At 42.6% G+C, this 72089-nt stretch overlaps 1 protein-coding gene and 1 pseudogene across 1 annotated transcript; one reads left to right on the plus strand and one right to left on the minus strand.

Moving 5' to 3' along the window:
* Positions 1–10725: 10725 nt before the first annotated feature.
* Positions 10726–54018, minus strand: fhl3a (four and a half LIM domains 3a). The gene is made up of 6 exons (XM_064945439.1): positions 53796–54018; positions 19957–20141; positions 19048–19222; positions 13786–13955; positions 13360–13546; positions 10726–13015 (listed from the first exon to the last, which is right to left on the minus strand). The coding sequence occupies exons 1-6, from the start codon at positions 53872–53874 to the stop codon at positions 12858–12860; spliced, it is 954 nt and encodes a 317-aa protein (XP_064801511.1). The 5' UTR covers positions 53875–54018; the 3' UTR covers positions 10726–12857.
* An 8401-nt stretch (positions 54019–62419) lies between these two features.
* Positions 62420–66087, plus strand: LOC135519662 (probable U3 small nucleolar RNA-associated protein 11; annotated as a pseudogene).
* The last annotated feature ends 6002 nt before the right edge of the window (positions 66088–72089 follow it).

A 72089-nucleotide genomic window follows, 5' to 3' on the forward strand; every position in this document is an offset into this window, starting at 1 on the left:
ACCAGGCCAAAAGCAGAAATACAAAACATAGAACAAAAACATTGAATGCCCACCCCAACTCACGCCCTGACCAAACTAAAACAGAGGCATAAAAAGGAACTAAGGTCAGGACGTGACACATGCTGTGGTATTTCACCCAATAGATATGGGAGTTTACCAAAATTGGGTTTGTTTTCAAATTCTTTGTGTATCTGTGTAATATGAGGAAAATATATGTCTCTAATATTGTCATACATTTGGCAGGAGGTTAGGAAGTGCAGTTTCCACCTAATTGTGTGGGCATCGTGCACATAGCCTGTCTTCTCTTGAGAGCCAGGTCTGCCTACAGCGGCCTTTCTCAATAGCAAGGCTATGCTCACTGAGTCTGAACATAGTCAAAGCTTTCCCTAAGTTTGTGTCACTCACAGTGGTCAGGTATTCTGCCACGGTGTACTCTCTGTTTGTGGCCAAATAGCATTCTAGTTCAGATTTATTGTTAATTCTTTCCAATGTGTTAAGTAATTGTCTTTTTGTTTTCTCATGATTTGGTTGGGTCTAAATGTGTTGCTGTCCTGGGGCTCTGTGGGGTCTGTTTGTGTTTGTGAACAGAGTCCCCAGTACCAGCTTGCTTAGGGGACTCTTCTCTAGGTTCATCTCTCTGTAGTTGATGGCTTTGTTATGGAAGGTTTGGGAATCGCTTCCTTTTAGGCGGTTGTAGAATTTAATGGCTCATTTCTGGATTTTGATCATTAGCGGATATCGGCCTAATTCTGCTCTACATGCATTATTTGGTGTTTTATATTGTACACAGAGGATATTTTTGCAGAATTCTGCATGCAGAGTCTCAATTTGGTGTTTGTCCCATTTTGTGAATTATTGTTTGGTGAGTCATAAAGTTCTATAACTGATTCAAGTATTTTTAGCCAGATCCTAATTGTTATGTCAAATGTTATGTTTCTGTTGATGGCATAGAAGGCCCTTCTTGCCTTGTCTCTCAGCTCGTTCACAGCTTTGTGGAAGTTACCTGTGGTGCTGATGTTTAGGCCGAGATATGTATAGTTTTGTGTGTGCTCTAGGGCAACGGTGTCTAGATGGAATTTGTATTTGTGGTCCTGGCAACTGGACCTTATTTGGAGATTTACTGTCAGAGCCCAGGTCTGACAGAATCTGTGCAGAAGATCTACAGTTGAAGTCGGAAGTTTACATACACCTTAGCAAAATTAATTTAAACTCAGTTTTCACAATTCCTGACATTTACTCCTAGTAATAAATCCCTGTCGTAGGTCAGTTAGGATCACCACTTTATTTTAAGAATGTGAAATGTCAGAATAATAGTAGGGAGAATGGTTTATTTCAGCCTTTATTTACTTCATCACATTCCCAGTGGGTCAGAAGTTTACATACACTCAATTAGTATTTGGTAGCATTGCCTTGAAATTGTTTAACTTGGGTCAAATGTTTCGGGTAGCCTTCCACAAGCGTCCCACAATAAGTTGGGTGAATATTGGCCCATTCCTCCTGACAGAGCTAGTGTAACTGAGTCAGGTTTGTAGGCCTCCTTTCTTGCACACGCTTTATCAGTTCTGCCCACAAATGTTCTATAGGATTGAGGTCAGGGCTTTGTGATGACCACTCCAATACCTTGACTTTGTTGTCCTTAAGCCATTTTGCCACAACTTTGGTAGTATGCTTGGGGTTATTGTCCATTTGGAAGACCCATTTTGCAACCAAGTTTTAACTTCCTGAATAATGTCTTGAGATGTTGCATCAATATATCCAGTGCACCAGTCCCTCCTGCAGCAAAGCACCCCAACAATATGATGCTGCCACCCCCATGCTTCACGGTTGGGATGGTGTTCTTCGGCTTGTAAGCCTCCCCCTTTTTCCTCCAAACATAACGATGGTCATTATGGCCAAACAGTTCTATTTTTGTTTCATCAGACCAGAGGACATTTCTCCAAAAAGTACGATATTTGTCCCCATGTGCAGTTGCAAACCGTATTCTGGCTTTTTTTATGGCAGTTTTGGAGCAGTGGCTTCTTCCTTGCTCAGCGGATATCGATACTTTTGTACCTGTTTCCTCCAGCATCTTCACAAGGTCCTTTGCTGTTGTTCTGGGATTGATTTGCACTTTTTGCACCAAAGTACGTTCATCTCTAGGAGACAGAACGCGTCTCCTTCCTGAGCGGTATGACAGCTGCATGGTCCCATGGTGTTTATACTTGTGTACATGTAAGGGTTGTGGAACTGGTGGCAGTGAAGTCAGGCGCAGGAGAGCAGAAATAGATAATAGCCGGAGCAGTTTAATTTCAAAACCAACTGCAATAAAAAAAGATGGTTAAAAAGATGGGTACAAAACCCGACGCTCTCCAGTAACATAATGCATAAACACTTACAAACAAACAATTCCACACAAGGAGATGGTGGGAACAGAGGGTTAAATACACGATTCTTAATGAGGGAAATGGAAATCAAGTGTGTAGGAAAACAAGACAAAACAAATGGAAAATGAAAAGTGGATCGACGATGGCTAGAAGACCAGTGATGCCGACCGCCGAACACTGCCTGAACAAGGAGAGGAAACGACTTCGGTGGAAGTTGTGACAGTACTATTGTTTGTACATATGAACGTGGTACCTTCAGGTGTTTGGAAATTGCTCCCAAGGATGAACCAGACTTGTGGAGGTCTACAATTTTTTCTGAGGTCTTGGCTGATTTCTTTTGATTTTCCCATGAAGTCAAGCAAAGAGGCACTGAGTTAGAAGGTAGGCCTTGATATACATCCACAGGTACACCACCAATTGACTCAAATTATGTCAATTAGCCTATCAGAATCTTATAAAGCCATGACATAGTTTTCTGGAATTTTCCAAGGTGTTTAAAGGCACAGTCAATTTAGTGTATGTAAACATCTGACCCACTGGAAATGTGATACAGTGAATTCTAAGTGAAATAATCTGTTTAAAAAATTGGGAAAAATGACTTGTGTCATGCACAAAGTAAATGTCCTAACCGACATGCCAAAACTATAGTTTGTTAACAAGATATTTGTGGATGTCACGATTGTTTGTAGAAACGGACCAAGGCGCAGCGATTGTTGAGTTCCACATAATTTATTAATAGTGAAACTTAGCAAAAATAATAAACTAATAATGAAACGTGCCGACAATGGATTGCTGACATACAACTACTCAAAATAAAATATCCCTCAAACACAGGTGGGAACAAACACTACTTAAATATGATCCCCAAATAGAGACAACGACTACCAGCTGCCTCTAATTGGGAATCATACAAATCACCAACATATAAACATGAAAACTAGAACACCCATATAGAAATAATAAACTAGATTAAACCCCCAGTCAAGCCCTGACCTACTCCACCATAGAAAATAAGGACTCTCTATGGTCAGGACGTGACAGTGGAGTTGTTGAAAAACGAGTTTTAATGACTCCAACCTTAGTGTATGTAAACTTCCAACTTCAACTGTAGGTGCTGCTGTAGGCCGTCTTTGGTTGGGGACTGAAGCACCAGATCATCAGCAAACAGTAGATCATCAGCAAACAGACATTTGACTTCAGATTCTAGCAGGATGAGGCTGGGTGCTGCAGACTGTTCTAGTGACCTTGCCAATTTGTTGATATATATGTTTAAGAGGGTGGGGCTTATGCTGCATCCTTGTCTCACCCCATGGCCCTGTGGGAAGAAATGTGTTTTTTTGCCCAATTTAACCACACACTTCTTGTTTGTCTACATGGATTTTATCATGTTGAATGTTTTGCCCCCAACACCACTTTCCATCAATTTGTATAGCAGACCCTCATGCCAAAAATGATCACTAACAAACCCTGATTTATCATAAGGAGACAGCTTTGAGGTTTTCTTCAAGTCATCTTTTGGCAATCAAACAAAGTTTCTCTCATGTGTGCTCAGCTTTTCTCTTTAATATTCCACATCTCAGTTTAACCAATACAGGTTATAATGCTTTTATTGCAAAGTTATTCTTGCATTGGTATTAACACGGCAGGTAGTCTAGTGGTTAGAGCATTAGGCCAGTAACTGAAAGGTTGCTGGATCGACACCCTGAGCTGACAAGGTAAAAAAATATCTTGTTTTGCTCCTGAACAAGGCAGTTAACCCACTGTTCCCTGGTAGGCTGTCATTGTAAATAAGAATTTGTTCTTAACCGGCTTGCCTAGTTAAATTAAAACATAATAAAAAGTTGTTAACACTGATGTTATCTTGTTTACTGGTATCTAAACAAGTAGTTCATGACATTTACTACAAACTTGTGTGAGCATTTGCTGACTCAAATGCTTGGGTGAAATGGCCCATCCCATTTGTTCTCATAGCTCTGTCTGTTTCTGGATCAGGAATGGCAGGTGGCCTCAGTGCTGCCGGGGGACACAAGTGTGTCAGATCAGATGGTGATGGTGTCATCTCATCACATTCCATGGCCCTTCCCCTATAGGCCCAGCATCAGGAGGAGCCATGGCATAGTTTATGGCCTCAATTTTTATGGTTTGTTTCAGGGCACATTACAGACACATTTAGTAACACCATCTCAGTGACTAATCTTTAGGTGTGCTTGTCTAGACATTGTGCAGACTTCACACAGGGCAGAGCGAGGAGTTACTACTGAGAGAAAGGCAGCTGTTTGAGTGGCTGGACAGATTGAGGTTTTCAGATTACGTCATCGTCAGTCATCGAGTATCACAGGAGAAATTGACACTGGTACGGTGTCCATATTAGGACAGCCATATGGGTACTGTATGCATCAACAGACTTCACTATTGACCAACTGGTCCATGAGCAATGAGAAGACAGTAGTTTATGATTGTCCTCCATTTTGGATTTTAGCAACTGGCCATGATCCCATACTTTCCCCCACATGGACTCTTGTTCACAGTGTCAATGTGTAGGCCTTAAAGGTTCACAAGCCAAACACTTAACCACTGTCCTTTGATCATTAGTACTGCCTCAAACAGCCAATGATCTCATAGTCTTCTGTTAAATAGAACAGAAGTTAGAATATATGTTTTTGGCTTAGCAGTTTTGTAGCTAACAAGACTAATGGCTACAGGCTAATGACATTACAGCAATCAGGCTTCTGTCTGTTTGGGTAAAGAAATATTGGTGGAAGTTATCTTTAAGAGCTAAAAAATACATTTCTGTCTGTATGTGTGAATTCTCAGAACAGACTAAATAAACTAAATGTCTTGACAAGACTGGCTTATCCATCATGCCTGACTTGCGACTGTCTACCAGAATACTACTTCTCCAATTCCAGTGTTAAGTGCGAATGGTGTGATTTTCATCTCTGAAAATGTCTCCCTTCAAATGAGCCAAAATCATATGCAAAGAATGGCTGCTGTGTAGATGCTGATCTGTGTAATTCCTGTATGACTTTAATTATGTCCCCTCCCCTCCTCTTGAGTATAACACGCTTTGGTTCCTACTTTCTGCTTTTTTTTTATCAGTCTTCCATGAAACCACCCGTTTCAACAATGCAGCAGCTTATAAAAGAAAAAGCTGTTTCATTCCATTTGCTGTTGGAGAACTGCTCTCAGAATCTCAAATGTGTCCACCTAGTGGATGATTCATCATGAGAGTGAGATAACGTGTCTATGACTCAGAACTATTATTTCTCGACAGGTTTCTTAGTAGGTTAATGTTTTCTGCTTATGAATAACGACAATTGTGTTACCCTAGTGTTACACTTACAACAAATCCAAATTGAGGGGGGAGGGGATATCCTCAAATACTCATTCTATTTCCGTGGTTGAAACACTACAAGTATAGTATGAAGTTTCACTCTGTATTTGTACTTACACATGCATATTTATAAACTAATAATAAACAATTATTATTACACTATTCAACCAGTCATTTGGTTTTTCTGCCTCTGTTAACTGGTCCGGTAACTGGCAGTCTTGATCCTCTAGGTCTAGTATAATGAGAATGGGAAAGGCCATGTGGGAACAACATGGAGCCTGTTATCACCCTATACAGCTGGCTTTATGGACCCCACTTCCTGTAAGGCCTGAGGATCACTGGAACTAGTGTCAAATCAGGCCTCCCTCCTACTTTTATGGACTTTATAATAACCCGTTATGCCCTTTATTGTCGGGGAAAGGATTTTGTGCCACGTGCTGGAAGTGCGATGAGCATAATTATTAGTGGGATGAAACTCACATGTGCACCAGAGGTGCATTAGCTGGAGATGTGGAGCAATAGACTGCCTTTGTGTAAACCCCCTAGAGTCGATTGACGCACCGGTGTATTGTATGTTTTTGCATTGTATGCATCTCAATCCACCGCATCCACCTGTGTCGCACTTCCGCACCTGCGGTGAAAGGTGACAGAGCTAGAGCAGTGTTTGTCAGACCAGGAGACATCCCGGGAAATAAAATCGGTCTTCTCACGAAAACGTCTGTAGCGTCCGAACGGTTTGACCTAAGCACGAATGTGGAAAGGAGAGATTCTCACAAACACGATGGTGTTCTCTGTTCTGCTCTAAGACCCCCACAAGTGTCACAGGACTCATCTGAAGTTAACCGGTACCGGTAAAAAAAAATGAATGAAAGTATGAAGGCATTTTGTGTCGAGCCAAAAAAGGGGTGAATGTGAAAAAAAATGAATAAGTAAAAAAACATTTCCTGAGCTTTACTATATCTCTTAGATATACAGTAGGACAAACACTTCCAAACCTTGTGTGTGATTGTGTGGGCAGAGACAGAGCAGATCCCCACCAGCTGCAATCTGTTCCATAATCAAGACCTCTACAAATACTCAGTCCTGCCACTTTGTCCAGTCAGTCCATGTTTCGAGCAGTTTGTTCCTGTTGTGCCTGGTTTCCCTTGCCTGACGCTGTTTTCCTCTCCGCTACAGTTCTTGCCCGCTCTGACTCTGGTCCCTGTCTCCAGTCCGACTTCTCGACAGTCCTCCTACTCTGTCCTGGATTCCCCACTCTACCTTCCCTTGGATTCCCCTCCGGACCTGCTTACCCTGTCCCAACACCTCTTGCTCCAGCCTCAGCCTCCGCACCTGGTTTCCGGCAACCCGCCTGAGCTTCCCCTGGTCTGCGCTCAATCCCCCCCCCGTGTTTCAATAAATACCTTGGTTACCCCCTCCCAGTCTCCCCATCTGAGTCTGCTCTAGGGTTCACCTGTTCCGTTCCGCATGACACTCATAGCTAAATGACCATATTAAATACATTCCATATGTTAGTTTAGTACCCCCACCAAAGCTTAGAGCTTAAAATCTAGTTTGTTAAAATAAAATATTTTGGGAGAAATATTCTGGACATTGAGTTCAGAGGCATCATATTATTTTCTTAACTGTCATTCCTTTCTCCAAATCAGTGGAAATTAAAGATTAGAAATAAACAAATTGTCAGGCAGTCTTGGAACTGAGAAAGGGATGGTAAACAAATTCAATGGAAGGGAGAGACAGATAAGAGATGTGTTTTTGTGCTCTTCCCAATTCGTGTTTGTGGTAGAAACCTTGAGAGTATGTGGTATTCTCTCATTTGCCAGTTGTGGCTAGATACCAGACATTCATTGTGATTCAATTCCACAATTCTATTTCCAAGAAAACCTTCCTAGTTGAACATGTTGGTAATAGGTGCGGTAAAGAAAGATGGCGATTGTTTGCCAGAGGATTGCATTTTCAAGTCGCAGGTGGGGAGCTTAGCCTTTACAGTATACAGATGCCAAACCTGAATTGTGTCAGGTTTGGCATCTGTCAGCTACTGTGAACCATCTAAAAACAACTGTAGACAATATTAGGAAGGCCAAGGTTGTTTGTAATCATCTGGGTGGTTGCTAAATGGCAATAGTCTATTTTACTGTCTGTTTTTGGATTTATTTTGATTTTATTTGCCCAGAAATTTCAATTGTCCACAACTATCTCAAGTTAGGATCCGGACATTGACCTAAATTCAGCCCTACTTCAACTTGAGGCCCAGTGTGGGATACATTTGATGGTTTCTCTTATAGCATGGAATTTAGAGATGGTATGTTTTAGCCTGAGCGACACTGCACGAGACTCAACAGACAGTGTGTATTCTTGGGCCACTAAGGGCTCTATTCAATCTGTCCTGCTGAAGCATTACAGGTATCGCGATAGAAATGCGAAGGTCATTTCCAAATGAGCCGACATATCAAATCAAAGTGTATTGGTCTAACAATTCACAACAACAACACACAAATCTAAAGTAAAAGAATGGAATAAAGAAATATGTAAATATTAGAATGAGCAATATCGAAGTGGCATTGACTAAAATACAGTAGAATACAGTATATACATATGAAATGAATAAAACAGTGTGTAAACATTATTAGTGTTAAACCAGTGTTCCATTATTAAAGTGACCAGTGATTCCAGGTCTATGTACATAGGGCAGCAGCCTCTAAGGTACAGGGTTGGGTAACCGGGTGGTAGCCAGCTAGTGATGGCTATTTAACAGTCGGACTCTCGGTCCCAGCTTTGATGCACCTGTACTGACCTCGCCTTCTGGATGATAGCGGGGTGAACAGGCAGTGGCTCGGGTGGTTGCTGTCCTTGATGACAGGATGCTCTCAATTGTGCATCTGTAAAAGATTGTGAGGGTCTTAGGAGACAAGCTGAATTTCTTCAGCCTCCTGAGGTTGAAGAGGCGCTGTTGTGCCTTCTTCACAACTGTCTGTGTGGGTGGACCATTTCAGATTGTCAGGGATGTGTACCCCGAGGAACTTCTCCACTGTGGTCCCGTCGATGTGGATAAGGTCATCACTATAGAAAAAGGTATACAATATACTAATACCACACTATTCTGATTTTTTTTTATTCCCTGCTAGATTGCGTATTTATTTTTAATTCCATCCCTACCACTTTCAGTCAATACAAATATAGTCTAACTTCTTAGAGCCTGAGAGTCTTGTGTAGCCTATACCATGTGTAAGGTCAGCTTCTATATAAACAACTTCATCCCATGTCTGTTTCGGAGATGGCTGTCATATGGGCTTGCTCTGACCCCTCCGATCAGCCCTCACCTCACTACCCGAATCATCTTCCCATAAATCTGAGGGACCATGTGTGTGCAACTGGCCCTGAGTGAAAGTTACCATGGAGCAACTCCAGATGTGCTCATCCTCCCTCTTTCACTCCCTCCCTCCAGTCCTCCTCTCGTCCCATGAGCAAAGTTTTCCATTTCCTTTTTTGGTGAAAAAATCTGAACGGCGGGAGGGAGAGAGAAAGACATTGAACCAATGCCCACAGGAGAGAGTATCTGGCGGTCTGTTTGTTATTGGCCTGTGGGCTTTATCAAGGCGATGAAATGGCCTACTCAGCATAAACACACATACATACATACACACACTGTCATAGCAAAGATGTGTAGTTCCTACACCCTTGTGTTATATACGGAATCAGGCTGAGAGGCTTCCAGTGGTTGGGTTACACTGAACCTCGGCCAACAAAGAAGTAGGAATCTGGACATGTACTATACTGCCAGAAAAATATAATTTGAATTACATACATTGACTGTCTAAAGCTAGTTGCACAAACAAGTGCCGGACTGGATGCCTTACTGTATACAGTACAAGATCACTAGCACAACATCAACCCACACATTAGGGAAACTCTCAATCCCAATTTCAGCCTTTACCCAACCCCTTCAAATAAATACAAAAAAATGCATTCAGGTGAGAAGTTGTGGGTGGTGAGAATTGATCATAAATATTCATTTTTGGGGGTGGGTAAATTTAGTTGTACCTAATGCCAACACTTTTTCACTAAAGTATACTTACCAGAAGTCCACTGGCACGTTCTGATAATAAAATAATGTGCATCGGAACTAGATATGGCTTTGGACAGTTAGTTTACATGGCAAGGTGCTGAGTTCCTGACATCTATTGCCACTGGCAGAGTAAGTTCAAATCCCCCATATGGCACACAGAAAAATATTTGATATGTGGACTCACATTTATTGTAGTATTGTGCTGGGAAGAAAAGTGCAATGAAGATGGGCTCAATTCAATCCAACCAGTATTGCAGTATTTACACAGTCCCTCTTTTTTCCAATGATCAAATTAACTCACAGATTGGTCTTGGGTACTTTATAAAAACCTACAACTACTACCCATCTCACAGGTATGCTTTCACTTTTGAGAATTAGAATTGTGTTGGCATGGGATGAACATTGCAAATACAGGCCCATGTGGAATTAGAACTCACAATCATTGAACTATGAGCCAACTTAATGCACCACCATAGCGGTTTGGGAAAAGGTATAACTAGTTGACATGACCTCCATTGTCATCTATTTCTTATGATGGCTGTAGCTACAAATATAAACATAATCCTCTTAGCCTACATGTTTTTTTATGTATTCGCATAAGCACATACAGTACGTGTATGAAACGGTAAGGAAAAACGTTCAATTTGGTCATATGCGGAAATGTGCCTTACATCCTTTTGAATTTTGTGTAACGTTAGTAGTCTAGTCAAGGAAGCATCATGCAATATATTTGGCACACTCCACTTACCAAGACCATTGCTGTCACCTGGTTTTATATTAAGCTTTGTGGTGGCACCACCAACTCATATAGAAAGGGAGTGTATTTCATACCGTATACCTGTCTTGAGATGGTAGAGTTGAACCGCTAAGAGCATAAAGAGCTAGATTCACTACTAAAAGACCAAAATATAACTTTGAGGTGTTTCACTGTAACTAAGTCTTAAACATCTGGTTTCCGACTAAACTTTTTTATTTTTAAATGAAAGTTACTAAGTTTCAATTAAGATTTCTTTAATAACATTTTATAAAACAGGTCATACAAATTTAACAGTATACATTTTCAACTGATTTGAATCAACTCTTCCATCACACAGGTGTGTTTCTCCATCTTTTTTAGAAACATGAAAAGCACATTTGCCAACTCTGACTTGCCAGCATCAAAGCTCAAAATAATGAAATAAAGATATTTTTTTTATTTTTTTTCTATAAGTGACAATCTCAACAGCAATAATCACTATACATTTTTAGGCAAACAAGTAATGACCAGATTTGGGTTCAAATACTATTTGAAATCTCCCAAATACTTGTAGCATTTGCCTTAGACTGCCTGAAGTGCAAATGGATGAGATTTGCAGTTTTGCCACTATTCCATTGGTTCCATTGGGCCAGGCAAGCTCAATCAAGCCCAGATAAAGTATTTGAAATAATTTCAAATAGGATTTGAACCCATGTCTGGTAATGACAAAGACATGCATACCACTTAGTTGATGAAATGCAGCTCAGCTTCTTTGGGACTAGCCCGTTCATTATCAAACAACAGCGATAGTAACAGAAAGATTAAATACAAAAAGGCAAAAAAAGGAAATATGCTTAATGAAAAATATCATAGATAAGTGTCAACATGGAAAAAAAGTAAACAATAGTTGTTAAAAAAGGCAGAGTGGTTTAGGTGTTGCTCCATATATAAATGCTTGAGTTGCGATTGTATGTTCACAGACTATGGGAACGAGGGGAATATTTTAGCCATAGTGAAAATACATGACAGCATTTCACTTATGCCTTAACTGACTTCATTGGTTTTCTCCAGCACCACCAAGCCATCTTTCTTTTCACGTTCTCTCAATATCTATCTTTTTTTTCCATCTCTTGGACATATTCTTTAGTATACTATAAAAGACATTCACTTTCTGGAGCAGTGTTTGACAACTGCATAAACAAATGACCGCAACATATTATTCTCTTCAAATAATCATGATATGGCTATAGGGTAAGTAACAACGAAAGCATGACAGCAAATACTGCTTTGAAACCTAATTGACATAGGAGAACAGTCATATGCACAAAACTGCAATTATCAGCATTGAATCACTCGAACATACTTTACTTGCATAACATATTTACAATGTAGTAAATATCAGTGTTCTGTAGCTGCTTTACAAAGTGCCGCTTTCATTGATTAGCGGTGATACGTTCATACAAAAATCTAGCAAGTTTGCATAGCTGGAAGCATCTCTCTTTGGTTTGATAATTACATACCATATAAAGTATGCCATTTTTTAAAGGCACATAACCCTTTTTTCACATAGTCACGACTTACTGTGGAGAAGGAAAGCTTTGGAGTGGATCTCCCCTCTCCAGGCTAGATAGCAACTACATAAAAATAGGATGATTTCGAACTATGTTCGATGGACAATTTGCATGTTGGTCAGTGTTATCCTCACATTTTAAAATGCTACAGCCTCTAATACAGAACATTGGAGTAGCGATAGTGGAATTAAATTCTTCGGTGATTTCGGATCCATGGCCCCCCCCATACCAGTTAATTATTTGATGGCAGATATTACATTTCTTTGGTACATAATTTTAAAATTGTCCACCTAACGTTCAGAACGGTTCAGTTCTGTCCAAAGACAACACTTTTCCCACTGTTAAACCAAACATAATCCGACCAAAAAGTCACCCCATGCATACAGGTGAAGGAAATGTAGGTCTATTTGCTCATGAAAATATGCCTCTGCCAAGTTAGATCAACTTTAGTCTAGCTGATTTCTGTCTGTGTCTGTGTTTCAGTAGCCTGATGCTGAGCTCTGGTATTTGACAGTAAGCAGCAGAAAACACAGGGGGAGGATGAGGGATTGAGCTGTGGTCTAGTGAGCAAGGTGTGTGTGTGTGTGTGTGTGTGTGTGTGTGTGTGTGTGTGTGTGTGTGTGTGTGTGTGTGTGTGTGTGTGTGTGTGTGTGTGTGTGTGTGTGTATGACCTGAGAGGCAGTCTATGGGTCTGTGTTAACAACCTTGGCAGTGATGAGGGGGCCCTGGGGTTGAACTAGGCGGGCGTGTGTGAGGAGAAGGGTGATACGGTGTGTGTGTGTGTAGTCTATAGATTGCTATTGGTGTTGCAGTCGCGACACAGGATCTGGTCTCCATTGGGGAAGAAGCCTGCCCCCACCAGAGAGACAGAGCACTCCGTGCAGGTGAAGCAGGGCTGGTGCCACTGGCGCTCCTCAAACGAGATGTACTTCCCGCCGCCAAAACCTAGACAAGACAGGAAGGTGTTATTTTAGACATTTAAATAGGTATTTAACAACCAACAAGTAGCCACTAAGGTCTCCTCCCATACATATACATGTGTAATCAATGGCCGCGTTCCAGATCATCTGCAATGCAGTAGACACGAGGAAAAATAACCAATGATTGAACGCCATGCTATCCACCCTTTTTGAGATTTGGTGCGTGACTGCTATGTAGGCAGCCTGGAACATGGCCAACAGTTACTCAGTAAACCTGCATCCTCAGAAAAAAATACATGTCTATAGCAGCCTTTCTCAACTGTCCCCTGCTCCTGGGTCATAATAGCTGTCGATGACCTTTGACCCTACCTGTGATAGGCTTGCTGCAGGCCTCACACTTCTTAGAGTATAGGCTGCCGAAGCACTTGAGGCAGTAGGGGTTGTCTTCGCGCGAGGTGAAGTGCTGCCCTGCCAGCTGCACCTTGCAGCCTGTACACACAAAGCACTCCTTGTGCCATGGCTCATCCCGATATGTCACACCCCCTTTAGCCAGGGCCTGGAGGGAAGAGAGGGTCAAAGGTCATCCTAGTTAGTCAAAGACCACAAGTCAAAATGATAGAATGGAACACACTCAAAAGATGTGATGAAAAATAAAATAAAAATACCAAATGGATACCCTCTGTTAAGGCTTTTGCCACAACTCCTTAGGTTCCCAGAATCAGGAAATAAGGAATAAGCAGGGATATAATTCTGCCGAACAAAAAGAGGGAATTTGGGGAAAATTTCCACACAGACCTTTTTGCAGCGGGTGCAGCGCGGGGCGAACTTATCCTCATAGCAGGACACGCAGTAGTGTTCATCCTTGTCTGGGATGAAGGACTTAGAGCCAATGGGCTGCTCACAGCTGTGGCAGATAAAACAGCCCTCGTGCCATGTGGAGCCACCATACTCCAACTTCCTCGTGCCTGGGAGAGTAGAGATAGAGAGATCGGAGAGAAAAATGAAGTGAGAAAGAAGGAGATATTTATAAATATTTATCAACAGGACCATATTGAAGTAAAAAGCATTAAAAAAAACTAAAGAGAAGGTCCAAGTCAGAAGATGCATGGCAGTTGACAGTGATAATAGCAACAGAATGTCCCACTGTTGAAGAAATATTTTGTTGAAGGGAAAATTGAGTGAGAACAAAAAGAAAAGGCCCTGTCAAGAGTGCACAACACTTCCCCGCCTGGCTGAATATTCCTGGCAACCGACATTACTGTAGCTCAATCCAGACCTGGGTTCAAATACTTTCTGAAACAATGTCACATACTTAAAGCTGTGCTTGATTGAACTTGCCTGTTGCAATGGAACCAATAGAAAAGTCAGAAATGTGCAAACCCCACCCACCTGGTATTCCAGGCAGGCTCAAGCAAATGCTTAAAGTATTTGAAAGATTTCAAATAGTATTTGAACCCAGGTCTTGTTCTATCAGATCCATCTAAGTGACCGAGTACTTCTGAGGATTCCATTCAAATGGCTTAGGGGATATTCTTGAGGTGATTTAAGTTTGGTTTGGAGTTCTAAGGAAAATGACACCTGAGCTTTACCAAGTGAAGCCAACAGGGCAAAACTCCACCCTAGACAAGAAGCCACTACTGACCGCACATCATCAGAATAATAGGTAACTCTTTATTTGGATATTCCCAACTCCCAAGTACAGTATATGGTTGTAGATGTTCAATAACTGTCAACAACATTTCAACAAACTACCCACTAACACTAACCTTTAGCCTAACCATTATTCTAACCCTAGATGCTAAAGATACTTTGTTGATAGTATGACGATCTGTACATCTACAGTACCAGTCAAAGGTTTGGACACACCTACTCATTCAAGGGTTTTTATTTATTTGTACTATTTTCTACATTGTACAATAATACTGAAGACATCAAAACTATGAAATAACACATATAGAATCATGTAGTAACCAAACAAAGTGTTAACCAAATCGAAATATATGGAATGCTTTTCCAACAGTCTTGAAGGGGTTCCCACATATGCTGAGCACTTGTTGGCTGTTTTTACATCACTTTGCGGTCCAAGTCATCCCAAACTATCTCGATTGGTTCGAGGTCGGGTGATTGTGGAGGCCAGGTCATCTGATGCAGCACTACATCTTGGTCAAATAGCCCTTACACAGCCTGGAGGTGTGTTTGGTCATTGTCCTGTGGAAAAACAAATAATAGTACCACTAAGCGCAAACCAGATGGGATGGCGTATCACTGCAGAATGCTGTGGTAGCCATGCTGGTTAAATTTGCCTTGAATTCTAATTAAATCACTGACAGTGTCACCAGCAAAGCACCATCACACCTCCACCCCTATGTGTCATGGTGGGAACCACACATCTGGAGATCATCCGTACATCTACTCTGCGTCTCACAAAAGACACGGCGGTTGGAACCAAAAATCTCAAATTCGGATTTATGAGACCAAAGGACAGATTTCCACCAGTCGAATGTCCATTTCTCAAGCAAGTCTCTTCTTCTTATTGGCGTCCTTTAGTAGTGTAGTGGTTTCTTTGCAGCAATTTGACCACGAAGGCTGATTCACACAGTCTCCTCTGAACAGTTGATGTTGAGATGTGTCTGTTACTTGAACTCTGTGAAGCATTTATTTGGGCTGCAATTTCTGAGACTGGAAACTCTAACGATCTTTTCCTCTGCAGCAGAGGCAACTCTGGGTCTTCCCTTGCTGTGGCTGTCCTCATGAGAGCCAGGTATCATAGTGCTTGATGGTGTTTGTGACTGCATATGAAAAAAGTTCTTAATTTTCTGGATTGACTGACCTTCATGTCTTAATGTAATGATGGACTGTCATTTCTCTTTGCTTATTTGAGCTGTTCATGCAATAATATGGACTTGGTCTTTTACCAGATAGGGCTGTCCTCTGTATACCAACCCTACCTTGTCACAACACAACTGATTGGCTCAAACACATTAAAGAAGGAAAGACATTCCACAAATTAACTTTTAACAAGGCACACCTGTTAATTGAAATGCACTCCAGGTGACTATCTCATGAAGCCGGTTGAGAGAATACCAAGAGTGTGCAAAGCTGTCATCAAGGCAAAGGGTGGCTACTTTGAAGTATCTCAAATATATTTTGATTTGTTTAACACTTTTTTTGGTTACTACATGAGTCCATGTGTTATTTCATAGTTCTGATGTCTTCACTATTATTCTACAAATTAAAAAAATAGTACAAATAAAGAAAAACACTTGAATGAGTAGGTGTGTACAACTTTTGACTGGTACTTTTGACTGGTATTGGACTATCCAAAACAAATTGTGTGTCACATGCGCCGAATACAACAGATGTAGACCTTACAGTGAAATGCTTACTTACAAGACCTTAACCAACAATGCCGATAAGAAAAATACCTCAGAAATAAAAGTAACAAATACTTAAAGAGCAGCAGTAAAATAACAATAGCGAGGCTATATACATGGTGTACCTGTACAGAGTCAATGTGCGAGGGCACCGGTTAATCAAGGTAATTGAGGTAATACAGTTGAAGTTGGAAGTTTACATACACCTTAGCCAAATACTTTTAAACTCAGTTTTTCACAATTCCTGAAATATAATCCTGGTAATAATTTTGGATAGCCTTCCACAAGCTTCCTACAATAAGATGGGTGAATTTTGGCCCATTCCTCCTGACCTCCTTGCTCGCACACACCTTTTCTATGCGATTGATGTCAGGGCTTTGTGATGGCCACTCCAATACTTTGACTTTGTTGTCCTTAAGCCATTTTGCCACAACTTTAGTAGTATGCTTGGGGTCCTTGTCCATTTGGAAGACCCGGTTTTGGAGCAGTGGCTACTTCCTTGCTGAGCGGCCTTTCAGGGTATGTAAATATAGGACTCGTTTTACTGTGGATATAGATACTTTTGTACCCGTTTCCTCCAGCATCTTCACAAGGTCCTTTTCTGTTGTTCCGTTCACTTTTTGCACCAAAGTACGTTCATCTCTAGGAGACAGAACGCGTCTCCTTCCTGAGTGGTATGACGGCTGGTGGGCCCATGGTGTTTATACTTGCGTACGTACTATTGTTTGTACAGATGAAAGTGGTACCTTCAGTCGTTTGGAAATTTCTCCCAAGGATGAACCCGACTTGTGGAGGTCTACAATCTTGATGTCAAACAAAGAGGCACTGTGTTTCAAGGTAGGCCTTGAAATACATCCACAGGTACACCTCCAATTGACTCAAATTATGTCCATTAGCCTATCAGAAACTTCTAAAGCTATGACGTCATTTTCTGACATTTTCCAAGCTGTTTAAAGGCACAGTCAACTTAGTGTATGTAAACTTCTGACCCACTGGAATTATGATACAGTGAATTATAAGTGAAATAATATGTCTGTAAGCAATTGTTGGAAAAATTACTTGTTTCATGCACAAAGTAGATGTCCTAACCGAATTGTAAAAACTATAGTTTGTTAACAAGAAATGTGTGGAATGGTTGAAATAGGAGTTTTAATGACTCCAACCTAAATGTATGTAAACTTCCGACTTCAACAGTATGTACATGTAGGTAGAGTTATTAAAGTGACTATGCATAAATAACAGTGTAGCAGCAGCGTAGGGGGGGGGGGCAATGCAAATAGTCTGGGTAGCCATTTGATTAGACGTTCAGAAGTCTTATGGCTTGGGAGTAGAATCTGTTTAGAAGCCTCTTGGAACTAGACTTGGCGCTCCGGTACCACTTGCCGTGCGGTAGCAGAGAGAACAGTCTATGACTAGGGTGGCTAGAGTATGACAAGTTTCTACAAATATACATAGACCGTTGCCCCTGGTCTTACCAGAGGCTGCTGTTCTATCCTGCCGATACAGTGTATAGCCCATTCAGATGTATGTTATTCATGCCACCATTCAGCCACGACTTGGTGAAACATAAGATACTACAGTTTTTAATGTCCCGTTGGTAGGATATACATGCTTTTAGTTCAGCCACTTTATTATCCAGCGATTGTACGTTGGCCAATAGTACCGATGGCAAAGGCAGATTAGCCACTCGTTGCCCGGATCCTCACAAGGCACTCCGATCTCCTTCTGCGAAACCTCCGTCTCTTTCTCCTGCGAATGATGGGGATGAGGGCCTGTTCGGGTGTTTGGAGTAAATCCCTCTCGTTCGATTCATTAAAGAAAAATTCTTTGTCCAAATAAAGTGGGACCAAAGAATATTACACTATACCCAATCTGGTTGGCACTAAAACATGTCATTATTTTCCAGGAAACATGATAGGTTTGTCTTTGTCATCATTACTGAACGAGTGTTCTCGGATATCCAACACCATCAATGCATACTGAATACAGTAAATGGCAATTTTTGTCTAAACTAAAATAAAGGTAACTACAACAACAACAAAAGACCACCTTCCACCATACTCTTCCTGGAATAATTTGCTGTTTTACGACTTTTCGTTTTGGCTGATAGATACAGCGGTGCTGAAATAGTTTACAGGCTTATCTCGTTATCGTCAGATACCTGGCTGCTCTCCAAGGCACTGGGATTTGGCTCAGAGACAGCAAGTAAGGAAAACGGGCAATTACTCGGTCACATTCTGCCCCGGCCGAGCTGACTCGCTAACTCTTTCTTTGTCTCTCTGACATTTGCTCTCTCTTTCTCTGGCTAAGTGCAAATGTTTTGTTGTCAAAGATTTTTCAATAGATCCCAAGCTTTTACGACAAAGCCTATGTTCTTTTCATGTTCAGTAGCTTATATCTTCAGACCATCTTAAACACAGGACTACATTTCCAAGGATGTGGGGGAGATCATGTTTAGTCTTGTGTCGCGTAGTGTAGCCGATGTTAAATATATATGCTAGGAGTGAGCGTGTTCATGTCACTGGAGGCTGGTGTCACTTTAAAAATTGGAGGGCAGGCTCGTTGTAATGGCTGGAAAGGAATGAAAGGAAAAGTTCCATTCCATTACACCCACAATGAGTAATTTCTCCCTCCACCAGCCTCCAGTGTTACATGCAGAGTGTTTCCATGCCTCCCCCAGTACCTGGCATGACAGTCTTGTCACAGGCCACACACTTGGACGAGAACTCGTTGCAGTAGCAGTCGTTGCACAGCAGGGCCTCGTCCTGGCTGGTGAAGGGCTCGTCCGCCAGCGAGCGGTCGCAGCGGAAACAACGGAAACAGTGCTCGTGGTAATGCCGGTCCTCGTAGAACAGCTCCTGGAGATACAAGGGAAACAGTCGAGATCAGAATCAAAACTACCATCCACAACCGTTGTGCCATTGAGCAAGCCACTTAACCTCTAAACTGAGAGGTGATGGGTAAGAGAGGAGACGGGAAAGAGGAGAGATGGGAGACAGAATGTGTGTGTACGTGTGTGAGTTCCAGACAGGGAAGAGCAACAGTTTGTGTGGTCGAAGACAAACACAGGCTTTACTGTGTGTTTGCTGCTTTTGAGGGTGTCGATGATAACTCATTGGCCTCCTGTGTGTGTCAGTGTGTGTGTGTGGGTGTGTGTGTATGCTAGCCAAGCACGCACCCTCAATGCTTATCCCACCGCATACACTCCCTCTTCTTACTGTAGCAAATTATCAACTTCACGTGTTTGTGTTTTCCATTAAGGAAATATTAAAACTGCATTCATTGTGGGAAACAAGGGGACATTTTCCTCACACAACATTTCATGGTCTGACATGGCATGGCTGGCTAGTTGAGCTTGGTTGGAAAACCTCTGTAATGGCATGGTAAATTTGCCTAGACCTTGCCCTGCCACATTCAGACCATGAAAGACAACTGCCTCATTTAGCATACAGAATGCATAATTATCGAGATTACGACCCCTAACTACCACTCATTACCATGTAACAACAGTTTGCAGTGTTAAAATGACTCAACTAGAATTGCATGCCCTCATGAACATGACCCACTAGTGGAGCCAAAATGAAAGTCTTACCCTGGCGTCATGGCCGATTAGCTCCTTGCACTCGTCGCAGGTGTTGGCGAACAGGCTGTCGTAACAGGGGATGCAGTAGGGGTTGTCCCCCTCTCCCCCGTCTGCCTGGATGTACTTGCGTCCATACAGGGACTCCTTGCAGTTGTCGCAATCGAACCGGTCGCTCATTGTGACTTGTTCCATCCCTGCAACAGAAAAGCAGGATGGGCATGAACATGAGCCTTTAAATGAACCCCTAGTGCTAGGGAAGGCGAGCGGCAAGGAGGCAGGGAGAGGGGGACATGCAGGGTGGAGAGAGGGAGTTGGAGAAAGGAGAGACCGTACCCATCAGTGAACTTAATTAACATTAACCCCTGTATTGTTTTTGTTTGTTAAACGTGTCATTTGGAAGCATTTTTCTGGCTGTTTGTCATTCGTTTCACCTTCTACTGTTCACCTTTAACTGAATTGAAGTTTAACTAAACCTTAACACTCAATGGAGCGAGAGAGACAAGGAGAGAAAGAGGAGACAGAGGGAACAGGAGATGGAGAGAGACATTCATGAGAGGTAGTTCAAAGCGGCTATTAACTTTTTTGCTGTGAGATGCACACACAGAAACAGACAACGGAGTTGTACAGAGCCATCACTCTGGGCTTTGCTTGCACTCCTCCGTAACACTATCAACCCCTCTGAATCTACTGCCACATTGAGATTAAAGGAATGAAACGGTAAAATGCATACATTTATGTTGGGAAGAGATGGAGATCTGTGTGGACCACCAACTGAGACAGCGGTGAAGACCGACTACGCTCATGTCAAACTCATCACAGTTGACTCTTGTGAAAACACAAATCCAGGATAGGCAGGCCGGCCGGCCGGCCTGCCCGCCCACCCACCCACAAAATATGGACACCCTTTCAAATGAGTGGATGCAGCCATTTCAGACACACCCGTTGCTGACAGGTGTATATAATCAAGCATACAGACATGCAATCTCCATAGACAAACATTGGCAGTGTAATGGGGCGGCAGGGTAGCCTAGTGGTTAGAGCGTTGGACTACTAACCGGAAGGTTGCGAGTTCAAACCCCCGAGCTGACAAGGTACAAATCTGTCGTTCTGCCCCTGAACAGGCAGTTAACCCACTGTTCCCAGGCCGTCATTGAAAATAAGAATTTGTTCTTAACTGACTTGCCTGGTTAAATAAAAAAATAAAAAAATGGCCTTACTGGGCCTCCTCCCGAGTGGTGCAGCGGTCAAAGGCACTACAGACCCGGGTTTGATCCCAGGCTGAGTCCCATAAGGCGGCGCACAATTGGCCCAGTGTCGTCAGGGTTAGGGGAGGGTTTGGCCAGGGGGACTTTACTTGGCTCATCGCGCCCTAGCGACTCCTTGTGGCAGGCCGGGCTGACTTCGGTCATCAGTTGAACAGTGTTTCCTCTGACACATTGGTGCGGCTGGCTTCCGGGTTAAGCGGATGTGTGTTGAGAAGCGCGGTTTGACAAGTCATTGTTTTGGATGACGCAGGACTTGACCTTCACCTCTCCCGAGACCGCTGGTGGGGGGGGTTGTAACGATGAGACAAGACCGTAATTGGGGAGAAAAGGGTGTAAAATAAATAGAATGTCCTTACTGAAGAGCTCAGTGACTTTCAACGTGGCACCGTCATAGGATGACATCTTTCCAACAAGTCAGTTTGTCAAATTTCTGCCCTGGTAGAGCTGCCTCGGTCAACTGTAAGTGCTGTTATTGTGCAATGGAAACGTCTAGGAGCAACAACGGCTCAACCACAAAGTGGTAGGTCAACACAAGCTCAGTGCCGAGTGCTGAAGAGCGTAGCTTCACTCGGTTGCAACACTCACTCCCGACTTACAAACTGTCTCTGGAAGCAACGTCAATACAAAACTGTTCGTCGGGAGCTTGAAATGGATTTCCATGGCCGAGCAGCCGCACACACACCCAAAATCACCATGCGCAATGCCAAGCGTCAGCTGGAGTGGTGTAAAGCTCACCGCCATTGGGCTTTGGAGCAGTGGAAATGCATTCTCTGGAGTGATAAATCATGCTTCACCATCTGTCAGTCCGACGAACGAATCGGGTTTGGCAGATGCCAGGAGAACGCTACCGACTCCATGCATAGTGCCAAATGTAAAGGTCGGTGGAGGAGGAATAATGGTCTGGGGCTGTTTTTCATGGTTCGAGCTCGGCCCCTTAGTTCCAGTGAAGGGACATCTTAATACTACAGCATACAATGGCATTCTAGATTATTCGGTGCTTCCAACTTAATAGCAACAAACGGTGGGAAAAACTCCATATTAATGACCATGATTTTGGAATGAGATGTTCGACGAGCAGGTATCCACATACTATTGGTGATGTAGTGTATATTCCCTAACATATACTGTAATGTTATATCTATACTTAGTTTTTACAGGAACAGCAGCTTAACGGCATACTAGATCTTAGCTGAAGTACACAAAATTGTTTGCGCATTATGGCAATGGTATCTGGTTGCCAAAACACTACAGCGTCGCTGAAGGAAAGCCCTGTGGTAAGTGATACAGCACTCTGGCAAAGCAAGCAGCCGGGTATCCATTTACAGCCGATCAGAAATAATAATAATAATAATAATAATAATGTCTGTTAAAATAATGAATCAAGACTTTAGAGGTCTAGTGCTGCCTGTGTTCACACACACACACACACACACACACACACACACACACACACACACACACACACACACAATACTGGATCAAAGACAACATCAGACCTAAACTGTTTCAGCTCTAGGTGGGGGGCAATTCCACTGTTCAAGTAAATGTGTTTGTGGAAGTAGTCCTTGTGCATAGAGTTGTAAGATTTGTTGATCTTTGCAATCATTGGTTTTTCTTTGACATACATTTTAAAATAACCAACATTCTGTTGATGTGGAATTGCCCCGAGACAAAGGCTGTTAAATGAGTCGGGTGATGGAGTCGAGATAAAAATGTTTTCACCTGCTTCTAATGTTCATAAATAACCCACTGATGTGTTCTCTCTGAAATGACACCCCTTTGCCCATTTTGGAGAAGCACTTTCAACCCCCTCTCCTCCCCCTTCAATAAACAGAACCATAAATTAGGGAGCGTTACTGTTGGGGATTCTTGCTGCCTCTTGTTCACATCACAAGCCTACCACATCTCTACAACCAATGAGGCAACTGATACCTATCCCCCGAGGACCTGAGAGACTCAGCCATTATTCACGTCATAGTCATTCAACTTGGGGCTCGCATCACTGACAACCACCTTGGATTAACCCGAACGCGGTTGATTGGATGGAATTTGATCTCGCAGCCCCGCGGTTCAATACTTTCTTCAGCGTGCCAAAGTAAATGCTAGCTAGCTTCATGCCAATGGCTTGTCTATACATATGACACAAGTCTAAGATGTAGCCTGCCACACCAGGTATGCGCTAGCCTCGCTTTCCAAATATGTGCATACTCATACGGTACTGAAAGTAGAGGTTAGCCTGTGTTCTGACATCATCCTTCATCTAAAATAAAATGGAGGATCTGTTAATTGCCCTTTCCCTGTTCTTTGGTATCAGTAGCTTGCAAACAAGTCGTTCAAAGTACGGCCAGAAAGCACTTATGGTTGATGTAAGCACTAGTTCTGTGAAGGCTTGACCAATATTGCATCGGAGATGTCTAAACAACCGAGGATACATGCTTTCGGGTACCTGGAATGGATCATCCAGGGCATTCTGGAGCCCACTTGTTTCCCCCTTGCATGGCCCATCCAGGCAGCTTTGGCCCAACATCCAAACCACAAGTCTATTTATGGCCCCTCGGGAGACGAGGGGTTGAGCTACAATAACCCGCCTGCCAGCAATCAGTTAAGATTAGGTAGCAGCCAGTGGCTCCAAAGGGCTCCAAACTCCAGATGGGAACTTTACACTTGTCGATATTCCACAGCCCGATACATAAATACATATTATGGTAGGACAGAACGGGTTGTTTTGACTTTACGTCTTGTAGTATTGAAACGCAAGAGTAACAATCCGTGAGGGGCGAGCGGACTGCCCTGACGGGTAAATGAACTCCGGATGCCACAGGACCCGGCTCTCACAGCGAGAGAGCATGACGTCAGTGTATGACCCTGGGGCTCCACAAGTGATTCAATCCAGAAAGCAAAGCAAGACAGCCCCCCTTTCAATCACCACCACCCCCTAAAAAGATGGTGAGGGGGCTGCTGTTTGCGCAGACGACAACGACGGGGGGGGGGGGGTGTAGGGGGTGGAAGTGGTACTCAGTGAACTACAATCTAGACTATTTCTCACAGTGTATCCCGGATTCCCGGAAGGAGTCCATATTCTCTGTGCTTGGGGGCGTAGTGACTAAGAATAAACACTTTCTGCTCATAGCATTCCCAAACACTAGAGGAGTGAGTGAGAGTCCCCTGACAGAGACTCCTAGGAAAGCACTACCTCCCCCACCAAGGACAACAATTATGCTTATGCTGTCATATCTTACAGTAAGGTTACTTATACTCCACTGGTAATACATTCTGGTATACTACAGACACTCCCTTTTGCAACTGAAAGACATTTAGCTCAATGGAAACACATCCAGATGCTGCAAATGCTATATGCTGTAGGTAAAACAGAGTGGCTTCTCACAACTGCCTTTTCCTTTGACTTTCTTAACTCTTTCTAGGCCGTTGTTTGGAGTTGAAGTCTCTCATTCTCAGCCAGAACATCCGGTGAGATAGCTAGGAGGCCAAGGTCGGTCTAGTCTAGTCATCACAACCCCCCCCCCCCCCCCCGATAGACGAATTTGTGGGCTGATTGGAGACCCAACAGAGCGAGGTTAATCCGTAGAGATAGAATCACATTTCATTGCTAGGGTTCTCTCTATGCATAGAGATAAAGCAATCTGCCTCTATTGTTTTATCTGTATGGGTCTATGCAAGTTGTTTACTCATTGCTGCCAACTCAGTCAGCACTATATGCCGTTTGATCAGGCTCTGACTCAGGATGTGCGCCAGAGATGGGTTAGTTAGGGCTCCCTCACACCAAACCAAGTCCTCGGTCCGGTTTCACTGACAGCCCACTAATCCCCTGCCCAAACTTTGCTCAGGCTTCGGTTCACTCCAAAACAAACCCTCCGTTGCACTCCGCGCTGGGAACAGTCCCTAACACTCTTCCCCTGTCCCAACGCCCAATGAGAGTATCTGCTTGTAAAACGTCTGTTTGGCTACGGTCTGAGTTGCCAGACAAAGCAGTAGTCAGTGTGCTTACATCAACAGATGAGAGAGAGAGAGAGAGAGAGAGACGGTCCCCGGCTGTCGAGGAGACTGTAGCGAGTCCCACTAAGTATGCTACACAAGCAAATGATGACATAACCATCTAATGTTTCACAATTATAAAAACACTGGCATACCATTGACGAGACAAGTTGTGAAGGAATATGGTATGAGGAGCATGAGCAGAGAAAGTTATTCTAAAAAGGATTTCAAAGTGTGGATATAAGGGCGATATTTACGAGACAACCAAATAAACCAAGTGCATTACAGGCCTATCTATAGCCGGAGTGCACACTACTAACATGTGTGCATCTTATGGGAAACACATGCATGTCTTAGGGGCTGAAAAATGTGACTCTATAGCTACTCTACTTGTGCCATTTCTCAACATTTTATCTATAATCATGTGTTGAGAATTAGTCTGCCGTAGTGGATCAGAGTGTCGGTGAGTAAGCGTTAGGCTGCTGGAGCTGAGCCGGTGTAAACATGGCAAGGAGAGCACTTGACGTACTAGACAGCGACGTCGCCCTGTGTACTTTGCCCAACAGGTGTTCTGTGTAGAGTTCAAACTTGTGCTTGTCTGTGTGTACTCTATGATTAAGCACAAACATATATACACACACATGCACACACACACACACACACAATCAATGCTGCTGTATCTTTCAGTCTCTTTTCCAAAGTGTGGAAAGGAGACTCAAACAAGGACAACAAAACCTTTCTATTATTACCGACTACAACCGTTTTAACTTCGACAAGAATGTGCGCTCCCGGTTTCAAAATGCCACTTATATTTTACTGACTTGGGAATGAGACTGGTTGTTGTTGTTCGTATACTAAGAAAAGGACATATGCGACGAAAAGGACATGAATGGCCTTAAATGGACATCTTAAAGTGTGAGAAAAGAAAAAGGATAGACTACCAGAATATGGGGAGTGGTTGTGTGTTAGACATGAGCTAACCAATGGTCTCCTTAGGGATATTACCTCTCTAACCATTCAGCGCTCTGCAGTAGGTCAGGCAAGTCTTATGCACACGGAGTACTTCCGTACAGTCTCCTACATCCAATAGTTCTCCTATATCACAACATCTCAAAGACATGGAAGAGTAGAGGGGAAACAAAGATGGCTTCCTATTGCAGCCCAAAGGAATATAGTTTTACACACATTGAACTAACCATTGATGTATATAAAAACTTCAATGCATATACACATACATTACCCAAAGTATGTGGACGCCTGCTCGTCAAACATCTAATTCTAAAATCATGAACATTAATATGGAGTTGGTCCCCCCTTTGCTACTATAACTGCCTCCACTCTTCTGGGAAGAGATTCCACTAGATGTTGAAACATTGCTGTGGGGACTTGCTTCAATTCAGCCACAAGAGCACTAGTGAGATCGGGCAATAAGGCCTGGCTCGCAGTTGGCGTTCCAGTTCATCCCAAAGGTGTTCGATGGGGTTTGAGGTCAGGGCTCTGTGCAGGCCAGGCAAGTTCTTCCACACCGATGTCGACAAACCATCTCTGTATGGACCTAATTATATACACAGGGTCATGCTGAAACAGGACAGTTCCCCAAACTGTTGCCACAAAGTTGGAAGCACAGAAATGTCTATAAGTCATTGTATGCTGTAGGGTTAAGATTTCCCTTCACTGGAACTAAGGGGACTAGCCCGAACCATGAAAAACAGCCCCAGACAATTATTCCTCCTTCACCAAACTTTAGTTGGCACTACGCAGTCGGGCAGACAGCGTTCTCCTGGTATTCACCAAACCAAGATTTGTCTGTCAGACTGCCAGATGATGAAGCGGACTGCCAGAGGACACCAGAGAATGCATTTCCACTGCTCCAGTCCAGACGCTTGGCATTGCGCATGGTGATCTTAGGCTTGTGTGCGGCTGCTCGGCCATGCTGAATTTATCAAATCCACTCATTTGAAGGGGTGTCCGCATCATTTTGGTCATGTAGTGTATCAGTTAATATTAACCTGCATAGTTTTTAATTTTATTTATTAAAACATGACAATTGTTGCATTAGCTAAACTGGCTAGAATGAGGAATATGAGAGGGACAGAGACAAAAAGGCAAAGACAGAGAGGAGAAATTAAGAAGAAACCAAATGGAATAGATAGAAAGAGCAAAGAAGAGGGTGACATTTAGAGGGAAATCCAATCTTGGCGTGGGATCTGAAACCTATGGCACGTCATAAATCAGAGCAGAGGAAAAGTGAAACGTTGGGTTTGGATAAACACATACCACCACATTGTGTTCCTCAGTTCTACCGTCTGGATGTCTTCCAGACAGAGTAAAGCTCCTTGGCTGGCTTTGAGACGGGTAGAAAATACAGCGCTGGACACTTCACTATATCATTTAAGGCCCGGTTGAGCATATCGAGAAGAGTTCATTTGTGTCACAGCCCAATTGCAATACGGCCATTTCAGAACTTCTCCAAAACGGGGAACCTCTCCCCGGTCTTATTTACTTAATGCATCATGCCGTGTCAGCTAGATAAGACTTTCCATTTGGTGACAAATGCTAAATGTCAAATGGCGTGAATTACACAACAAAATTGTAATGGTCCAGAACCTGTTTGTTCTAGACTGTCATTAGGATTACAATCCCTTTACTCATAAACTGGAATGCAAGGCAAGGTCAGAGTCCTTTGGGATTTAAACACTTGATCATTCTCAAGCACTACACTCTCCATAGAGAAAACTCTGAGGCCAAGATGGCTGGACATTTGCCTAGACACTTCGGTTAACATCAGGACATCAACGGGCTGTCAGGTTCAACTGCCTTTTTAGGCTTTTGGGGACAGAATGATCTAGCTACTGTTAGTCGTGCTAGATAAGTGGTGCCTTCAGAAAGTATTCACATCCCATTACCTTTTCCACATTGTGTTGTGTTAGTCTGATTTTAAAATTCATTAAAAAACTGAAATGTCTTGAGTCAATACGTATTCAACCCCCGTTATGGCAAAGCTAAATAAGTTCAGGGGTAAAAATGCTTAAGTCACATAATAAGATGCATGGACTCACTCTGTGTGCAATAACAGTGTTTAACAATATTTTTGAATGGCTACCTCATCTCTGTATCCCACACATACAGATAATTGTAAGGTCCCTCAGTCGAGCAGTGAATTTCAAAAACATACATTCAAACCACAAAAACCAGGGAGGTTTTCCAATACCTCGCAAAGAAAGCCACCTATTGGTAGATGGTTAAAATTAAAAGCTAACATTGAATATCCCTTTGAGCATGGTAAAATTATTACACTTTGGATGGTGTATCAATACGCCCGATCACAACAACGATACAGGTGTCTTTCCTAACTCAGTTGTCGGAGAGGAAGGAAACAGCTCAGAGATTTCTCCATGAGGCCAATGGTGACTTTAAAACAGTTACAGATCAATGGCTATGGTAGGAAAAAACAGAGGATGGATCAACAACATTGTAGTTACTCCACAATCCTAACCTAATTGACAGTGAAAAGAAGAAAGCCTGTACATTAAAATAAATAAATAAATATTCCAAAACATGCATCCTGTTTGAAATAAGGCACTAAAGTAATACTGCAAAAATGTGGCAAAGCAATTAACATTTTGTATTCAGGACACATTAGAGAGTACCACTCTCCCTATTTTTTACTATAGTGGTGGCTGCATCATGTCATGGGTATGTTTGTAACCATTAAGGACTGGGGAGTTTTTCAGAATAAACGGAATGGAGCTAAAAACACAGGCAAAATCCTAGAGGAAAACCTGATTCCGTCTGCTTTCCACCAGACACTGGGATATGAATTCCCCTGGGAGATTAATTCACAATGAACAAGGCCAAATCTACACTGGAGATGCTTACCAAGACAGTAAATGTTCTTGAGTGGCCGAGTTACAGTTTTGACTTAAATCTACTTGAAAATCTATGGCAAGACCTAAAACTGGTTATCTAGCCATGATCAGCAACAAATTTGACAGAGCTTGAAGAATTCACGTTGTTTTTATTGGGGAAATGTTGCACAATCCAGGTGTGGAGACTTACACAAAGGTGCATCTACAAAACTCTTGATTCAGCGGTGTAAATACTAAACGCAAATTAGATCATGTATTTCCTTTTCCAAAAATGTGCAAAAACAATTCTAAATACAGGTTTTTACTTTGTCATTATGGCGTATTGTGTGTAAATTGGCGAGAGAAAAGAATACTATTTAATCGATTTTGAATTCAGGCTGTAACAACAAAATCTGGAATAAGTCAAGGGGTGTGAATAATTTCTGAAGACACTAACTCGGCCTATGCAAGTCGGTTGACAAGAGAGAATCGAGGCACGATGATACAACACAAAGTCAAACTAGGGAGACACATATCATGTGCAACATCTGTTTGTACTTTTTAGTTGTGAACTGCTCTTGCTGGCATTCGCAGTATCAGATAAAGACACTACAGTAACTATGAGGAAGGGGTGAGCCAATGAAGTCAGAGGAAGCAGAGGGAAATTGCTCATGAAAACGAGATAACGCCAGGCTTACAAACAGTCACTATAAACAACCCAATGTACAGACACAGACCACAAAGATGCTTTCGGCTTCTAACTGAAGAATGACGATCCACATGGGGATGACACAGAACCTCGCTAGGTGCTTTCCAAACGAGTAGTACAAAGGCGCTCACTCTTCATGATTAAAATGCCTTTATTGAGGTGGCAAGTTCAATGGAAAAATATCGTAAACTGATGCGTTTCGGTAGGTCAAACCTTCGTCAAACCAAAGTTTCCTTAAGTGTGGTTGGAACAGGCCAACTCCACCCCAGCACTCCATAGCTTCCACGGGTCGGGATGCATAGCCGTTGCGCAATCTGTGGCCGCCATTGTTTACACTTCCAGCCTCGGAGTGGAGCCACAGATCGGACGCCGTTGGTAAACAAAACGGGGGCTCCAGTGGAAGAGTTGCCACTTCTACATCTTTTCTCCCCCACTTTCAGACGAGAACAACCTGGCCCACCCACCGACATCCTTATTTCTCACACATTTCATAAGGCTACAATCAGTAGGCCCCATTAAAACACTACTGCTGTGGCCATCGCGATTCTCCGTGATCCCTAAAATAACACCACCGAGATGCTTTGTCTCGGCTGACCATGTTTCATACTATCAAGCAGACTCAAGCCATAATGTGCTGGCTCAGATGTTTTCTTCTTCTTTTCATATTGTCCTTCCCACATGGTTTCAGCAACTACGCTGGAAGCGTAAACAGGCAGACCCAGTACAGCTCAGCTTTGTTTAGCTCAGTAGCGAGAAAGGGGTACACTGTTCCCATGCGGGAGGGTTTGACTTCACCAAAAGAGGGCTGGGCAGAGGACCAGACACAGGAGGCCTAACCGGTCATTGTCCCTGAGCATTTAAACACTGCCTGGTGTAGTGGTGGGAGGACACCGAGGGCTCCGATGAGGGGGAGTGTCGTAAACATAAAGGAGGCCAAATGACTAACTGTGGCAGGGCCTTTGTAATTTGTCTCTTCTCTTAGCTTTTAATGAGCGAGCAGGTGTAGAGGAGAGATGTGATTTAGAGATTTGAAGAGAGGCAGAGGAAACCCGGGAAAAGACAGGTTTATGTGGGACACAAACCTACGCTAGAACGTTAGCAGGGTTTACTTTGCGCAGTGAGTAGACGGATATATATGTTTACTGGCCCCAAAGGGGAAAAAAAACAAAAATGGGGCTTAACATTGAACAGGAGTTTCATGGTGATTTAAAGCATCTTATGGAGAATGTCAGTAAACCACAGGAAAGGAGTTAACACAGCCCTCATCAGTAATTGCTGTAGGCCTATTACGGACTTCTGTAAATGCCAAAAAAAGTACATTGTGATAAAAGCACATTCTTACTTGCCGAGAGAGGACACACTCATTGTGAGGAAAGAATGAATAGCTACTCTCAGAAGTAAAGCAGTCCGAAATGCAACTTTCATATATCCCCTCCCCCCTTTGCGAACTGTCTATCCAAGCTTACCATAACGCTCCCCCAACACCAAGCAATAACAGAAAAATTATTCTAAATCCTACGGTGCTTTTTCAACCAACCATGAAGGACAGCTTTAGATTCTGGAAAATGTATCTGGATGTATTTTTATATATCACTGTGTGGATGGTCAAAAGACTACATTTTTGGACCACATTTGTCTTCCTTTGAAGAGAAAGAGAAAGAAAAAAAAAACGCTGCCATACATTACAATTTCACATCTGGTTTAGATTCGGGGGAAGTATGCAGTCAACTCCAGCATGCCAAAGGAGGTTTTGGACAGTCACTGACTGGAGAATGCAGGAAGGTCTGCCTTTACTTTCTCTGCAGCGCTGGTATTCGCCGGTAAATGTGAAGAGGGCAGAGGCAAAAACGGAGAGAGCGAGAAAGAGAAAGCGAGAGGTACAGTAAGTGACAAAGACAGGTAGCAAGCAGGGAGATATATCAGCCTAGACCTGAGTGGGGAAAAACTAGTTGATGGAAAGATAATGACAAGACTGTCAGCATTGCAAGGGGAATACAGGAAGTGAAGGAATGCAGAGACTAAAGAGCTGAGAGAAAAGGCTATATAGGGATCATTTTCAACCAAAGGATAAAACGCTAGTCATGCTAAAAAAAGAAAGAGTATGAAGTTAAACAAGAGAATATACTTAAACGCTAAGGCGAGAGAGAAATGTCTGAAAAAAGGAGCAAGCATGTAGTTCTCAGTTAGGGCCCTAGTGGACATTGGTAGGGAGTGTGAATAAATGGAGTGGGGTGAGTACTGTTCAGAAGCCAAAATGACCCTGATTCCCCAGGAGTGGCCTTGCTCCCCCGTTTCCGACTGACCAGCAGCACCGTGAAGATTTATTACCAAACATGGCCATCCCATCATTCCCGTCACTGTCCTGTCCTCCCCCTGGCTGGGCTGCCTGTCATCATCTGCACTCCAATCCAGGGGATAGGCCAGGACATCTCTTTCATCTCTTTGAAAGCAGAACCCTACAGACACTGGCAGAGTGAGGGGAGGGGTTTGGCTCAATATCATCCTCTGAGGCGTCATTGGAGCAAGGTGTAAATGCGGACGTGAAGATACCATGGGAAGTCGATTGCTTGAATGTCTGTCGAAGGCTGTAGTTCTTTTTTGGTGTGGCAAATTTTATTAATGCTTGCAACAGAACAAAAACACGCCGCCCTCGCTTGATCCTTGGAAAAATATTGCATTTCTCCCACCTAAAAGGAGAATGGTGCTACTAGAGCGGTACGACCAGAATATTTAGTCACAGTGGGTCAATACACTCTGGATCCCTTTCAGAGTGATTCAGCAGCAGGTCAGCCTAGCTGGTCTCCGGAGAGGATGGTGTTTGCACATATCTTCAGAAGGGGAAACGGAGGGAGTCCTCCTATGCAATATCTTCACTGGCGTGGTGACAATTTCATCTCTGCCGGTGTTTTACATCTCTCCCTCCCCGCTCCCCTCGTTTGTACCTACAGCCAGACACAACAACCTCCCCAGTCACCAGACACAAGGCTGTTATGTCTGAAGCCAGAAACAAAAAACACAAAATCTGTCAGATATTTTTGAACTGTGGCGCTTTATTGACACTTGGATATTGGTACGGAAATTGTGATTTTCTAATTTGGAGGGGAGTGATCCAGTCATAGAAATGGGTTCAGTCACACATGTTATGCTGTAGTACAGGCGTCTCCAACAGGTCTAACGCTGGTAGCTCGCAGCCCACCTATCATTAGCTCGCAAAAACAATTCTGAAAGTGCTCCAGCGCAAACTGTCCGAAACAAATCTCACAAGTTTCAGACACCTCAAGCTCTAACCAATCAAATCCACATTGACATGATCCCACTCCTAGTTAGCCAGAATTGGCTTAAAAAGCCAAACGTAACATAATATCTGCAAATTAAATTCCATCAATATTGCCCTTGTATGTCTGTCTGTGTGCTGCGCACGTTTGTCTCTTATTCACTTCTTGTAACCAGTTTGTGATAATGAGAACTGTCTTCTGGGTGGAAAAATACTTACCCCAAAACATTCTCAATTAAATGTTAACTGCAAAGTAGGCTTACCTGGCAGAATAATATAATGATTATTTATATAAAATCAAGTGGGACTTTGATTTAAAAACTCGGTCATGACATATGCGGTGGTGTAAAGTACTTAAGTAAAAATACAGTACTACTTAAGTTAATTTTTGGGGTAACTATACTTTACCATTTACATTGGACTACTTTTACTTCACTACATTCCTAAAGAAAATGTACTTTTTATTCCATACATTATCCTTGTCACCCAAAAGTACTTGTTACATTTTGAATGCTTAACAGGACAGGAAACTGGTCCAATTCACACACTTATTACGAGAACATCCGTGGTCATCTCAACTGCCTTTGATCTGGCGGACTCACTAAACCCAAATGCTTCGTTTGTAAATTGTCTGAGTATTGAAGTGTGCCCCAGGCTATCCGTAAAAAAATTAAAAATAAAATTCAACCACGACAATTGTGACGTCTGGTTTGCTTAAATTAACGTATGAAATTAGTTATACTTTTGATACTGAAGTATATTGAAAACCAAATACTTTTAGACTTCTACTCAAGTAGTATTTTACTGAGTGACTTTCGCTTTTACTTGAGTCATTTAAGGTATCTTTACTTTTTTTCAAGTATGACAATTGGGTACTTTTGCCACCACTGGATATATGCAGCAGTAAAAACATCCCTAGACCAGCACATTCCTCTTTCACAAAATGCACAAGTAAAGGGGTATTACACAAAAAATCTCATTGTTTCTTGTTTTTCAGCCCTCAAATTTTCTTCTGATGCAATTTAAGCATTGACATGGACTTAGAACATCCAGTGCCATTGTTTTCTCTATGAACACTTGAAAATATTGCGTGAATAACTGAAAAAAATCCCAAACCAGGAAAAATAAAAATGGAGAAAAACAGAATGTGAAATGACAAAAATACTGCCTATTTAAAAAGCTAGGAAAGAATTAATGAGCTGCTTGCGACATGCTTCGTAATTTAAAAGTAGCTAGAAAATGTTGGACCCCTGCTGAAGTAGGACTGGTTTCAAGGCTCTCTTTTGTGTTGTCTGAGATTCCCAAAGATTGGAAAGCAGCTGCGGATCATCCCCCTATTCAAATGGGGGGGGACACACACTCTTGCCCCAAACTGCTAGAGACCTATATCTATCCTACCCTGCCTTTCTAAGATCTTCAAAAGCCAAGTCAACAAACAGATTACTGACCAGTTCGAATCACACCGCACCTTCTCCGCTATGCAATCTGGTTTCAGAGCTGATCATGGGTGCACCTCAGCCATGCTCAAGGTCCTAAACGATATCTTAACCACCATCGATAAGAAACAATACTGTGCAGTCGTATTCATTGACCAGGCCAAGGCTTTAGACTCTGTCAATCACCACATCCTCATCGGCAGACTCGAAAGCCTTAGTTTCTCAAATGAATGCCTCGCCTGGTTCACCAACTACTTCTCTGATAGAGTTCAGTGTGTCAAATTAGAGGGCCTGTTGTCTGGGCCTCTGGCAGTCTCTATGGGGATGCCACAGGGTTCAATTCTTGGGCCGACTCTTCTCTGTATATATCAATGATGTCGCTCTTGCTGCTGGTGAGTCTCTGATCCACCTCTACACAGACGACACCATTCTGAATACTTCTGGCCCTTCTTTGGACACTGTGTTAACAACCCTCCAGGCGAGCTTCAATGCAATACAACTCTCCTTCCGTGGCCTCCAATTGCTCTTAAATACAAGTCAAACTAAACGCATGCTTTTCAACCCATCGCTGCCTGCACCTGCCCGCCATCACTACTCTGGATGGTTCTGACTTAGAATATGTGGACAACTACAAATACCTAGGTGTTTGGTTAGACTGTAAACTCTCCTTCCAGACTCACATCAAACATCTCCAATCCAAAGTTAAATCTAGAATCAGCTTCCTATTTCGCAACAAAGCATCCTTCAATCATGCTGCCAATCATACCCTTGTAAAACTGACCATCCTACCGATGCTCGACTTCGGCGATGTCATTTACAAAATAGCCTCCAATACCCTACTCAATAAATTGGATGCAGTCTATCACAGTGCCATCTGTTTTGTCACCAAAGCCCCATATATTACCCACCACTGCGACCTGTACGCTCTCGTTGGCTGGCCCTCGCTTCATACTCGTCGCCAAACCCACTGGCTCCATGTCCTCTACAAGACCCTGCTAGGTAAAGTCCCCCTTATCTCAGCTCGCTGGTCACCATAGCAGCACCCACCTGTAGCACGCCCTCCAGCAGGTATATCTCTGGTCACCCCCAAAACAAATTCCTCCTTTGGCCGCCCGTCCTTTCAGTTCTCTGCTGGAACGAACTGGAACGTACTCCAAAAATCTCTGAAACTGGAAACGCTTATCTCCCTCACTAGCTTTAAGCACCAGCTGTCAGAGCAGCTCACAGATTACTGCACCTGTACATAACCCATCCATAATTTAGCCCAAACAACTACCTCTTCCTCTACTGTATTTATTTATTTATTTATTTAGCTCCTTTGCACCCCATTATTTCTATTTTGCACATTCTTCCACTGCAAATCTACCATTCCTGTGTTTTACTTGCTATATTGTATTTACTTCGCCACCATGGCCTTTTGCCTTTACCTCCCTTATCTCACCTCATTTGCTCACATTGTATATAGACTTATTTTTCTACTGTATTATTGACTGTGTTTGTTTTACTCCATGTGTAACTCTGTGGTGTTGTATGTGTCAAACTGCTTTACTTTATCTTGGCCAGGATGCAATTGTAAATGAGAACTTGTTCTCAACTTGCCTACCTGGTTAAATAAAAGGTGAAATACATTTCTTTTTTAAATTCAAAATGGCTGAGATAGGACAACGGTAACTTGATATACAGAACAAAGGCATTTTTCAGAGCCCGGTCCATCATGCAGAGACAGTGGTGAAAGATCCATGCTGCCTCTTATCCTTCCTTTCCAGAACAGTGGATATCCTTTCGTCTGTAACGGACAATGCAAATTCCATCCTTCCTGGTTTCTACGGATCTGACCTGAATGACACTTCACATTCTAGATTTGCTTACCAAAATGGTAATCTGTGTTGTTCCCTTAACCTTTGACAAAGTTGGCTAGTCAAATGCTGCACAAACCATTTAGCATGACAAAAGTAAGCACAATGTTCATGAATACATCAGCAAGTTGTTTTGACATCATCCCCTCATGCCCTACCTCCCCACCGCCTTTTATAGGTCCATTTCCAACCCACAGGGACCAAAAACCAAGGCTAGACCATGCGGCACAGAGCCAAAATGGCTCCTGTAAACTGGCCATTCCCAGGGGGTCGCCTGATTCTGCCGACTCAGCACAGTTAGCGAGGGCATCAAGGAGCTGGTGTAGAGTTTCAGAGCCCGCACAGTCAGCAATTTGAGCACCCTTTGATGGCGACGCACAATTGCTGCTCGCCACAACTGCAAGCAATTATTCCACAAACACACATGGCCACTCATGATTGCTATGGTGGCACCTGATCCTTGGGTTAAGATGACAGATTTTTGGTCAATGTGGCAATGGTCTCTTTCCCCATTTCAAACCTACATAGGGACTATCTGGAGGCTTTGTGGCTTGCAGGTATAGGTTGCAGGTATAGGCATCTGTCCTATTGGAAGTGTTGCATAATCGGTCCTAGTAAATCAAATCAAATTTTATTTATTTGTCACATACACATGGTTAGCAGATGTTAACGTGAGTGTAGCAAAATGCTTGTGCTTCTAGTTCCGACAATGCAGTAGTAACCAACGAGTAATCTAACCTAACAATTCCACAACTGCTACCTTATACACAAACACAAGTGTAAAGGGATAAAGAATATGTACATAAAGACATATGAATGAGTGATGGTACAGAACAGCATAGGCAAGATACAATCGAGTACAGTATATACCACCTGGGGGTGAGAGTAGTAAGTACACTTGTAATGAGTACTAAAGTTGACCTCATCTACCCTAGCTATGTTCTCTGCAACTCAAAAGAGTAAATTGCGGTCACCAAAAACCATCCCTTTCTCTCTCTCGCTCCATAACCTTGAAAAGATGGGTTTATTTGTGAGGAGAAAACATCACGTATGTCCAGAAAATGCTGAGGGAACCTGCCAAACGGGAAACGACTGGGATGAATCACCGTTATAAGTCATTTCCAGTAATGTGCAGAGGCCCTTTTTTTCTTCACAGAGTAAGGTCTCCTTGGAGACATGTAAACAGTGCCCTCATTCCCTGGCACCATAAAATGTTTGGCAGTGAAGTGTTCCCTTGCTTCTTGTCCTCCCGGAGTTCACTGAGGGCAGCAACCAGCGTTCTGGAGGTGATGCTGTGGCAATGCGAAATATGTTGACTCTCTCACTCAATGTAGTGCATGATACATTTTTTTCACTCTCAGGGGATACTGTACATGACTTGTGGGCTGACTTCATTACTTTTGCCCCGATAAAACCACATTGTGTCTTTGGTGGAGGAGCTGGGAGCTGGATCCGAGGTGCCCAAAATAAAATTAATATACAAAACTGATGCAACGCTGGAAAAGTTGGCCAAAAGCCTCCAGAACCTGAAGATCAGGTCAATCCATGTCAGTCAGTACAGTAAGGGACAGTGTAACAGAAGCATATTAAAAGCAGCGTACTAAAGATCTACAGTACAAAAAAATAGAATAATAGACCTAATAACTTGAGTGTGATAATGGTGGAGCGACAGGCAGGCATTTCTATGTCGAGAGTACCCCCCCCCCCATCTCAAATTTACATTTTCCACTCATAAAAACGTAATGACCATTTCTTTCAATTCTGGTATTTGTAGGAGAGGCCAGAAGTGGGTTCCTTTCCTGCTGGACGGCGACCCCTATGACTAGCATGGGGTCAACGACAACGCGGGGGCCAGTTGCTCCTTCCTGTCTCCCCAAACAGAGATCGCTCTGGGATATCTCAGAGACCCCAACCCCAGTACACATGAGTACTATATGTGCACACAAACACACCGACACAGGCATGCACACACGGTCACAAAGAAAAACAGACATGTACTGTATAAACACGCCTGACACAGAGACAAGCAACTAGACAAATACACACACACAGGCCACTGTGCACACATACAAACATATACAGCACATGCAAAAGTTCTCACACACACACACAACTTCTTTACACTGAAGAGCTAAATGGGAAGATCGAGGGCTCAAAGACAAAAATACAAAATCGGGGGACAATGGGTGACTTGTGCAGGAAGACCAGACACGGCGAGCAGCTGTATACACACACCAGCAGTTTGTTTAAACTGAGTCCCAAATGGCAACCTATTCTCTATAGTTCACTATTTTTTTGACAAGGGAACGCTCTGGTCAAACGTAGGGCACCATATATAGGGAACAGGGATGAAAACAAAGTCTCTTTTTTTGGGGACTTCCCATTGAGTGTAATTTATTGCTTATATTCACAATTCCGACTCTTCCACTCATAATTGAACCCGATAATATCAAACAACTTGATATATTTAGGAAATGAGCTCTAAAAACAAAGTGGGCAGATCTTGGTCAGTCATCAAAGCACAGAGTGGATAACCAGTCCAGACAGAGAGTGGACCAGACTGGGATAAGAAGCACTAGGGTTTAATAGGCATAATCCTGCCAAATTACCCTCCTCACTGGAATAAGAGACCAATGAAAGCTGTGCTCATTCAAACACTGATTTCACTGAAGCTGTCATAACAGGGAAAAGTGACAAGTTTTACACACACCGGCCATGGGGGGGGGGGGGGGGATAAAAAATAAAAAAACATCTCAGCATTAGGCCACTAGGGAATAATGATACAAAACTTACACAACCACACAGTTACTAAACATCCTTCCAGAGTCCGGCATGAGGGAAGAAAGAGGAAAGACTGCTGGCTTGTGCTGAAACACGCCTCTCCTGACCCAATTTTATGATCCCCAGCAGACCCATCAAAAAGGACCACCTCCTTTCTCTCTCTCTCTCTCTCTCCCCTCCCCCCCCTCTCTCATGTTCTTTGACCTTCACATAGGACCCGAGAGAAGAGAATGTCACGTGTCTGTTGAGAGAAGACTGCGTTGCTCATTTTAGCGTCGGAGGTCAAATGCATGCTGATGAATTGCCACAAAATCAGGAAGTGCATATGTGAGTGGTGCAGCCAGTGGGGGTCAGCGACCCGCGGGTCATTTTTCCCCCTCTCCGTACCGTGAGGAGAACACCCCGGCTCACTCACTCACACACACCAGCTGGAATGAGCACACTTCAAAAGGTGTCCATAAATCAAGCTGCCATGCCAAGGACTCCACTCCGTGCCCCTCCGCTACCCTTCCCCTTACCTCTCCATCTCTCTGCCCTTCTCCAACCTGAGAACCTGGACCATGTTCATAGTTGTGCATGAAAGATGGTAGCTCATGGGCCCAGAGATGAAACTCCTTATTCTATAAGGTGCACTATCTGCTGGACTTTGCAATGCAGGCACATTCTCCATGCTCATTCACTCTGGTCGCACACTTCTCCTGCCTCCACTGCTGAGGAAAAGGAGTCAGAACTTGTAGTAGCCAGGTCAAGGGCAGGTCATTGCTTCCTTGTCATAGAAGATATTTGGGGAGTGGCAGGTTGTTATAAGTAGATGCTCAGTAGACACCTTGTAATTATCATAATCATTATCAAAACTAGCAGATATACCTTGGTGCGAATGGACAGGGAGTTTTTCTTGGACTTGACTATTGTAGTGTTCAATAGCGCTTGAAGGAGAGCCCAATCTATAAGAAATCCAGTTTCGACTTTACCAGAGGAGAGCCACAATCCGTCACGCTCTCTTATCTCGCTGTGTCACATGGGATCTCTTTATCATGCAGCCATGCAAAACACTATTCGTCTTCTCCGCCTAATTCACTGCAAAGTCCACCCAGCACTTTGGTTAAATAAAGAGAAACCGTAAGCAAGCACAGGTGTTTCGGTAAACACAGATAGTGGAGTTGAATTATGTCGAGTCCCAATCAGACATGTCTTATCGCTCTCAATCTATCATCCACAATCTCCACCGCTCTTTCTCAACTCCCTCTTTTACTCTGGTCCTATACATGTCTCTTCTTTAGGAGACGGTAGGCTATAGGAAACAGTATAGGCGAAATCTCAAGACTAGGACTTTAAGAACAGATTAACAGAGTAGGAAGTAGTGTTGACATGATACCAGAATTTTTACTTCGATACCAGTACCAGGTTGGTATCACGATACGCGATAACATGACAATATTTGATACCAAAGCGATACAACGGCAAAAAAACAAGATGTATTACCTAACGTCACAGAATAGCACTTGATCCAGACAGATCTTTTTACTTCAATGTCATTACATTTGAAGAAAATGTTTGAATTTTGAAATGTAGGCATTATAATTAATCATTCATACAATCAATTTGACTTTATTTTTTTACCAATCCAACTACGGTATTGATTTATTCGTATGGTAAATCTACTGATGAACAGGGTAAATCAAGATGTAACCTAGGCCTATTCACAATACCGGTGAATGAATATTCAATAGAAGTGTGTGCATGCATTGTGTTATTGAGCTTGTATTGACTGATTTCATGGGGCTACAGATGAAAAACAGTTTCCTTTCCATTTGGGACTGAGTTTATTATACTGATAAATCAACATTTGCATAGAAGAAGCAGTATGTTATTTGACAAGAGTGAGTGCTTATTCACACACAGTCAGTTCAAGGATGGGGCAAGGATGATCTTGACTGGGAGATATGCGAGTCAGGGGAGACGAAGGGAATGACTATTTGGTGACTAGCTTTGGATTTCAACAATATGTTTTTATTATTTCGTTATGTATTTCGTTATGTTTTGAGGTACTACGGTAGTGTATTGTTGTTAGCGTCAGCTGTGAGCTAGCAAGGAAAGTTAGCCTACAAAGCTGGAAGCTACCGATATCTTTCATTGTAAAGTGTTCTCGCCTGTAATGAACTTGTTTTGCGAACAGTAATTAACAGTTTCAACATTTCGAAATGCCGTGTTGCATTATTCAAGTGTGTCAACTTCTGGGCAGCCTAAGTGTGGAGCTAACATGATGTAGCCGATACTCCCAGTAAGTGCAGTGGTTCCTCAGGACAGGCTAGAGCTAGCAATGAGTAGTGGAGCAGGAACGGTGCGTTCGCGCTATGAGAGGACATCGGATGCGCCGTAGGACAGACTTGATCCTCTCCCAATCAGTAGATGACGTGAGATTTCACAGAAGTACCGAAAGTAACAAGTTCTAGTACCGAACCGTTTTTCATGTTCTAGTACCGTTTTCCATGTTCTAGTACGAAAACGTCCCGAAGTTTCGGTATACCGTGCAACACTAGTAAGAACAGGAAAATAACTTTAGCAGTGAAACGGGAAAAGACAGAAGCCTGGCAGACAGACTGAAAGTGTGTAGGCAAAGGCACCAGGTTTCGTCACGGCTCTGACTAAACCTGTAGTGTGGAGGCAAAGCCACCAGGTTTCGTCACGGCTCTGACTAAACCTGTAGTGTGTAGGCAAAGGCACCAGGTTTAGTCACGGCTCTGACTAAACCTGGCGTCTCCATCGATCAACTAAAAGTACATGTTTGTCACACAAGGTGTAAATTAACGAGATCTACTGCACAGCCCTGATTAGTGGGATGCTAGCTTGCACAGCATCACAGTCAACCACAGATGGTGACATAAAAGGGCACCCCACGGCACTCTACAGTAAACACCATTCAATCTGGCTCCACTGTAAAGGTTAAAAAGCTGGCACCCACACACACAAAACACAAGAATGTGTAGGACCACACATTTACAGCATACACAAATTATCTCTGCGTTCAACAGAGAAGTATGACGTGGTCTGACCTATGATCCTTATCATCTATATGCAGACATAAGAAGACCAAAAGCCCTCTAACGTCATAGTGCCACTGGGCACAGATGTCAGTTCAACGTCTAGCTTTGATTTGACATTTGGTTGAGTTGTAAACTTTTGTGAATTCAAAAGTGTCACCATGTCATTGGATTTAGATATTATTTTTTTAATGGGTGAAAGAAGATGAAACACCCGTACGTTGATGACTTTTTTCCAAATCCAATCACTTTTCCATGGTGATTCAACGGCAACACATTGATGTTTTGGGGGGTTGAAATGTGGAAACCATGTTGATTCAACCAGTTTTTGACCAGTGGGGTGCCACTGTTTTCAGCGATCACAAAATTTGAATACGGGTTTCCATCTACCAGCTTCTTCAAGGAAGCAGGCGGGAGGATGAGGGCAGCCGAGGAGGGGGGGGTTGAAATATTTTCGGGGTTTAGTCATGGTGTTGGTGTCATTGGCCCTATGCTGTACTGCTTTCCAAGCAGTCTGGCGCTCTCCCGTTCTACTCATTGATTTCATTTCCTTTGCACTTGCTTTGGATGTGGTTATGTTTGATGCCTAGGTCTCCTACTCCACTTGAAGTGCAAAAATTGCTAAAGTATATCAAAAAGTAGAGAACAAACAACTAATAAATGTTTGCCAGACGTTGCTCGAGAGGAATGGGGGAATGTGTTGAGAATGTGTAGCTTTGACTCCGTCTCAGTGGAGAGTAGAGGGGTAATCTGGCAACCCCCGTTAAATTAGTCTGAATGGAGATGGCAACATGCATGGATGGTGTAATCCATAGATTAGGACCTAATGAATTTATTTCAATTGATTGATTTCCTAATATGAGCCGAAACACGGGAAAATGTTTGAAATTGTTGCATGTTGCGTTTATATTTTTGTTAAATAGAATTATTATTATTAAGTAACTGGTTACACAGACTTTTAAAACATTTTGTTTTTAGTTAAGATGCCCAAATAATAGGTGAATGAACATGAGACAAGTTGAGCAAAATTAATGTTGACAGAATTTGTCTGACTTCTCAAATTGGTGCCAAGTTTTGGCCAACTAAAAAGGTTAAATTCAGCTAACACTAATAGAAAAGTTCAGTAAAGGGAAAAAAGGCTGTTACTTAATAATAATTAGTTGGAACTAATTATATATATATATTCAACTATCCACAAACATCCTGGGCTTAATCCACCCTTTGGTTCTGCGAGACCTATCAAACAGATTACGCTGTTCGGAGTACATTAGTCCTATGATCTCATAGAGCCGACTGTTTGACAAAAGACCTTAAAAGTAAAAGGTAAACAGTTTAATCAAGTGTGTCTGATAAAATTACAATGTTATCTTCCGCTCTGCTGAATTAAAAAGGTAGACGCCACTAATGTACGTCGCCATGTGCAGCACTGCAGATAGAGATGAGAGATGCAAGACTTGCAGAAATGTACCCACTACGCTTTTTATTTTCTGCATCTACGCCATATTACGGAGTCTACCTTTAACACGCAGAAAAAAAGGGGAGTGGAATATCTCCGGCCTAGTGCCTAACACAAGCCATTCATTACAAGCGAGAGTCAATAGCATTAGTATGGACTGAACGCCATCTAAACAGTAGGGACTTGCAGTAATTTCAGATTAAACCAAGCTGTGACAGGCCACTGACAGATGTGCCTTTGAGCATTAACGGTGTTCCTCTTGGGCCACTCCTCTCTCCAGCCCTTCATTCAAGATCCCTGGCAGTGGCTCGCCATTGCTCGTCCTTGTCGTAAATCACCTCCGTCTTCCTCTCCTCATCAACCGGGAGCTGGTGTTCTTTTATATCCAAGCCAAGGACACTCTCCCATTTATGGCTCCTGCAAGTACAAGGCATTGTGATGGGAACAGCCCCCCCCCCCCTACTCTGCCTTTGACTCTTGCACATTAGCGCCATCATGTACCCATGGTGCTGCCAAGTAAACACTCCCCTTTGTTTATGTTGGACTTGGGCAACTTATCATATCCACTTCGATTTATGGTCCACGGAGTGACATGCGCTCACACCTTTATTGGAACGTGTGAATGTGGCAGGTCGGTCTGGCCTAGTCTAAGCCTGCCTCCTCTGGAGAGAGAACTCGACTGCCTATTCGACGACGGAGATGGGAAGAGAAAAGAGGGAGCGTGAGGGAAAAGGAGAGAGGCAGCTACTGAAGATACCCGGATAAGGAGTCACATTCTTGATGGCCCACCAGTTCCATCATGCGGAGCAGGGATTTGCCTGTGTTTACTCAGAGAGGGGAACACGCTCACTCGCAGCTGTGCTCCAAATAAACAAAATAGCCATATGAATTTAACAGAGGAGAAAACGCATATCTAATCTGTACAAGTAACATCCATGCAAGACGGGTCCGTCCAGGGTCAGCTAGGGTGAGCCAATCCATAACTTGGGTTGAGGAATTTGCGCACGTACACACTTCACACAGCGTCTTCAGAAAAGACGATGCGCTGAGTAACAACTTATGGTACAGGGTTCAGTATCTGAACAAAAAGGGGTACACTCCACATACATCCAAACACACACACAAATTCAAGGAAATGCGCGCACACACACACACACACACACACACACCTCCGATTATTCCACATCTGTGGCGATGTCACAGTCATTTGGTTTCATTTCTTGCAGATGTGGTGGGAGGCAATCAAGCCTAATACACCGGCCTTGGCACTTAGCTCAGTGTGTGAGCGCACGCGAGTGCTGGGGCGAGGTCGGTAGCCGAGCCATATAAAAGACAAAGCCACTGCAGTGGTGTTGATGGCATGTTGGAACAAACAAGGATTGCTACGCCAGGACATCACTGTTATGAGAAAGCCTTGTGAGCATGCTGTGGTGGAAAGATGTCAGGCCCTCTAATGCTCTCTGGTTGTATCGTTAGCATTAGCAACAGTGCTGGGCCTTGTTCAGGGCTGTTGAGAATCACTCTGTGGTGGGGATCAGATCAAGCCACAATGCCTCAAAGTGATGGCCAATTAGGCCATGTGCTTGGTGAGTGAGAGCAACCCAAAAAAGGAGAAGACAAAAATCCATGACACTCCAGATGAACAATGACTTATGTCACATACATTATGGGAGGTGTAAATCTAGCAGAGAATAAGATTACTGAAAGACGACAAGAGAAACAACATGCTTATCCCGGGCGGGTGATCCTTCAGGACAGTCTGTCCCACAGATGTGGGTTTTTTGGCAGCCGCCTTTAAGTTCACGGAGCAGAAGCGTCTTGGGTCTTGAAAGACGCTATACATAACCCATGTATTACTACCATTAGAAGAAAGCAAACAGAAAAAGGTTTGGGCTGATGCGTTTGATTGATCAATGGATTTCTCGCTAAAACGTCACCCTTCCTCCTCATTGTTATTCATTTCATTGTTGTCAGCCAGTAGGTTTCTGGCAGGTCATGGTCCTCGAAATAAATGCTTTTGGGAGTTGACAAAGTAACAGGGGACAGCTACGAAAGGGACGTTTAAGTTACTGCATGGCGAATATATCTGTGTAACATATCATTTACATTTTACATTTAAGTCATTTGGCAGACGCTCTTATCCAGAGCGACTTACAAATTGGACATATACACTCCCACGTCAATGGAGGACATAGGGCTGCTGAGTAAACAGTTGCAAAGAGGCCTGTATACACGGTGTCTCTCAGATGTGTTGCAAGACAGAATTACACACCCTACCACGCTGTATAGATTATTATTGCCCCCCCGAGTGCCTCTGTTAATCATATAGGCCCATCCTATGATTTAATGATTAGCCACATCCCAATGCAACCATTACTGTATGTACGACATTCATAATACACATCACATTACTCGCTGTCTCAAGTGCCTTGTGCACTTTTACACGGCTTGTTGTGACTTTGCTTGTTGGTTTTGGAGGCATGTTTGCTGTAGGAAAAAAATATATACACATATATATATATATATATATATGGCACATATATATATATATATATATATACATATATGTATATATTTATATATTTATGGCCTCCATTTATTGGAAAAAGGGGAATGAGAGTGATGTTTATAACGGACTAGGCACTGTGGTGTGCCGTGCCAGTGTTCTAGGGCGCATTATCTAACAGTGTTGCAAGTTTAGGCGAGGGGGATCGTCATGCATGCCAGAAGATGAAATCAACCATCAGACTGCATAAGCCAGACTGAACACTGTCCTCACGTTGTTTCACAACAGTTCAACTGAGATGGCAGGTTACCACACTATAGACGTGCCATTAAAATGATGAACAATTTCGAACGGGATAACATTAAATCACGAGGGAAGGTGTTGATACTGTCTAGACAGTACATCTCACGTCATGACTAGGGCCATGTGTTTTGCGCAGTCATGTGATATGCCCGGATTTCTTTGTTTGTTGGTCAGATGGTCCAGCATCATCCTCAGCCAATTGCTTTCATTTGTCTAATTCTTATTTTTGGATCAGGCTTAAAATACAGGATAAAATCTAGCTATGTCACATGATTGTTTTGTGCAGGAGGGGCCTAATTATAATTACACGCCTTTCAATATCTCAATAGCTATACTTCTCATAGTCTTGCGGTAGACAACATCTGGGCGCGGCCAGGGAACCAGTCATGGCTGACTCACAAGAGCCGGATACATGACTGGGGGGGGTGATGACCCGACAGGAATCGTGCACCTAAACATCTGCTTCGTCACGAGAACTATGGAGCTGTAGCTGACGTCATGCAGTTCCAACCGCAGCTAGGAGAGTGGACAGGGCTTTCTCACAAAATGTTATTGGAATAGCCAAACTCTTTAACAACATGCATTGACTAGATCGGGTAGAGATGAAGGATTATTTGATGTCATTGGAGGGACAAAATAAACATTTATGATAGAAAGAGGTGAGGGGAGAAGTGAACAACAACATATGGAAGAGAACGACATATGGCATAAATAACCTTCATAGCAGTGAGAGAGAGGAGAAGAGACAGCAGAACAGGGAGCACCTACGCTGCCTCCCGCAGAGGGTCAAACTCTCAGGATCGTATTTCAGTCATTTACCAACAAAGCAGCCGCTGGAGGAAGCCGTGCCCACTCACAATAACACTGCAGCACCTGGACACCCACCCCCACTCACGCAGGAAACATGAGGTCACCCCCCCCCCCCATTCACAGACAGGCCAAACACACTCCAGCTGCCTGCCACACAGCCCCACACTCAATTGAAGGGTGCTTGGTTAGTGGCTAGTCTGGCTACCAGAGGAAGGCAGGAGGAAGAGGGAAATGGGGGTTGAGGATATAGGATACAGAAAGAAAATCCTGCTTTGTAGGTAATGCTTGACATGTCCATTTCAGGACCACTTGTGTGCTCAATACCTTTATTATGTTTTTTTTCTGTAAAACTAGTTGTTTTCTTATTGCCTCAGTTGCTTAACCAATATTTCACAGACCACAATACAATTTCCCTTAGAGTGTTTGAGAGTCAGCAAAAAGACAGCAAGCAGACCGCAAAAAGTAACAACGACTGGAACCTTCCTCAATAGAGTTGGAGAAACAATTCAACATTGTAGTCTTTAGCGACCTGCAAGCACTTGTCCGTCATCATTGTACTATGGGCTAGAAACCGTCAGCCCCCAAACCCACCCACTTGCAATTCACTACACCCGCAATAACGTCTGCAAAATATGTGTATGTGACCAATACATTTGGTTACAAGTCATTATGGTCCCACTGAAGTTTAAACATGACACCACTCCAAAACAAAGCACTACTAACCTTCAGCAAAACACAGAGACCTCCAAAGAATGTGACTGTGGTCGCTTAAAATGCCATAGAGAGAAAAGAAGAGCGAGAGAGAGAGGCAAAACACATTATATACTCCATAAGCTGGGTCAAGGCAGGAATGCCAGACACTACATATTGCAATAAGGCATGTTGGCTTTTATTGCCCTCTGAAAAAAAAGTCACTGTAAAACCAACAGACTGGCCTTGTTGGCACAGCAGGACACTACAGATCACACAGCTCTTCATAGGAGGAAGTTGAGTTTATTTTTTATTCAACCTTTATTTAACTAGACATGTCAGTCAAGAACAAATTCTTATTTATAATCACGGCCTACCGGGGAACAGTGGATTAACTGCCTTGTTCAGGGGCAGAACGACATATGTTTACCTCGGGGATTCGATCCAGCAACCTTTCGGTTACTGGCCCAACACTCTAACCACTAGGCTACCTGCCACCGCAGTTGTGGTGTACAAGTGAGAGGAAGAGCGGTTTTTATTTCAAAGTTGACGGCGGTACATGGCTTTGAGCTGTACTACCACTGTCCATTTAGGGTCAGAAATGATTGACACCCATGATAAAGATGAGCAATATATTTCTAAAATAAATCATTCAAATAATGAGCTATATTGTATGCAAAAAAAATGTTTATTTTACACGAATAAAATAGCTCAAAGAAGGAGATTTTGTTTAACAAGTAATCCTTCTTTAAATCAAAATGATTGACACTGACAGTGATTAGTGATGTGCAGTTCGCAAACAATTCCTTATTTTTTAATGTCTTAATACGCACTCCTTCGGCTCAGTGGCCGTGCTCCAACCAACAGCTGTCTGTCATATATGTGCGCAGGGAAAAAGATTGTTGCATAAAGAAGAAAATACATGGGCCTCCTGAGTGTTGCGACAGACCCGGGTTCGGTCCCAGGCTGTGTCACAACCAAGAGTCCCATGAGGCAGCGCACAATTGGCCCAGCATCTTCTGGGTTAGGGGAGGGTTTGCCCCTGGGGGGGGACTTTACTTTGCTCATCGCGCTCTAGCAACTCCTTGTGGCGGGCTGGAGTGTGATAATTGATCGCATGGTACTAAAATGTATGCAATTCATTTATTATGGAATGTTTTGATGGACACAGATTTGCAGAACCAAAACATACACACAGCCTTTGCGCAACAAATTCGAACTCGAGAACGAATCGTTGGGGTGCTGCAGTTCGCAAACGATATGGTGCCAATCACCCTCACGGCAGTCAAGCAATGCATTCTGCCAAGAGTTGTTAAAAACATCAACAAATGATCTTATTTGTATGCCTAGCAATCAACAAATAACTGCGCTTTAAACAATGTCACAAATGACAACTCTAATATGCCCCTTATGATGAATGACATGCAGAATCATGACTCTTTCGATTTTTCAGTTCATCGTTCACTGGTAGGGGGTCCTACATGTCTGGGCATTACTGACTCAAATTAACAAAAATGAGTCAAAATATGTTCTTTTGACTGAAGGAGTCGAAAAGATCTGAGTCAGTAAAAAGAGACGAACTTGCAATCACTGCTAAAGATTCTTATAAATAAAGTAGTCAAAGGTTTTGTATTTGGTCCCATTTTCCTAGCATGCAATGATTACATCAAGCTTGTGACTACAAACTTGCTGGATGCATTTGCAGTTTGTTTTGGTTCTTCTACAAATGATTTTGTGCCCAAGAGAAATGAATGGTAAATCATGTATTGTGTTATTTTGGAGTTACAAATCAGTCAAATCTTATGCCTGATTCCGTTATTCCAGGTTTCTGTTTTTCCCTGCTCTTTCAGTTTTGGTTGTTCTAAGTCCACAACCATGCTTAAACCACATCAGGAGACCAGTTTTGGTTGTTCTAAGTCCACAACCATGCTTAAACCACATCAGGAGACCAGTTTTGCGGTCTGGAAAAATCTAAAGACACTTTAATTTGTGGGTGTAGTTACCCTTTAACTGTGCTGAGACAATTTGGTTAGTGATGTTACTGTAACGCTCATGATGTGGTTGCGGATTTCGCAAAACAAAATGGCCACTGGATTGATACAAACAATCATATCATTCTGCCAGGTAGGCATAGGCTACTTTGTAGTTAACATTTAATTGAGAAGGTTTTTGGGAACCTTTCCATCTACCAGAAGAGGTTGTCTTACATTAACATCATCGCTAATGGCTACACAAAGTGGCAGACAAATGCGCAAATTCAGACAAGGGGATTCCTGTGCCGTTGCCGCTTCAAAGTTTACGGGAAAATATGAATCACTGATGCATTTTGTTCAGGTCTTATGATAATCTTTGGCATATTAACACAATTTCTAATATGTTCATTCAATACACTTAGTTGATATCCTATGTTCAATAAATGTTTTAATATTGTTGAATTGAGTTTTAATGTCTTGATTCTGTGATTCCGTCCGTGTTTTCCGCAGCACTGAATTAATAAGGCCCTAGAGGGGGTCAAAGAACATATCCCCATATTGGTAACGGTGAGAGGTAAGCATGTCTTTGGGGGTATGATCTTTGACCTTCTGACTTTCATAAGTGACAATGTGATGCTACGGAAAAACGAAGAGCATCAATGTCGAAAGTAATCTAATTCCCATCCAATCTAATTTCATAAATCAAATGTAATTTAATATAGATCAACGAGTACTATTATTTCTATCCATGTTTATGAAACAAGCTTTATTAAATCTATTAAATCTAAGGTTTTTGCGTAAGATTTTGTGGTAAAACACTTACTTCCATCCTCGTTTATGAATCAAACTTATTTTCTATTTAAAATAATTTATGAAGACATACACTACAATACCAAAAGGTATGTGGACACATGCTCTTCAAACATCTCATTCCAAAACCATGGGCATTAATATGGAGCTGGCCCCCCTTTTGCTGCTATTAAAGCCTCCACTCCTCTGGGAAGGCTTTCCACTAGAATTTGGAACATTGCTGGGGGGGGGGGGGGGGGTAGGTCAGGGCTCTGTGCAGGCCAGTCAAGTTCTTCCACACCAATCTCAACAAACCATTTCTGTATGGACCTCCCTTTGTGAATGGAGGCACTGTCATGCTGAAACCGGAAAGGGCCTTCCCCAAACTGTTGCCACAAAGTTGGAGGTACAGAATCATCTAGAATGCTGTTGTCTGCTGTCGCCTTAAGATTTCCCTTCATTGGAACTAAGTGGCCAAGCTTTACACCACTCTAGCTGACGCTTGGCATTGCGCATGGTGATCTTAGGCTAATGTGAGGCTGCTCGACCATGGAAACCCATTTCATGAAGCTCCCGACGAACAGTTAATGTGCTGGCTTTGCTTCCAGAGGCAGTGTGGAATTCTGGAGAGAGTGTTACAACTGAGGACAGGTGATTCTTATGCATTAAGCGCTTCAGCACTCGGTGGTCCCATTCTGTGAGCTTGTATGGCCTACCACTTCGCGGCTGAGCCGTTGTTGCACCTAGACGTTTCCACTTCACAATAACAGCACTTACAGTTGACCGGGGCTGCACTAGCAGGGCAGAAATTTGACAAACTGACTTGTTGGAAAGGGGGCATTCTATGACAGCGCCACATTGAAAGTCAATGAGCTCTACAGTAAGGCCATTCTACTGCCAGTGTTTGTCTATGGAGATTGCATGGCTGTGTGCTCGATTTTATACACCTGTCAGCAATGGGTGTGGCTAAAATAGCCAAATCCACTCATTTGAAGGAATGTCCACATACTTTTGTATATATAGTGTAATTGGAATGGTGCAGATTTACAAATTAGATTGGGCATCTGTTATACTGTACCAACACACCCAGAAGAGGAGCTCCTTTAAAGAACACTGTAGTTTGTCAGACCTCTGACACTTTAGTGAGAGAGGTTAAGGGTGCGTTCCTCAGCTAAAGGTGAGGTGACGCAACAACCAATGGGGGAACTTTGCTGGTTCACGCTCGGTTCATAGCCAAACTTAGGTTGGTCCCTAAGTATACCTCGGGGCCAACCTACATGATGCCGCCGATGGAATTAGAGTCACCAACCTCTTTAAATCCGTAGATGGATATTGAGAATAAAAATACATACGAAGAAAACGATATATACACGGGACAAGACAAAACAGACGTCCGACTGCTGCACCATCTTGGAACCTAGCCATTAGCCCAAACAAAGCACACCCTATTTTAAAGTTGATACATACGCATCCAGGTATACTTATGTTTGTGAGTCAACTTATTTGAAATGGCATTATTTTATATGTTATTAACAGTGTGCTCCACTTGAAGTAGAAATTTTAAATAAAATTATTACTTGAAACAAACTACAAGAAGTGGGTTAACTGCTAAACAACTGCAATAATGGTTGCTTTGGTTGTCAACAGCCTTGTGGCTATTGTAGTCTTTTGAGTGTAGAAAAACAGGGATCTCTAAAGATGTCCCAGGTGGGGCAGGAGGCAGGAAGCATGGAAGGGAGAACCAACTGCACAGGCAGGCGTCTTACCTAGTCGGTCTGGAACCCACAGTAAGCGTGTAACACAGCTATTTTAAGGGTATGATTTATCTTCCAGTGACCACATCTTCCCTTTCTCGCCCAATGTAACATGTGTGAAACGGCAACAGATGAGACAGCAACATGACTAGGGATGCAAAATTCCCAGGTTTTCCTGCTTATTCCATACTGATTCCAGATGTTTTCTAACCAGGATTTCAGGAAAACCAGGAAATTTGGGGAAAGTTCAACCCTAAATATGGCTAGCATTTACAGTACTATGCAACTATGAAAATTCACACAACTCAAAACACAGCGACATACCCATCCCAAACACATGGCCACATCCCATTTCCTCTTGCCACTGAGAACTGCTCAGCCTTGGGGACTGACCACTGAGTCAATGAGGAGAGAACTACTCAGCTACCTACCTGCATCAGTGCCAGGATGCCCCAGGCATGCTTGTCTTGATAACAGCTTCAAGGTTCAACAGGTAGCGTGAAAGCCAGTGAAAACAGAGGGAATAGTGGTGATAAGTATTCCATGGCTCTGTCTCAAATGGCACCCTATTCCCTACATAGTGCACTACTAGGTCACCTTTCCATCTATACTTATAAAAGGAGATACTTGGAGTCGTTTAGGTGGGAGCTATTGACCTGTTGTTGCTTTAGAAATGTGAAAAGTAGAAATTTCATATTGAAATTGACATATCATTAGTCAAAAGATCCCATTCTATGATGCTCTTATGCTTGACACGTGAAAACAAAAGTGTACATGCTGTTATGGCATTACTTAATAATCCCTTTGTTGCATTGCCCAGCAGAAAGCTAACATTTAAGTATAGTCTAGTCTCAATTTCCAGTTGTTCTCAGGTTACTTAGTGCCAGTAGTAAAGTAGGCTATTTCTAAATTGTCTGATGATCCTTTCTTCCTGTCCTGACATGGATTATACGCATTACTGTATCTATCTATCTATCTATCTATCTATCATTCATTCATTCTTTCATTCATTCATAATCCCGGAGCACTACTGAATTTATTTTCATTAGTCTCACCTTGCAAATTAAAAGTTCACAACTGAAAAGTTCAAATTAAAAAGTAAAACGTATTTACTTCAATAAATGCACATTAGGCCTACATTACTGACGTCAGGCTAAAATGCGTAATGAATGGGATTCAAAATAGCACAAACGAATGATTAAAAAGAAAGAATGCACATGGATTCATTGATGAAAACCAAAGAATAAGAAACGTGTGTGTAGGCCTACTCTAGATTTTACATAGGCCTACCCAAGAATAGTGGCGATAGGATGGCGAAAAGTTTGCAATTTATTCTTGAATGTAGAATAGGTGATTGCGCTTACCCGACGTTATATCTGCTGTTGAATGCACCTTTGCGACTTGACAATCGAAGCCCACCTCTCGCGCTGTGTCACCAGACATTCAAATGATGAGAATTGCAGCCGGTATACCGGTCGCTACTCCAGTGGGCAGATTATTATACTGTACAACTTTTCCCGTTCCTTTTCCACGGCAGCCTACTCAGACCTCTAACTGTACAATGCTGAAGAGTGACAGAGTTCACCGGCTCTACTGTCTATGAGGAAGTTCGTGTTGAGTCACAAGACCCCGCCCCGATATTGGAGAAAAATCTCCTCCTTCTGACTTCGAACCTTCGGACTGTGCTGCGCTTTGGTCATGTACTGTGGGCCAGGGATGGGAAATGGCGGCCCCCCCAAAATAAGTCGGGGAGTGTAAGAATTGTAGAATACACAAGGTGCAATTCCTAAATTTGGTTATGCCTCAGCAGTTTTTCTATTGTTATGTCAGTCACTGACAGTCACTCAAGTAGCCCATAGTCTAGACAGCTATCCAAACGTGTATTAATAACGGTTGAATTGCTGACCAGGACCCCCATTGATCTGCTTTGTCACTCTCACTCAGATATATTAAATGTGGGTACACAGAGCCGCTGCTGCCCCTCCTGATAAATGTAGATGTTTTGTGGCCCCCACCCGCATCAAGGTTGCCTATCCATTATGTAGGCCATATTATAGTAGCCCTTCCTCGGTGGGGCCTACTCCCCCAGCATAGGCCTAGTTTACATCAAATTTGAACTCCAGACTGTTTGCTCCAATGTCACCTGACACTACATGAATAGACATGTAGTGTTGATGGATTTGCCTACATTTGCATACATATATATTTTAGGCAACTATTGAGCGAAGAAGTTGATTGACAGTGATAAAGTTGTTTTTGCTGATAACAAAATATATTCACACCTTACACAGATGCAAGTTCTCCCAAAAATAACTTAATGTAAATGGTGATTTGATTGAAATCTAGGCTTGAGCTGATATCATTATTTTGCTAGACACACATGACAGGTAGGTGGGGATAACAGACAACAGGTAGGCCTGGGTTATACACAACAATGACAATCAAACTTGCACAACAATATAGACAGTAAGCCTACTGCAGTATTGTGTTGTGTTATGGACTTGAATTGCCATAGTGTAGAGTTCATCCAATGTTGTCAACAAGTGCATAATGGGCCCTGAGGGATTGGTATTGCTTTCATATCCTTTGGTCATTCTTTCATTACGTTTTTTGTTGTTGTAAGTTTATTGATAGATTTTACACGTGTTAAACTGAAACCTATATGCGTGGATGTATTTTTGTGACCAGTATCAGTACTTTCTCTTATTTTCCCAAAACTGCACAGCTGTTCTTTCTCTTAACTCAGGCAAGATCTATCTGGCCCACTTTGCCCCAATATGGGTAATTATCTCACTTCCTGTTTCGCTTCATCTTCTGTTCTCCTCTTTTTCTCATTTGTCTCATCTTGACGATATGAGTCAACAAGAGGGAGCGTTCTCGATATAAATGTCAACAGCTGTACAGTATGTCCTTGGGTTAGAAATAAAATACTCACCTTAAATACTCAGCTGAGTAGAAGTGCTGCTCTAGGATCAGTTTGGCCTTTTAGATAATAATGAATACGATTATAAGGACATGAAGGTACCTAATCCTAAGATCAGCACGTCTAGAAGCTTTTTCTATACATTCCCTAGAACAGTGGAGAGGTTAATCCAAGTGTTATAGAACATGATGTTGACACATGCATCCCCTTACACCATGGTATTGTTCTGGTCTGAACAGGCGTGTTTTGATCGTCATATTTTATTTAGACTACACGGAGACAAGTGCCTAGGCTAGTGCTAGGAGATCACCATTTCATGTGGTTCTGCACTCAGCCCAAACCCCCTTTTACATAACTAGGCATGAGTGCCAATTGGGTGCCAACAGTACCAGTTCACTGAGGACAAGAAAAAGATGGACGTGATAAAATAAATCTATGTTTTCAAATAATAATAAAAAAAGGAATAAGGAAATAGTTTTGAGCACTGCTTTGATTATTCTTAAAAGCAACTTTTAAAAGAAAGGGTTTTGAGTGCTGCCTCGAAATCATCAAAGTACATAAATGGAAAACAAGATAGTGTAGTTGGGAAAAGTAACTGGGTGGATATGGTCTTGACATTGAAGCAAGAGTGTGTATGATTGTGGACTACAGGAAAAAGAGGACTGAGCATGTCCCCATTCTCATCGACGGGGCTGCAGTGGAACAGGTTGAGAGCTTCAAGTTCCTTGGTGTCCACATCACCAACCAACTAACATGGTCCAAGCACACCATGACAGTTGCGAAGCGGGAACGACAAAACCTATTCCTGCTCAGGTGACTGAAAAGATTTGGCATGGGTCCTCAGATCCGCAAAATGTTCAACAGCTGCACCATCGAGAGCATCCTGCAACTGCTCAGGCCTCCGACCGCAAGGCACTACAGAGGGTCACCATGGATGTATTGAACGGCTTAGTGTGAACGGCCCAGTACATCACTTGGGCCAGGCTTACTGCCATCCAGGACCTCTATACCAGGTGGTGTCAGAGAAAGGAAATGAAAATGGTCAAAGAACCCAGCCACCCAACAGTCATAGACTGTTCTCTCTGCTACCACATGGCAAGCGGTACCGGAGCACCAAGTCTAGGTCCAAGAGGCTTCTAAACAGCTTCTACCTCCCAACCCATAAGACTTCCGAACATCTAGTCAAATGTCAACCCAGACTATTCACATTGTCCCCCCCTTCCTCCCCTCTCCACACCACTGCCACTCTCTGTTGTAATCTATGCATAGTCACTTTAATTAACTCTACCTACATGTACATACTACCTCAACTAACCGGTGCCCGCACATTGACTCTGTACCGGCACCCCCCTGTACATATTGTTATTTTTTACTGCTCCTCTTTAATCACTTGTTACTGTTATCTCTTATTCTTATCCGTATGTTATGGAACTGCACAGTCGGTTAGGGGCTCGTAAGCATTTCACTGTAAAGTCTACACCTGTTGTATTCGGCGCATGTGACTAATACAATTAGATTTGATTTGATTACGTTACTGTTAGATTCAGTGTAATATATTTAATGTGGTAAAGAAGAAAACGCATGTGATGTAAACCATATCAGAAATGCTATTCATATTTTGCAACCTGCGTCATGGGTTGCAAAACGTTATGGAGAGAACTATTGTGTCTCATTTCTTAAAGGGATGATGGTTGACAAACAAGGATTCTTCACGTTTCCTACGACATGTGAGACTCCTCAGTCTCCACGGTTCAAAGGCAAGACAATTGGAAGAGTGTGGTCTCTGATACTGTCAGGACCTCTCAACACGTCATTCCCCTAATTATAAAATCTTATTTAACGCACCGAGGTGGAAGCTCGTCAGTACTGCACAACAAATTAGAGAATAGAAGCCGCTCTATTCACACAGGGAAAAAGTGATCTTCTTCCTAGAGGTGTTGAGATCCATATTATAACCCAACAGAGAACAACTCTGTCTCAATTTTTGAAAACAAGCACAGAGGTTAATTGAAGCCCTATGACTAGAGATATAAGTATGATACATTTCCTGATGGCGGGGAGGGGGGTTGCCAGTGCTGATGGTAAAAATATGGAGTAAGTTGTCAATTGGAGGCTGGCATTTATCTCAGGTACCACCAATTGTACCGCCATTGTGCCCTTGAGCAAGGTATTATCCCCCAAACTGCTCCAGGGATGTTGCTTTGCGGCTGACCCCGTTCTGCACCCAGCCTGTCGTGTTTGTGTGTGTGTGGGGTGTCGGGTTGAGAACCGTCACAGCAAGAATAACACGAGTGCCAATTTTCCACCAGAGTCCAGTGCTGTCAGGACACATTTTGACCTTTGATGTAGATTTAGAGTCTTAGATTCAATTTAGAATCAGATTTGGATGCGGTTCGAAATGCCGACCTGGTATGACCTGTTATGAGTTTAGCCAGGTGACTGTCATGTAATGTGCCAAATAAAACATCACGAAAAATAAAATGTTCATTTCTGAAGGGTGTTGTCGCATCTGCCAAGCAAATTAGCCATAATGGGTCACCATAGGCTAGAGTAGCTATCTATACACCACGTCTAAGACCACATGTATTTGACCACGTCTAAGAAGTGGTGGTTGCTTGTCCAAATGCAATATCCAATTGGTTGCTTGTCCAAAAATTCAATGTAGGGCTATGCATACCTAGAAGACAATAAGAGAACCCCAGGCCTAGAGCTCACAGCAAGCCTGAGATGAACTGTCTTCACCTCAGGATTGCAGACATATTTTGTAGACTTACAACATCCACCACCCACTCTACCTCACTCTGAGGCTCCATAATAAAACAGGTAATCCACTAACATAGACCACAACCTCAAGCAGAGCAATTCAGCAGCAGACTTAACAGTTAATTGTAGACGATTTACGTTTTATAGGAATTTTGCGGTCGGAGAGGGAATCACGTCCAGGGGTGCACTCTCTGTTGCTGGCTCTCGAGGAACAGAGGGGGAGAAGGGGAGAAAAGACAGGAAGAATGCTACGTCTCGCACTATTATGTCTTCGAGGCTGGGTCTCCTCGTAGAAACTTCATGTAATTGCACTGGGAAAATACTGTGGTCTTGGTTGGGGGACTAAAATGTTAAACTCCTAACCTGGTCCCAGATCTGTTTGGGTTGTTTGCCAAATTCTATGGCCATTGTCAAGCCAATGACCATAGGAGTCCGCAAGACAGCACAAACAGATCTGGAACCATACTAAGGAACTCCTTTCCATGACCTTTCTGACGAGGTCGGCCTGCTGTAAAAAAGGCCCTGCAATGGTCAGGGCCAGCAGAAACAGGACCAGAGTCCTGAACTCAGCCACTGTCCAGCATGCTTATGTCACTGCTGTTATGTTTACAGGGTCATATTAAAAACCAAACAGGATGTAGATCTGCCACCATAAGGGTATTCCAAAATACCTGACCCTTGGCGAATGCTCTTATCCTCCCACTCTAGGATCGACTTGTTATGACTCACAATCTTCATTCTACTATTTACCCCTTACAATAACTGCTGATTAGTCAGAATCTACGCAGACATTATTTAACCCGTAAATCCTGAAGTGCTGTCTGTGTTTTGGTAATTAGACTCATGTTAGTGGGCTAGTATATCACAGCGGCCCCGAGGCGGACCCCTAACAGTAGGGTCATTAGAGATGAATATGAAAAACAAGTGGGTGACATAATGTGGAAACACTGAACAAATTCAGAGGTTTCTTCATCACCCGCAGAATATTCTGCTCGCTGGGCAAATCTTACACATATTAAACACATTTTCTGTGGTCATTGGGGACAGAGCACAGAGAGTGCGACCCAGAAAAAAAATGGTTTGTGGAATAGTGCAATATCCCTCTTCCTTCTTGAGCTTTTTCCACAACATTCCCAAAGCGAGAGTTTACGTGAGATTAGGGATTAGGGACATGGGGCAACTGTGGCTTTGCCTGGTCTCTCCTTGGATTACTGTATCAGGAAGTGGAGCGAGAGAGAGCGGTGTTCCCCAAGGAGGTGTTGTGACCCCCTTATCCTCTCCATGGAATGCTGTGGCCATGAAACCACGTCACTGAGGAGAAGAGCATGCTTTCGTTGCACGTGACAGTATATGGAATGTATGAAAAATAACTATTTTTGTGCTAGAGAGATGGGGGTGTAATTTCCGACATGGTTCTGGTTCATGCACTTGGCCCCACATGTTTTGACATAAAGTACCAGTCAAAAGTTTGGACAAACGTACTCATTCAAGGGTTTTTCTTTATTTGTACTATTTTCTACATTGAAGAATAATAGTGAAGACACCAAGACGATCAAATAACAAATATGGAATCATGTAGTAACCAAATAAGTGTTAAACAAATCAAAATATATTTTATGTTTGAGATTCTTCAAGTAGTCACCCTTTGTCTTGATGACAGCTTTGCACACTCTTGGCATTCTCTCAACCGGCTTCATGAGGTAGTCACCTGGAATGCATTTTAATTAACAGGTGTGCCTTAAACGTTATTTTGTGGAATTTATTTTGAGCCAATCACCTGTGTTGTGACAAGGTAGGAGTAATATACAGAGAAGATAGCCCTATTTGGTAAAAGACCAAGTCCATATTACAGCAAGAACAGCTCAAATAAGCAAAGAAAAATTACAGTCCATCATTACTTTAAGACATGAAAGTCAGTCAATCTGGAAAAGGACCACCATAGGAAAGGAAGACCCAGAGATACCTCTGCTGCAGAAGATAAGTTAATTAGAGTTAACTGCACCTCAGATTGCAGCCCAAATAAATGCTTCACAGAGTTCAAGTAAAAGACACATCTCAAAATCAACTGTTCAGAGGAGACTGCGTAAATCAGGCCTTAATGGTTGAATTTCTGCAAAGAAATCATTACTAAAATACAACTATCAAGAAGAGACTTGTTTGAGCCAAGAGACACGAGCAATCGACATTAGACCGGTGGAAATCTGTCCTTTGGTCTGATGAGTTCAAATTTGAGATTTTTGGTTCCAACCGCTGTGTCTTTGTGAGACGCAGGGAAGGTGAACGGATGATCTCCACATGTGTGGTTCCCACCGTGACGCATGGAGGAGGAGGTGTGTTGGTGAGGGGGTGCTTTGCTGGTGACACTGTCAGTGATTTATTTAGAATTCAAGGCACACTTTAATTTTAATTACATTTTTTAATTTTACCTTTATTTAACCAGGCAAGTCAGTTAAGAACACATTCTTATTTTCAATGACAGCCTGAGAATAGTGGGTTAACTGCCTGTTCAGGGGCAGAACGACAGATTTGTACCTTGTCAGCTTGGGGGTTTTGAACTCACAACCTTCCGGTTACTAGTCCAACACTAACCACTAGGCTACCCTGCAGTCCCAGCATGGCTACCACAGCATTCTGCAGCGATATGCTATCCCATCTGGTTTAGCTTAGTGGGACTATCATTTGTTTTTCAACAGGACAATGACCCAACACACCTCCGGGATGTGTAAGGACTACTTGACCAAGAAGGAGAATGATGGTGCTGCATCAGATTACCTGGCCTCCACAATCACCCGACCTCAACCCAATTGAGATTGTTTGGGATGAGTGAAGGAAAGGCAGCCAACAAGTGCTCAGCATATGTGGGATCTCCTTCAAGAGTGTTGGAAAAGCATTCCTCATGAAGCTGGTTGAGAGAATGCCAAGAGTGTGCAAAGATGTCAGTACTATTATTCCACAATGTAGGAATAGTAAAAATAAAGAAAAACACTTGAATGAGTAGGTGTGGCCAAACTTTTGACTGGTACTGTATATTACCTATTTTCCCATGTTTCCCACATCATAAACAGAAACATGGCCAGGGGAACGTGAGAGTAAAAATGAGAGGAGACAGATCCACTCAGGTGTTCATCAACAAAGGCATTTGTCACTGATGTTTATCACTGAGGTTATTTGAAACCATTGACTTGGATATGAACCATAATGGGGGTCTGGTCCCCAGCAGGAAACATAAAGAACTCATGTTGGAAAAACACAAACATATTATATGTTAGTGTTAAACAACTTATTTGGCTAAGGCAGGCCTTCATTACAGTGACCAAAGTAATTTGGAGCATCAAAACTGCGGCCAAGACATATAAACTGACTAGTGCAGTGATCTGGGTTTGTTATGGATCTCTTCCTTGTTCCAAGCCTGGCATTGTGCAGCATGAGACAGAACAGATCAGACAGGACAATCCCAGTGTTGGATGCTTAAAAAGTCCATATAAAGCTAACGTGGTGATGTGTGCATAGTGTCTCTGTAGCAGGATGTTGGCATTTGCCTTGGTCTGCTTGAAGAAAGATTGCCAAAGTTTATATTTTAAAGCCACAGTAAAACATTTTATGTAAAACTTTCAACACAATAAAACTTTAAGGATTTACTGGGCTGAATGGCTTATTTGGTTGTCTTATCACTGATTTTTTATTTGATTATCCTCACAACAACGGAGGTTAAAGCTATTTTTTAAATTCATCCTGAAAATTGACATTAATAAAAATATACACGCATAATAGCATTATAATACTGTATATATTTTAAGCCCCTCAGTTTAGTGTGCATATTCTGCTGAATTCTAGAATGTAGGCCTTAGAACCAAGGGGTCCGTTATATCTTCTCTGTTAGGACATTCAGCACCAGAAAGGTGACACTTAACAGGAGCCTGACTCATCATCATACCCAAATACCTATCACATAGTACCTTCAACATCAGGGCAGGAGTCACTGGGTAATTGCCAAAATGTGTGCAACATCGTCACCTGCTGTTTAATTGCGAATATTGCAACAACCACATCTGATAATGTCAATAAACGTTTGATGGTGTGTATTTTGTTGATATGAATAATGACACTAACGGAAATTCTAAACATATATTAATATTTCGTCATCACTAATTTCACCCACCATAACATCAAGAGAGCTCACCATGATATCATCATGGTTTGATTTGTGCCTCATATGGTAGCCGGCGGAGAGAAGAACTAGCGAATCTTCTTAAGTGAAAAGTGAGGTAGCGCTTCCTGTATACCCACGTGTTTTACTAAGGAAGAATGAGGCATTTGCAGTTAGCCAGTTGATTGATTTTTTTAATTTTATTTTTACTTTGAAAATTGTCAATATGTTCTCGTTTAGAAAGGCATTGAAGTCCCAACAAAAAAAAATCACAAAGAAAGATCCCAGGTAAGGATGAGAGAGTAAAAAAAAAAAACATTTTTAAGGATGAGATAGTTGTTACGTTAGATTTCCAGGAAGCAATGTTATTGTTGTTTGTTCAGCTGGTGTGATTGGTGGTTGTTGATATGTAGCATTATGTTGCTAACGGCATTGTGCATTTGTTTCCTGTTGCCTACTGTAATAACAAACTAATTTATCTGTTTCATTTTGTGCCACAGCCTGGTTTTCGAAAACATCTGGGACATCTTGAAAAGAAGAAGGATTACAAACTTCGTGCAGAGTAAGTCAATCTAATTCATGGATATTCTATTAACGCTTATTCACGGGTGGGTATAATTTGTGGAACGTTCCAACAGGAATCTGTTCCAAAAACTTCGTAAAGTACAAGGTTGCTAACAAACAACGCGTACAAAGTAGCACGATCAATTAATCTAACTAGCTGCCGAATAGGTATCAACTCACCACGTAGTTTATTCTTAATGTTTGTCCATAGGCTACCAGAGTGAGGACAGACATTTTTCGGAATAAACGTGGTGAGTGAAAAAAAATAATGAAATAGCCCGCTCCTTACCCGGTATCTTATTCGGCCGCTATACTACTTTATATGTGTTGCTTGTTGGCAACTTTGTTATTTACTAAGTTTTTGGAACAGACTCCTGATGGAACGTTCCCACAAATTATACCCACCCCTTATTCACCTTTGCTGAACTGTCACATGTGCTACACAGCTAACTATGTGTGGTCCAAGTACAGATTTGATTTGGTTGCTGATCTTATACCCTTTTGTTTGGACATTTTCAGTGACTACCACAAGAAACGGAACACCCTTGCTGCTTTGCGTAAAAAAAAAAGCCTTGGACAAGAACACTGATGAGTTCTATTTCAAGATGGTCAGCTCTCAGCTTAAGGTAAGTCATCATGTTGGTCTGGTCCCAGGTCTGTGCTGTCTTGTCAACTCCTCTGGTCATTGTCAAGCTAAACACAGTGGAGTAAGACCGCACAGGTCTGGGACCAGGTTATACAAGAGTAGCCAGGTCCCAGATCTTTTTGTGCACTTGCCAACTCTATAGCTCATTGTCAAGCATGATCATCAGTTGGCATGATGGCACAAACAGACTGACACTCGGGCTAATACAATAGCTAGCCTATATATGATCATTTCATGTTTTACCATGTCCATATGTCAGCTTTGCTTTCATCCAAAACATGATATATTAATGGTTGTGCCATTTCTGCAGTCTGATAATAAAATCCCCTCTCATCTCTGGTCCTCTTTGTGTTTTGAAAGGACGGAGTGCATGTGTCGAATAAGGCTAAAGGAACAGAGGAGGAGAATACAGAGGAAGTTGATGAGGACGCAGGATATCAGATACGTGGAGATGAAGAGAGTGGCTGAGGGCAAGGTAAGAGCTCACTGTGGTGCCCTGTAAACTGGAATAAACGGTTCCTTGTGTTCTTGAATGACCTAATTTCCCTGTAGCTGTATGAATAGATAAATGAATGGGCTGTGAATATGTACAGTGTGAAATTGTGAGGGGAATGTATGCCAGTCGGCAGCTTTTTAAGAGCCTACGAAAAGCAATTGAACAACAATTTATCCTGTGGGGTGCAACGTGCAGACTGTTGCTTTCTTGTACTCACTCAGTTCAGTCACTGAAGTTGTCAATGGTGGTATACAGTGGTGTAAGTGCAGGCTTAAGTGTTTTGAATTGCCTTCAGAAAATTGAGAGGTTGAAATCGGAACTCCATCTCCTGGACGCTGACGGCAAACAGAAAAACGGGCACGCCTTCTACGTGGGCGCGAAGCAAAAAAGGTAGAGGAATACATGAATACAAACACCAATGTATATACACACTGCGCAGTGTTATTTTGTAGTATTGCATTGGATATGTCATACAGAAGGCCATTAACTCCCACTTTTGTCATACATACAGACATTCTTCTTGTACACCAAGGAATTAGGGCCCATATTCATAAAGCGTCTAAGAATAGGAGAGCCGATCTAGGATCAGGTCCCCCTGTCCTTGTAATATAATGTAATTCATTACAATGTAAAAAAGCAAAACTGATCCGAGATCAGCACTCTCAATCTGAGACGCATTATGAATAGTTAAAGGAAAAATGTCTGATCCAGCGGCTGTATCTCTGCCTGCTTGAATGGCAAATAGCTCAGATACACATGAAAACATGAAATGACCCCGGGAATCGATAAAACATCGCTCAGAGATGCACAAATATGTTAGAATGTTCAAAATGGGTGAATCTTTATTTTAACTGAAGACTGTTTCTAAAGACCATCTGAAACTGACAGAGCCCTGATTTCTCCTGGTTTTGTGTTCCACTACAGTAGCAGACTTTGACCTGGCCAGCCACCTGGATACAGCCCCTGAGCTGGTGGACAGAGTGTACAACTGGGCCACCCTCCATACGCAGGAGAGCAAGACCATCCATGGCACCGTGGAGCCTCTCAGTATAAAGGTCAGTCAGGACTGTCCCTGTATAGCCTGACAGCCACACTGTTCCTCAGCAATGGGTACCATTTGTTTTTAGCTCACCCAGGGCACCGGGGTGGGTAGAGTTTGCACATTTTAGACCATTCCAGTCTTTCATTTAAGGCTTTTGTTAGCATAAATTATGATGTTGTGTGGTTATTCAACTCTCTACAGTGTATTTCTCTGTTACATGTATTGATGTTTTTGTTTGTTTTCCTCTCTGCAGAAGTTGGCCAGACAGGAAGCACCAGTATTATATCTTATCCCAGCGGATTGACCGGGAGAAGATGATGTTTGTCATTGGTCAGAAGATCCAGACCTGCAAAGACCTACACGTGAGTAGGGGATGACTACAAGCCATAGAAGCTTAATGAGTCGTAATGCTTAAGACGGTGGTTGGGGAAGACATGGATTTCCCCATGATAATTGTATTGATGGGGTTTTTCTAGGCGTGTCACGTGTTAAGCAAAGCCAAAGGTACATTTCCCCCCTCTGGTGGACAAGTTGTGCTAAATTCTAGGCTTTTCAATTGGGTTCTGTTCTAATTCATCTGATTCTATCCACTGTCCCAACGGGTGCATCTACTTCTAGAAAGAACAGCCTGCTTGTTAACTATATAGGTTTCTTTGATCCTCGTTGTGCTTGTGTGTGCCTCCCACCGAATACGATGACACACTATAAACAGCAGAATGTTCAACAGTATTACCATCTCTATGGTGTCTCCTCTCTGTCCAGGATAAGAATGAGAAGGTGATCAAAGAGACGGTCAATGCCTCTGCCGTCTCCAAGGAAACGCATCATCAACCAGACAGTTCTGTGGCCTGTTATACAATCACCAGTCGGTCTCCATCGGACAGTAATGTGAACTTTGGTTTTCCTATTGCAATTCATGTGGATATGGATTAGTGAAATGGTCAGGGAATATTCCTCTCAATTGTTGTTGGAGGCATAGATTGATCTCTATGGTTGCAGCAATGCAGAGTTTTTGTACATATTTATCAAAGGATATAAGTTAGATTTTTGTATGAATAAATTGTTTTGAGACCAATTTCTAAGCCTCAATCTTGTATATGTCTATGCCAAATGTCTTTTTTATAGGTTCATATGAGCATTTATCAATCGCATTCTGTTCAGTTATACTACCAGTAGATGGCACTAGTGTACTTCATCAATGTACAGGTAACTGCCAAAATAATGGAAACACTTGAGTAAATATAAAGGATACGAAGTATATCGAAAGCTGGTGCTTACACACAGGTGTGGTTCCTGATTTTTCTTAAGCAATTAACATCCCATCATTCTTAAGGTTGTGTATAGAAATACTTGGCACGCCATTATTCTGGGCATTATTTTGGCTACCATGACTATGCCGCCATAGGATGACAATGCCCCCGTGCACAAGTGGTCACTGAATGGTTTGAAGAACATGAACACTATGTAACCCATATGCCATGGCTGTCTGTCACCCGTTCTCAACCCAGTTGAACATTTATGGGAGATTCTGTAGCGGCGCCTGTGACGGAGCTCTACACTACCATCACCAAAACACAAAATTATAGACATTTTTGTTGAAGAATGGTGTCGCATCCCTCCAATAGAATTCCAGGCTCTTGTAGAATCTATGACGGGATGTACTGAAGCTGTTTGAGTTGATTTTATTTTTTACAGGGACAGTGCACATTCATCAACGTTTCAGTAGAAGTGCCAGTTTTAGCCAGCCGGCTAATTTTCAACCGCAGTCCCTAGGCAGGTTATTAAAAACAATTACAATATAGACAATAGCAACATAGGACAAGCAAGACATAGCATACAGACAGAGCAAACATAGGACAAGCAAGACGTAGCATACAGACAGAGCAACATAGAACAAAAAGCAGCAAGACAAAATTCATAAAAGCAGCAGTGTTTCCACGCCTCACAAGTTACAGACAACAGACATGGAAAGCAGCAACACACAGCTAGAGACCATATTCACAAATCTGATTGACCTTTAGCCATGTCTTCAAGCATTTTGTGAAAGTGTGATATGTGGTGCAGTTATCTGTGTCTGATGACAGTGTATTCCAGACATGGGAAGCTCTCACAGAGAAAACGGATTTACTAAAGGTGCTTTTCCTTAAGGGAACTATACAGTCACCTCTCATGGCAGACCTTGTGGATCTGCTGCCATATGTTTGGGTTTTCTGTTTAACAAAAATACTGAGTGGAAGGGGAGCCAGGCCATTTAGGATCTTGAATACTAGACATGCATCGGTGTATTGCACAAGATTTTCCCAACTCAGGAGCTCATGCTTTCTGAGGATGTAACAGTGATGATGGCTATTGGGCTTCCTATCAAGTACTTTAAGAGCCTGTTTGTAGACAGACTGAATAGGTCTTAATGTTGTACAGCAAGCTTGGTCCCAACTAGTCAAGCAGTATGTTAAGTGGGGGAGTATCATAGATTTGAAGTACAGTTTTGCTACCTCTGTAGTCAAACAATTTCATATAAATCGGATATTAGCTAGGTTGAATTTGGTTGTTTTGAATTACCTTTTTCACATACTTTTTAAAAGAGAGGTTGGAATCAAGTATGATGCCAAGGTACTTAAAATCAGATACCACCTGGAACTTCTCCCCTGACACATAGACATCTGGCTCAGTAGCATCTGTTGCCCTCTTTGTGAAGAACATGCAAACAGTTTTTTTTCACACTGAGATGCAAACACGAGTCACTGAGCCACTTTGTAACCTGGACCATTACAGTAGTGAGTTCTTGTGCAGCTTGTTTGCTCTTTCCATGCACATATCACTGTATCATCTGCATACATTTTAACTTCAGACCCAGTACAGACAGAAGGCAGATCATTGATGTACAGGCTGAACAGGAGGGGCCCCAGTATTGACCCTTGGGGCACGCCCACATCATAGCTAAGAGTGGGCGACAGCTCATTGCGCCCTCTGACACACTGAGTTCGTCCTTCAAGGTATGATTTCATCCATCAAGGCATCAGGGGAAAAGTTGAACTTGGACAATTTTGTGATGAGAATCTCATGGTTAACAGTATCAAAAGCCTTCCTTAGGTCCAGAAACACAGCCCCAACAATGCTCCCTTTGTCCATCTTGGACTTCACATTTTCCAGAAGAAAGCAGTTGGCCGTTTCTGTGGCGTGTTTCGCTCTGAAGCCAAACTGCATGGAGTGTAATGTGAAGGGGCTGTTGTTGAGGTGGGCAAACAGTTGTTCTGCTACACACTTTTCAATAACCTTTGACACCACAGGTAGTATACTAATGGGCCTGTAGTTACTCACGTCAGCAGGGTCGCCTGATTTAAAGATGGACGTTATTATGGCTGACTTCCATACCCTTGGAAACACCCTGAGACCAATTGATGTGTTGGTGACCTTAGTAATGGGGCCAATGAGTGACTCTTTGTAGTTTTTAAGAAAGGTAGAGTCCAGTCCAAACACATCTTTGGCTTTAGAGTTATTTAGTGAGCTAATCACCTTGTTCACCTTTGACTCAGAAACCTCCCTTATGATGAAGACCGGTTGAGCATCATTTACTAGCACTGAGCACAATAAACCAGTGGAGAGTCAATAAAGTAGGAATTGAAGGCTATTGCTATTTCGACTGCATTCTGTGTTAGATTGTTATTCATCGTGATTTCTAGTCTTTTTGCAGTGTTACTATGCTCTTTCCCTGTTAACTTTTTAGATTCTCCCAGATCAGTTTAGAATTTCCCTTTGCTTCACCAATTATGTTAATGAAAGAGTTTGCCTTGGCCTGTCTGACGTCTTTCATCACCTTATTTCTCAACATGGTAAACCTATATCTGTCATGCTCTAATTTGGATTGTAGGGCTATTTTTAGAGCATAATCTCGTTCTTTCCTCAATTTCCAGATTTCTCCATTTAGCCAAGGAATAGTGCTCTTTTGGCCAGGTTTGGATTTGATTTTCTTTAGGAAACCATTTATTGTAGTCTGGATTGTGGATAGAAAAACCTGACTATCAGCTTCCACGTCTGTATAGGACAAGAGATTCCAGTTAATTCCCTTTAATTGCGTTTTCAAAATAGCTTAATTCATTCTTAGGTATCCTTAGTTGATCCGGCTTTCTAACAGTAGAGAGGTTAAACCTGCTCTTCGACAGCTTTCTGGCTATAAGTGTCAGATTATGATCAGATAGCCCAGTAACCATATTGAATGATTTAGTCACTCTCTCTCGTTTATTACTGAACACCAAATCAATCTGTGTTTTAGAGCAACAAGTCATCCTGGTTGGCCCTTTAACTAGCTGTGTAAGGTCAAAGGTATTAGTGATCCGTTTGAGGGTTTTCCTACAAAACTTGTCTTCATAATTAATGTTAAAATCTCCCATTAAGATTACCTCTTTCCCAAAGTCACATTCCCTAAGCATGTTATTAAACTGGTCAAAAAACACACTTTTGGTGGAAGGTGGCCTATACATTCCAATAAGGGTAAAAGACATTTGAGGAGACAGTGTAACGTTCAGGCCAATACATTCTAGTTCATTATCACATGACTACTCAATTTGTTTACATCGGATATGTTCTTTAATGTAAATCATCACACCCCCTCCTCTTCCTTCATTCCTGTCTCTCCTGAGAACATTGTAGCCAGGCACAATCAAAGCAGCATATGGAGAGTTTTTATGGCGCCGTGTCTCAGAGGCAGAGGAAGTCAAGGTTGGAGTCTGTGATCGCGTATAGCGACTTGGGTATGTTTGAAGAGTCGAAATATATCCTGGAGCCAGGTGAGTCGAGAGAAACCATGGGACCATCGTACTCACCCACTTCCACATTGGCGACGAGCAGTGGACGAGGCCATCCACCGCTTTCCACTCCGGTGCGTATCGCTGGCTCGGTGACGTTGGGCCCAGGATTGAGTTGCACATCCCCGGAGAGCAGGAGGGTAGTGAACAGGTAGTTTTAACAGTTTCCGATAAATGTTGGACTTGTGTTTGTTACGCCTAAGCGGTTCAATGGAATAGGAAGCGAGATAGACTTGGCCATCATTCAGAACATGATGGTACTGTCCACTTCCGTGGAACGGTGAACCAATGTGTTTGGAGTAGATATGCTCCGGAGGTAGATTTGTTCTGGATCATGGTCTCCCAACGCCCTATTAAGACACTTTATTTTGGTGTTTCCTTTATTTTGGCAGAGGGTCTAGATGGACGATTTCAAGTAAGTACAGTGGTGCTTAACTTGCTCTCGCCGCTCAGGACTGCTCAATTCAAGAACATTCTAGTGTAGTTAGCATTTTCTTTACCTTGTTTAAAGACCAATTATGATCTACATAACATAAGACTAATCAGAATTGTCATTGATATACAGTACCAGTCGAAAGTTTGGACACACTTACTCATTCCAGGGTTTTTCTTTAATTTTAAAGTTTACTACATTGTAGAATAATAGTGACGACATAACTGAAATAACACATATGGAATCATGTAGTAACCAAAAAAGTGTTAAACAAATCAAAATATATTTTAGTTTCTTCAAAGTAGTTTCTTCCAACCTTGATGACAGCTTTGCACACTTGACATTCTCTCAACCAGCTTCATGAGGTGGGATGCATTTCAATGAACAGGTGTGCCTTGTTAACTTGTGGAATTTCTTTCCTTAATGCGTTTAAGTCAATCAGTTGTGTTGTGACAAGGTCGGGGTGGTATACAGAAGATAGCCCTATTTGGTAAAAGACCCAAGTCCATATTATGGCAAGAACAGATCAAATAGGCTAAGAGAAATGACAGTCCATCATTACTTTAAGACATGAAGGTCAGTCAATACGGTCAGTCAAGTTTATTCAAGTGCAGTCATAAAAACAATCAAGCGCTATGATGAAACTGGCTCTCATTAGGACCGCCACAGGAATGGAAAACCCAGAGTTACCTCTGCTGCAGAGGATAAGTTCATTAGAGTTACCAGCCTCAACTGAAATAAATGCTTCAGAGTACAAGTAACAGACACATCTTAACATCAACTGTTCAGAGGAGACTGCGTGAACCAGGCCTTCATGGTTGAATTGATGCAAAGAAACCACTACTAAAATACACCAATAAGAAGAAGAGACTTGCTTGGGCCAAGAAACACAAGCAATGGATATTAGACCGGTGGAAATTCAAATTTGAGATTTTTGGTTCCAACCTCCGTCTCTTTTTGAGATGTAGAAGAGGTGAACGGATGACCTCCGCATGTGTGGGGATGCTTTGCTGGTGACACTGTCAGTTATTTATTTATAATTCAAGGCACACTTAACCAGCATGGCAACCACAACATTCTGCAGAAATACGCCATCACATCTGGTTTGCGCTTAGTGGGACTATCATTTGTTTTTCAATGTGGACAATGAGCCAACATATCTCCAGGCTGTGTAAGGGCTATTTGACCAAGAAGGAGAGTGATGGAGTACTGCATTAGATGACCTGGCCTCCACAATCACCCGACCTCAACCCAATTGAGATGGTTTGGAATGAGTTGGACCGCAGAGTGAAGGAAAAGCAGCCAACAAGTGCTCAGAATATGTGGGATCTCCTTCAAGACTGTTGGAAAAGCATTCCAGGGGAAGTTGGTTGAGAGAGAATGCCAAGAGTGCAAAGCTGTTATCAAGGCAAAGGGTGGGAATCTCAAATATAAAATATATTTTTTTGTCTTTGACTAGGCCTTTCCAAGACATTTAAATGTTCCCCTTAAACCATTCGAGTGTTGCCTTAGCAGTATGCTTAGGGTCATTGGCCTGCTGAAAGGTGAAGCTCCATCCCAGTCTCAAATCTCTGGAAGACTGAAACCGGTTTCCCTCAAGAATTTCCCTGTATTTAGCACCATCCATCATTCCTTCAATTCGGACCAGTTTCCCAGTCCCTGCCGATGGGGAAAAAAACATCCCCACAGCACGATTCTTCCACCACTGTGGGGATGGTGTTCTCGGGGTGATGTGAGGTGTTGGGTTTGCGCCAGACATAGCATTTTCCTTGATGGCCAAAAAGCACAATTTTTAGTCTCATCTGACCAGAGTACCTTCTTCCATATGTTTGGGGAGTCTCT

This window comes from Oncorhynchus masou, chromosome 29 (assembly GCF_036934945.1).
Source record: "Oncorhynchus masou masou isolate Uvic2021 chromosome 29, UVic_Omas_1.1, whole genome shotgun sequence".
NCBI classification, from domain to species: Eukaryota; Metazoa; Chordata; class Actinopteri; order Salmoniformes; family Salmonidae; genus Oncorhynchus; species Oncorhynchus masou.

Coding starts and splice junctions, on each gene's coding strand:
- fhl3a (XM_064945439.1), bottom strand. CDS start 53,874: ATGTCTGGTGACACAGCGCGAGAGGTGGGCTTCGATTGTCAAGTCGCA. Junction 20,142..53,795: donor AACAGCAGATATAACGTCGG/GTAAGCGCAATC, acceptor TTTCTGTTGCAG/GGATGGAACAAGTCACAATG. Junction 13,016..13,359: donor CTGCAGCAAGCCTATCACAG/GTAGGGTCAAAG, acceptor TGTCTTGTCTAG/GTTTTGGCGGCGGGAAGTAC.